At 36.5% G+C, this 72,089-nt stretch overlaps 1 protein-coding gene and 1 pseudogene across 2 annotated transcripts; both read left to right on the forward strand.

Annotated features, from left to right (window-relative positions):
• Positions 1–16,214: 16,214 nt before the first annotated feature.
• LOC132272430 (rust resistance kinase Lr10-like) lies at positions 16,215–17,337 on the forward strand (annotated as a pseudogene).
• Positions 17,338–20,648: 3,311 nt separating this feature from the next.
• Positions 20,649–23,326, forward strand: LOC132273616 (rust resistance kinase Lr10-like). Of its 2 annotated transcripts, XM_059774596.1 has the most exons (4): positions 20,651–21,600; positions 21,709–21,749; positions 21,863–21,883; positions 22,082–23,326. In XM_059774596.1, the coding sequence occupies exons 1-4, from the start codon at positions 20,912–20,914 to the stop codon at positions 23,224–23,226; spliced, it is 1,896 nt and encodes a 631-aa protein (XP_059630579.1). In that variant the 5' UTR covers positions 20,651–20,911; the 3' UTR covers positions 23,227–23,326. The 2 variants fall into 2 exon arrangements, with proteins under 2 accessions (XP_059630580.1, XP_059630579.1); XM_059774597.1 differs by lacking the exon at positions 21,863–21,883 and having other exon boundaries at positions 20,649–21,600.
• The last annotated feature ends 48,763 nt before the right edge of the window (positions 23,327–72,089 follow it).

Genomic DNA, 72,089 nt, shown 5'->3' on the forward strand with positions numbered 1-72,089 from the left:
TAAGTTCAAGATAAATGACAAAGAGAATGGACAGTTTAAGAAAATATGATTTCATACACCTTCTTTAAAAAAGAGAAATGAATTTAGATAAGTAATTCATTTGAAGTGATTTTGACATATTAGGGAAGAAAAATCATATGATAGACGCAACCTTTAAGGACATATCAGTTAGATAAAGTATATGTATTTTTCTTTGATTTAAAAAATGCGACTTAAGAGTCTTTAAGCAACATGATCGTGCGACAAATCAAAACATCAAGAAACGCAAAAAAGGTAGATAATAATAAGTAACCGCGACTAAGATGCGTGAAATCACTACTTTTTTTTTTTTTTTTCCTTTGAAGGAGGTTTGCCTTTGATTATTGGAGGCTTTTGAATAAACGTTCTGCTCCGGGCAGAGTCCTGATTTCTATTCCATACTTGAGGCACTGTTGGAGGCGCATGAGGAGAGAAAAGTTTTGCTTTGGAGTGGGTGTTTGGTGGCGTGTGTGATTATGGATGTCTCTATATATATATATATATATATATATATATATATATATATAGCGGATGAGTGGATATATAGCGGATGAGTGGACAGCGGGTGTCTATATATTTGTTGTTTGGGAAAAGAAAGAAAAGGGAATTATTTTAACAAATTGACTATTATACCATTTATATTTTAAAAGATATATATATAATCTCGTATACCTAGCCACAAGAAAAGAAAAAAAAAAAAATAAAAAAAAATAGGGCAAATCATTACAGCCTCCCCAATCTCGCCTCCTTCTCTATTATATATATATATAGTCTCCTTATGGAGAAAAAAATAATTTAGGGCAAATCATTTCAACCTCCCCAATCTCGCCTCCATCTCTCCCTCTCTCTCTCTCTCTGCATTACAAGAATCAAAAGTTCCAAACCCATATATTTCAGTTTATCTATCTGTCTGCAAAAATCAAAAGTTCAAAACCCGTATCCGTATATCATTTCAGATTGTTCAGAAAATCAAAACCCATATCATTCAGTTTCCATCGCCGTTGTTCCAGTTCGGGTTCGCCATTCGCAAACTTCAATCACCAGCCCACCGTCTCTCACTCTCTCTGCAACTGCTAACTTGTATGTATATTGTTTTACAAACTTGTGTAATCTTGAGGGCAAAATTGGCATCACAACTCCTCCATCAGCCATTACCTTCCATCTCTTTTCATTTCCTCTCATTTTTTGTGAAGATAAGAAAAACACTGTTGAAACTTTGACATAACCTTCCAAACCCTTCCCTTTTCTTCCTTTTCCTTCCAACAATTTTTGTCAAATACAAATTTTTAATTCCCTCCATCACCTTCCTTTTCCACTTTTTTCCATTGCATCAAACTGACCCTTAGAATTTCTCCCCGTCTGCCTCTTTCTGAGATTGTATTTATATATCCTATATGCCTCTTGCAGATGAAGTACTCGTACTAGATAAGAAATAAGATTCTACGTTACTTTTTCTTATGATGAATATTTTATTTTATTACCTTAGTTATTTGATTGCTGCCACTAACCTCATATCTAAATGAAAATATCACAGGCTTACACAATAATTTAATGGTATTGATTGGTTTACTTTTTTATCATTATTTTTATTTTATAATTTTTTCCTATTTCCTTCTTTATATTTCTATTATATTTATATTATTTATATATATATATATATATATATATATATATATATATATATTTGGTCTTATCTTTGTGGCCTTAAATGATCAACAATGATATGTTGCTTTCAATTAACAAAAGTTAATAGTTATTTATTTATTTACTTAGTTTTTATTTTTATATTTTATATTATTTTCTTCATTTAATATTTATTAACTTTTTTTCAATACTAAGGTTTTGACGCATTTTGGACACAATGGCAGGGTCCATTTTTTATTTAGAGATTAAATTAGACCACTTTCAAGTTTTAATTAAACTTGAACGGATAAAGAGGTGCAAAATTATCCCTACAAATGGGTAGGGGCAAAATGGGGTGTCTACATTTAGTTTTTTTTAATGACTATTTTTTTTCTACATAAGTTTTAGAAATACTTGCAATACTTCGATAGCCCAGTGGGTCAGTATCTTCGGTAAATTTTGGAGTGCCAGACTTCAACTCTCTGCATCTACTAATCGAACTCTTAACAGTTCTTGCCTTGTAAAAAAAAAAAAAAAAAAATTAAGTCTTAAGAGATAGTTGAATTTTAGGCTTATTGCTACTGGAATTCCTAATGTAATTGGGTTTTCTTTTATTATAAATATATGTATTACAAAGACATGGAAATTTAATTAATTAATAAAATTTTCAGAATTTTTTTTATTCATATTTTGTGAATTCTAAGTTGTTTTTTTGTTCAACCTTAAAAATTCATAACTTCTGCTTTGTGACTTTTATAACATATAGATATATTTAAATTAGAACATAAAAAAAAAAAAAGAAAAAAAAGAAAGGCTAACAGCAATTGGTAAATAACTTCGGTTCTCTGTTTCTTTCCAGCCCTTTATCTGTTGCTGTCGATGCCAATTAATGAATCCTTTCCGGTCCTTTCCCTTCTCCTTCCTCCTTTCCTTCCTCCTACTAGGCCCACTATTAATTCAGTTATCCCTTTGAGACGGCTTTAAATTACAGCCACCAACTAAAGTTGATATTCATATTAATCAAACTCACTATCAGGCTTAAATTCTCTCTCTGAGCCATACACAAATGCCCACAACCAAGAACTCACATATGATTTCAATAGCATTAAGAAGATATAGAAGTATAGTTGGGCTTACTGCTACTGTAGTTGCTCTGTTTCCTGAAGCTTATATGGCCACTCAAAACCCTTCTTATTGCGGAACCATTGGTAACATCACTACCCTTTTCACTTGAAAGGCCATGGTAGTAGCTGGGGTGACCATTACCACGAATTGGCTTGTGAGAACAATCGCACAACTATGTACTTGTCTGCAGGAGCACTTAAATACAATGTCCAAGGCATCTCTTATGAAAAGGGATTCTTAGGATTGGTAGATGCCCCTCTAGACAACGATCAGTGCTCGGTTTCCGCCAATTCCTTCCCGCTTCTTTCCACTTACCCTTTCAATTATTTCTATTATAATAAATTTTATGGAATGATTGATTTTATGTATTTTGTGAGTTGTACAAGCCCAGTGAATTCTTCAAGCTACATAGATTTCTCTTCTTGCGCCAACACCACCAAAACAAAGTCGTATGTTGTGTTTAATGTTTCGAGTGCATTGCAAATCCATGACTCCTGCACCATCAACGTTATGTATCCGTCGCCGTTCATTGAAGTCCCGAGCAACCTCACTATTTCCGATATTCATCAGGAGTTGCTTCGAGGGTTTCAGCTTTTGTTTCGGAATTATGACCTGCTTCCATTTAGGATGAGGTACCAAATGCATGCCAATTAATGGTTCTTATCAACACATACAAAAACAAATTATTTTCTTATTTCTTGGCGCTGATTTCACTTCAATCCGTCGGTTGAATGCAGGTTAATGTATTTCCTCGAAGACTTTATTTACCATCTGATAAGTAAGATTATCAGTCATTGTTGACCCTAAAATCGACTTTATAGAGCCGATCTCAAATTGATGTAAGTCAGGCGTGCCAGAACCACTTGTGTGGTTCGATTGTAAATAATTAACGTTAGTCCCTTTGAGAAAGTTGACTCTCAGACGATGCGAGGAAAAATGGAACAAATAAATTCCTCTTTTAGGTTCAAAAATGCCTTAGTTATAAGGACTTTCCGTGAACAATTTATAGTAACGTAACAAGAGAATAGAAAGGGGAAAAAATAGATATAGAAAGTGATAGGGAGAAGAGATAGGGAGAAAGAGATATGGGGAGAGAAATAGAACAAGACTGAAATAGAGAGAGAGAGATAAAGATAGCAAGGATGCTATTTGAGAAAAGTGCTTGAGAAAGCAAACAAAATAATAAATTGATTCTGATGGTGCTGGACCCCTTACAAAGCATGCCTATAGCATTATTTATAGAAAACTACGTAAAACAAATTCCTATATGCAACCATTTTACTTGCATTACAACTCTATCATATAACTAACTACTAAATCCAAATCAAATTCATCGATAGCTTAGTTATTAAACTAAAACAAACTAAGTTACTGATAAACTATACTTAGCTAACCTTAACCAAAAGATAAAACTACAAATTGCAATCCTTATCCATTTTCAAATTCATCCCAATCCTTACATGCTAGTTACTCTAGTTTCCTTCAAAACCCATGTTACAATCGGCCCATCTACCAAACCAACTCCTTGCTAAACAGCAATTTGAGTCCCACCTTGCAATTGGCCCATATACCAAACCAATTCCTTACCAAACCACAATTCGGACTCCACCTAACTCCATTGTTTAAACCAACAACGCATGTCTCCAGCCCAATATCTTTACAGCCCAAATACCTCTATGGCCCAAATACCAAAATGGGTGTCAACAATGCCCCCCAAATTTGGTAGCCGTTTTAACCCTTCGGCTTCCAAAATTCAAACAACACCCATTATGTTAAAATATGAATGCACCATATAATCTCCTAAGAATCATGATTGTTGGGACTTCCAAAAACTGCCACATGCACTAACCTATCCTTTCAGCCATTAATAATACGGCTGACCCTTTGATATCCCTCTACTTCACGTCTCTTTCTCATTCACGAAAACCAAGCGCTTCTCCTCAAATCAAACTCGCTTCTACCAAAGTACTCTGCTCCCAAAATTTCTCTGCAACTTTGTCTTTTCTTTCCTTCAATCATGGCTTCAAAACTACCAAAACAGAGTGATCTGAATTTGGAATCCTCTTTCCCATAGGCAACATCACATACCCAACTTACTAAATCAGCGATCAAAACCCTAGACCATAACGAACTGGATATTACCACGTTGATCGATGTCTTCGAAAATGCTAAGGGGCTTGGCCCAGCATTTCTAAACCAATTTCCTCCTTCTCTATCGCCGATTTATCCACAGGCCGAGCAATATCTCCCTTTCTCTAAACCTCTTTACTTGACAGCAGAAGGGGACAGACCTACCCTTTCTGTCATAAATTGGCATCCGCCAATGCTCCAATGGAACGAGTGGGTGGATCGTGTGTCTGCTGCGAAAGGAGATCAATGAAAAAGGATGGGTATCTTTGACCTCATCCATCTCAGTAAGATTCCTCTTCCCTTTGACCAAGCTTTATTCTTTGCCTCTCTACACTTTTGGTCCCCCACGACCAATTCACTACACTTGCACTATGGCATGATGTCCCCCACATTGAGGGATGTCTGCTTTTTAACTGGTTTAAAACCTGGAGGGGATGAGATCAACTATCTCTTTTATGATGAAGACACTTCCTTTTATTTCCCAAAGCAAAAAGGATCTAAACCCTTTATACAGTTGCATGGCCCATTTTTAAAAGAAATGTTGGGGGAAGAGGGAACTGAAGTAGACGAACAAGAGCACATAGGTTTCTTGTTATTGTGGCTGTGTAGGTATTTACTGTGTGCCCCTGCTATCCAAATCACTAAAGATCTTACCCAATTAGCCATTGCACTATCCAAAGGAAAGCCTATGGCCTTAGCTCTGTTTCTTTTAGCTTCTTTGTATAGAGGTCTGTCTAATCTTATTACCTCTAATTTTTCAAGATTTGGAGGCCCCCTTTGGTTTTATCAATTCTGGCTTTATGCATACTTCCCCGAATTAGCTCCCCGATTCGGCTTGGTACTAGTGATCCCTTACTTTCATTCGGGTATGCCAAAATAAAGCCCAAAGATCATTCCTTCAATGATTGTTTTCAATTTTTCTACCATCAATGTAAAATCAGGACTCCATCTCAATTTCTTCCTTTTTCGAAGTGTCGGTTAGCTCCATCCTGGCTGTTTCCTCCCACTACCAAGTCTTCAATAGAGCAGGTTGAACTTTACAACAACTCTTGGGGTCACTTCCTGACTGTTAGGGATATTCCTTGTAATACAGTTGCTCTTCATCTTCCAAAGAGCCGTACTAGAGTAGAATTTTATAATCCAGCTCAGCTAGCTCAGCAATTCGGATTGACCCAAATGATCCCGGTACCACCCTACTTTTCTTATAACAAAAACTATTATCGGCGGGTCAAGCTTTCGAACAGTGAACAATTTCAGGATATAACCAACCGATTTACTCAGCGCTCCAAGAATTTCATTACAAGCCCTTTATAGAAGAACCACATACTACTCCAGCCTTTGAGACTTGGTGGTCATCATACATCCACTTCACTAGGACTGTAGACTCCAACCAGCTTGTATACAGCCTTCTTGGTTCCTACAAATTTATTTCCCTCAACTTTCAAGGCGTAGACTCAATTAATCTTGTTGCACTTACTACCCCTCCTGAGCCAGAGAGCACAATAGACCCAACACTAAATCATCCTCCTCCCGCTGCTCTTGTAGGCAGAACCAAGTCTTATTCCCGACAGAGTAAGTTCTACACCTTTAACCTTTAAATATAAGATTATATTTTGTTTATTTGCTTACTCTTATGACTTCAGGCACCCACTCAAATGTACCCGAGCAATCAATACCTACCAAGTCTGAGGAAACCCAAATTGATTTTCATGTACCTCTTCAAAGCATACCCCCATCCCCAGCTACTGCTCAGTTAATACTCACAATTTATTCACCTCTATTCTCTTAATGCACACCATTTCCTTTGCTAACACTTTTTCTCAGAAAAAAGACAAGAAAGAAAATTGTTAGAAAGAAACCTGTTAAGAAATCCCGAGCCAAGAGATGCTTTGTCTTGATTGATGATGATGATGACTTAGATGAAGATGAAGTCATGTCTAAGAAAAGGAAAGCTGTCTCTGAAACCCCTCCAGAAATACTCCTTTGTGCCTAATTTTCACATCATGTCTTCATTTGATTGCAATGACTAAATTGACTTTATTTCCAGAGAACTCCACAGACAAGCCACAATATTGAAAAAATGGAAATACCAATGGGAAAGGAACATAAGTCCTGCCCAACACCACTTTCTCTAACTTCTGTTAAACAACCAACTGTAGCTGTCGTGAAGGAACAAATTGGGGATTCTGATGAAGTAAGTCTTGATCTACATAACTTACTTATCTAAACTTATAAGAATTGAGACTGACCATAATATTTCAGGTACACAAAGACCCGGCTTCTCCATCTATACCTGCCAGCATCCACCCAAGTTCCCCTTTTACAACCCTGGATTCTTTATTTAAATCAGTATTTGATTTATCAGATCTTGAACCCCCTGTAACTGAAGAAATCCCTGAAACTCCTTTGGAAATAACAAAAGCCATTCATTTATTGTCCCAGATGTTGCAGCAAGACTTGTCTTCGATTTCCTCCTTTAAAGCGGAACTTACCGAGACCCTCTCCTTCCTGAGTAGCTACCCAGGATTTTCTTCGAATGATCAATCCTTCTTTAAAAATTTTCAGCTTCAAGTTCCCTCCATGATCGCTTCCTATGCTGATTCCACTCAAACCATTAACCAATGTGTTGCCCAGAACCAAGAAAAAGAAAAACTTTCGCAGTCCTTAAAGTGTGGGAGAGAACTTCATCTGTCTTTGAAGAAGGAAGCTGCTGATTTGGAGGTTAGGGAGCAAAAACTACAAGCAGAATTTGCTCAGCTTCAACGAGATAAAGCCCAGCTTGATAACAAGGTGACCAATCTGAGGAAACAAACTGAATGTGATGCACCCAGATTCAAAGTGCTTCAGGTTCAAATAGCGAAGCTGGAACAATCGAAGAAACAAGCGGAAGTGAAGCTCACCAGAACCAAGACATCATGGGCCGATTTGAAGGCCAAATTTGAAGATCTTTGTGAAAGTTTTAAGTAGTCTTGAACATTTGTGTTTTATGAACAATTTAACTTTTTGGGCATGTAATATTGGTTTAGAACTTTCTATTATAACTACATTTTATTTTGATGCATCAAATTTATTGCTTCTAACAAACTTACAAACAAAACCGAACAAACATAATCCAAACTATTTTTACTTAGTGGAGGTTTTCTTTTCCTCCATGAGTTCAAAAATAGTTGGCTTATATTTTTTGAGATACCTTCCATTTATTGGTCTCTCATGGATTTCACCATTTAAATCTTTTAACCTGTACGCTCCTCCATGTAATACTTGATAAACCAAATATGGACCCTTCCAAGTAGGTGACCATTTGTCATAAACTCTATCCACCTTTCCAAGTGGAAGAAATGTCTGCCAAACCATATCACCCTCTGCAAATGACTTAAACTTCACCTGTTTGTTGTAAGCTTTCATTACTTTTGCTTTATGGACCATAAGGTGGTCTAAAGCAAGTTTTTGGACTTCAGCCAAATCTTCCAACTCAGCAAGCATACCTTCGTTGTAATCGGCAGATATAAGATTGTGTTGTAAGGCTACTCTTACCGATTTTACATTTAACTCCATCGGCAAGATAGCATCATGGCCAAATGTAAGCCAGTAAGGAGTTGTCCCTGTACTTGTTCGCTTTGAATTTCTGTAAGCCCATAAAGCTTCTGAAAGGGTTTCATGCCAATGCCTTGGCTTATCTTTTATCATTTTCTCAATAATCTCAATGACGACCTTATTTGAAGCCTCTGCTTGGCCATTCCCTTGAGCATAATAGGGTGTTGAAGTTACCATCTTTACTTGCATATCAATGCCGAGTTGTAATACCTCATTTGCTAGGAACACAAATCCATTATCGGCAACAATTGTTTCAGGCAAACCAAATCGGTGAAAGAAATGTCGCTCTAGAAACTGTATCACTGTGTTGTGAGTTACTGAGACATATTCCTCGGCTTCAACCAACTTAGTAAAATAATCAGTAGCTAAAATAATCCAATGATGACCCTTTGATGAAGGAGGATTAATCTTGCCGATTAAATCCATAGCCCAACCTTTGAAAGGCCACGGTTTAACTAGTAATTGCATCTCTATTACCGGAACCCACTGCATTGGACCATGTTTTTGACAATCTATACAGCCTTTTGCATAAGTCATGTAATCTTTTCTCATTCCAGGCCAATAATATCCATATCGTCGTATCAACCATCTCATCTTTATGCTGGCTTGGTAAGCTCCACATATCCCTTCATGTACCTCGGCTATAATCTTCAAACCCTCAAACTTGCTAATGCACTGAAATAACAAACCATCATTAGCCGATCTTCTATAAAGATCTCCATCCATAAGCACATAATCGACTACACTTCTTTTTATTCTTCAATCAGCTTCTGGAGTTGGATGTTGCAAGAACAAGATGTAAGGAATTCGCCAGTCATCATTATCCAACTCGGCAATATCAATAGCGAATACTTCTTCCATGATTTGATTTCTTGCTTCAGCGGATGGAAGAGATCGGCATGTAATCTTCATTATTCTTTCCTTCATACCATTCGGCACCCTGACTCCTGAAGCAGTCTGTGCTAAATCATTAGCTATTTTATTCATGGCCCTTGGTCTATATTCCAAAGTCACATTATGAAATTGGTTGACCAATTGGGTTGCCAATGAATGAAATGGTCTTAATTGCCAATTCAAGCACCTAAAGTCTTCTGAAATTTGATTAATTACTAAACTCGAATCTCCCACAATGTGGACGTCTTTGACTGTCATTTCTAGCAGAATTTCCAAGCCAATAATCATTGCTTCATACTCGGCTTGATTATTTGAGCACCTGAAATCCAAAAAGAAAGAAAACGAAATTTGATTCCCTGTTAGGGATATTAGCACAATGCCAGCTCCTGACCCTTCATTGGTACTCGACCCATCGAACATTAACGTCCAAGGGGTCATGAATATGGCTGCCGAGTCAAGCTCATCAAATACTTATGACTTAATTTTAGGCGAGGGATGATCGGCAAGAAAATCTTCCAATGCTCTTCCCTTAATTGCCTTTTGTGGAACATATGCAAAGTTGAACTCCATTAGTGCCAAAGCCTACTTGCCGATCCGGCCTGTGATTAATGGCCTTAATAACATATACTTTATAAGATCTGTTTGATAAATAATGTAAACCAAAACAGGCAACATATAGACTCTTAATTTCATTGCTGCAAAATACAAAGCCAAACATAATTTCTCAATCGGTGTATATCTACACTCGACTGGAGTTAAAACTCGGCTGAGATAATATATTGCTTGTTCACTTCCTGCTTCATTCTCTTGTGTTAACATAGCTCCAATGGACTCTTCAGCAACCGATAAGTATAATTTCATCGGCCATTTCTTCCTTGGTAGCATCATGACAGGAGGACTCAACAAGTATTGCTTAATCTGGTCAAATGCCCTTTGATGAATATCATCCCATTTGAATTCTTCCATCATCTTCAACTTGAGTAGTGGGGAAAACACATGTAACTTCCCAGTTGTATTAGCAATAAATCTCTTAAGATAATTCACTTGTCCAAGTAACCTCTGCAACTGTTTATTGCTTCTCGGTGCACTAGCATCAATAATCGCCTTAGCTTTATTCCTATTGATCTCTATACCCCTTTGATGAACCAAGAAACCCAAAAAGTTTCCTACCGATACTCCAAAGGCACACTTTATTGGATTCATTTTTAGCTTATGAGCCCTCATCCTCTCAAAAGATGCTTTGAGGTGGACTAGATGCTCTTTCCTCATTGCTGATTTCACCACCACATCATCAATGTACACCTCCATAAACTTGCCGAGCATATCATGAAAAATAGAATTCATGGCTCGTTGATATGTGGCCCCAGCATTCTTCAACCCAAAAGGCATCACCACCCACTCAAAAGTTCCAATTGATCCGGGGCACCTAAAAGTTATCTTTGGAATATCCTCCTCGGCTATATAAATCTGATTATAGCCTCAGTGTCCATCCATAAAAGACATAATTTGGTGCCTTACAGCCACATCAATCAGCTGATCGGTAATTGGCATTGGATACTCATCTTTTGGAGTTGCTAAGTTTATGTTTCGGAAATCAACGCATATACGTAATTTTCCATTCTTCTTGATAACAGGGACTACATTTGATAACCATTCACATACTTTGTAGTTCGAATGAAGCCAGCATCTAACAATCATTCAATTTCTACTTTGACTTTATCTACTACCTCTTGAGACATTCGACGAGGTGGCTGTTTATATGGCTTATAACCATCTTTAATAGGCAGCCAATGTTCCACCAGATCTCTAGATAAACCCGGCATTTCTTCATAATTCCAAGCAAAACAGTCACTATATTGCTTCAACATGCCGATAACCTCGGCTTGTAATTCTGGTTCTAACAATGCACTAATATAAGTTGGTCTAGGCTCTGCGTCAATGCCTAAATTCACCTCCTTTAATGGGTCCTGAGTTTCTGCTTTAAGATCATCGAGTTTAGCTAGCGCTAATTCCAAGTCTTCCAACTGAATTGCATCCAACTTTTCATTATTGAACCGATCGATCTCAGTTAGATTAACCGATGGTCCTGGCTCTATTATTGCTTCTTTTTCTAGCCGTTTTTCAGCTATGTATGCTTGAAGCCTAATGCAAGCGGCCCTAAAGGCCTACTGCCGAGTTACTTCTCTTTCAAGTTTCACTTCAATCAATAACTTCTTCAATTATAGCAAGCCGATGGAGTTATACCTTCGGCCTAGAATTCTCCTGCTGCAACTCACCGATTTCGCGATCGGCAAGACTCCTTCTCATGGTTGCCGATGTAGGTCTTCCATCTGCTCCTGTTCCCATGAATCGAATAGGAACACACTACATCATATAAAACCGCATCGGCCGAGTATACCTTTGCCACAAATGGCCTGTCATCGGCATTCACTATCTTTACCTTATCTCCATCCCAAAAAATCAACATCTGGTGTAACGATGATGGAATATACATATTTGGATAAATCCAATCACGGCCTAATAACAAATTATAAGAAGCCGTGGATTCAATAATAAAGAATGCCGCAAAAGATGTCCTACCTCCAACTTCTACTTCTAAAGGAAGGATTTCTTTAAAGCTAGTAGAGCCTCTGTTGAAACCACAAATTGCTACATTAGTAGGAATAACATCTTCCATACTCTTGCCGAGTTTCTTCAATGTGTTTGCTGGAATAACATTCAGAACCAAGCCATTGTCTACCAAGACTCGATTAATAGGTTAACCTTCTACCCATACCTTAACATATAAAGGCCTGAGCTGTTGAGTCATTGCTAACAAAGGTTTTTCAAAAACCACTTTTTCTGCCGATTCTGAGGAAAGAATTGATAAATTCTGAATTGGCTGAGTTTCCTTCTCATTCTTCTCAGTATTTGCGTTTGGTGTCGATGGAGCTTAAAACATTACAGGTTATACAAATGCCATGTTAAATGACATCTCATCTAGGAAACTGCCAAACTGAATTCTGAACTTATGTCGGCTGATGCTCCTTATCTTTATCTGGAATGCCGACTTCCTCGGCTTGTACTACCTTGCCTCCTTCCTCAGCTTTCCTTTTCTACTCAGTCCTTCTCCTTTGTTCCCTATGTTTCTGAGATCGAGTTAGGCCTCCATTCTGATATTGTTATGCTTTAGGGAATTTTGGATGATTAACTCGAGTCCATCTATCTTCAGTTGAGTCTGTCCTTGGTTTCACAGTTCGTACTTTATATGAATCAGCTCCTTTCTGTACCCAAATTTTTGACTGAACCGGCGACTGCCTTTTAAAACTTGGATGCTGATTTTTAGGATGAAATTAGCTAGATATATCTACTTGCTGAGTTAGCATTCCCATTTTCAAATGGCTGTTGCTGGTACCACCTTGCCAAGGCTCCTCCCCAGGCTTCAATGGGAAAATAAGCCTCTCAAGAATTCCTTTCTTCTTTGGTTGAACCTCCATTGGCACATCTTCCTTTGGTTTTTTCTTTCCTTTGCAATTTGGGCAACATCAATCAAGGCCAATTAAGCATCCCTTAATTATTTTTGCAACTCTGCCACTTTTTCAGGTGCCGCATTTGATGATAAGCACTCATCCGATATCTTTTCAGCCTCTTGCCGATTCTTTCGCTTGGCTAAGCTTATCACATTTGTAGATGTGATTGTAGGAAATGGATTAGTATCCACCTTCATAGTCTCTGAAGTTTTCTCTGGGAACTTCAAAGTACCTTCATCGATAACTTTCTGCAATACACCTCGTAGAACAGTACAATCATTAGTAGCATGGTTCCAAGAGTTGTGATACTTACAATACTCTTTTCCTTTCAAGTCACTAGCCGATGGAATCTTATGCCCTTTAGGCAAAGCTATCATCTTATCAGTCATCAAGTGATCAAAGATTTGATTTGTTTTTGACAAGTCGAACGAATAATTCTTCCCAGTATCGGCAGGACCTTTCCTTCCTGCCGATGTTGATGTTGATGAGTTCCCTCGCCCCCCCCCCCCCCCCCCGGTGGTCAGTTTAGGTTTAACCAACACCTCACAAACATATGGCTTTTTTATATTAACTTCTGGAACATCAACTTCTTATTCATCTCCAACTTCTGCAGAGAATACCTCATAATTAGGGTCCTTGTACCAAGTACCCTTAGAAGAATTCTTCCTTTCTTTCTCTTCTTTTAGTATTTCCTCATACCGAGAAGCCTTGTCTGCTAAATCGAAGAAATCTTGAAACTCGACCCCATCAAACCTCTTGCGATGTTCAATGTCTAGACCATTCAATGCCAATTTAATGTATTCTGGTTCTGGCAAACTTACTCGGCATTTGAGTTTAGCCTTTCTGAACCTAGCAATAAAAGTTTCTACCGATTTGCTTGGTAACTGAGTTAAATGGGATATATCTGCCAGCGCAGCTTCTGTCTCTGTTCGGTAGAATTGAGTATGAAAAGCCTCCTCCATTTCGTCCCATGTCCAAATAGAGTTGGTTGGTAAATTGCTGTACCAATAAAATGCTGCCCCAGTAAGAGAGCTAGAAAATAACGTCATCCTCAACCAAGGACTAGGGCCTGCTTCACCACATTGTGCTGTAAACCTCTCAATATGCTGCATCGTAGAAAAATGTTCCTCACCACTATACATAGAAAAATCAGGATACTGATAATTTCTAGGTAACTCCTGGGCATCGACATGATCGGGATAAGGCTTTCTGTATACTGGCCTAGCACTTCTGTGTCCCTATGCTACCTCAGCCTGTATTAAAGCCAGAATTTGAGCCCAATCGATCCCTGCATTTTGTCCTGAAGGATCATTTGGGTGTAACGGAACGAATGGATTAACCCATTCTCATTGTTGATTAGCATTGCCTTGCCCCCCAGCAGCCGCCAGAGGTACCAATAGATTAGCCCTGCCTTGGTTTTGGTTTTCAACCAACTCCTGCCGATCTCTTACCACCGGGATCGGCTACATTGGCGGACGTTGCTCATTCTGATTATGTTGATTAATCAACAGTGGTTAATACATCGGTACTACTGTTACTGCCAGTGGATCTGACAATATTGGCGAGTTACTAATCGGTACGCCAAGAGTAGGATTCAGCACATTGCCGATTGTAATACCCAATAGTTGAGTTGGAATCATGCTAATTGGCATTCCGAGAGTTGGATTTTGCAGCACTGCTTCTGTCATTGTTGTCCTTGGTTCTTCAGGTTTAATCACCTTTGGCGAAGAAATTTGCTGAACCAATGAGTTATGCATATTTGAGGCTTTGGCCTAATCAGATCAGCTTTGAACCACCGATAACTGATTTGATACTACATCCATTTTTTTATTCATCCCATCCATACGAGCATTAACCTTCTGACTCATCCCATCAATACGAGCTCCCAAACGGGCTTCCTGGTTTTCCATTCCCTGCCTAATGGATTCAATTATTTGTATAAATGGAGCATCCGATGGGAAGAAGGCTCCTGCTGTATGAGATCCGGCTTAACCAGTTGGCTGGACTTCCTCCTCTTCTTCATCATTTGAATTTGTATTCTTTGTGTTCCTCTTAGGAGGCATCGATGTAAATAAATTATTCACCCAATGGGTCCCACCGGGCATGCCAAAAATGTTGACCCTAAAATCGACTTTATAGAGCCGATCTCAAATTGATGTAAGCCGAGTTTGCCGGAACCACTTGTGTGGTTTGATTGTAAATAGTCAACGTTAGTCCCTTTGAGAAAGTTGACTCTCAAACGATGCAAGGAAAAAGGGAACAAATAAATTCCTCTTTTGGGTTCAAAAATGCCTTCGTTAAAAGGACTTTCCATGAACAATTCATAGTAATGTAACAAGAGAATAGAAAGGGGAAGAAATAGATGTAGAAAGTGATAGGGAGAAGAGATAGGGAGAAAGAGATATGGGGAGAGAAATAGAACAAGACTGAAATAGAGAGAGAGAGATAAAGATAGCAAGGGTGCTATTTGAGAAAAGTGCTTGAGAAAGTAAACAAAATAATAAATTGATTCTGAGGGTGCTGGACCCCTTATAAAGCATGCCTATAGCATTATTTATAGAAAACTACGTAAAATAAATTCCTATATGCAAGCATTTTACTTGCATTACAAGTCTATCACATAACTAACTACTAAATCCAAATCAAATTCATCGATAGCCTAATTATTAAACTAAAACAAACTAAGTTATTGATAAACTATACTTAGCTAACCTTAACCAAAAGATAAAATTACAAACTGCAAGCCTTATCCATTTTCAAATTCATCCCAATCCTTACACACCAGTTATGCTAGTTTCCTTCAAAACCCATGTTACAATCGGCCCATCTACCAAACCAACTCCTTGTCAAACAACAATTTGAGTCCCACCATGCAATTGGCCCATATACCAAACCAATTCCTTACCAAACCACAATTCGGTCTTCACATAACTCCATTGTTTAACCCAACAACGCATGTCTCCAGCCCAATATCTTTACAGCCCAAATACCTCTATGGCCCAAATACCAAAATGGGTGTCAACAGTCATTCCATCAATTTCTAATTTTTAATTGATTTTTATGATTTCTATGTACTTCATTTTGATGAATTTTTTTCCCTCTTTCTGGGTGATTCGTCTATCAGAGCACAAGGTCATCACCGTAGGTGAGTTAAAATAGATAACTTCATCTCTTGATTAAATAGCCAACAAAGAACAAAGAAAGTTTTTGATTAAATGCAAATATTGTTCTCTGCATATGACCAATTAATTAACGATGTACTAATATCTACTCTCCCTCTCTCTTTTAGGAGTCTACATCATACTAAGGATTTCAATTGGGATGTTATGCTTGATTATATTGCTGGCGTATAGATTCCAACGAAGACACTTGTCCATCGACGACACTTCTCCAGAGTCGAAACAACTTCATGTTAATTAGGTATTCCTATTCAGATATAAAGAAAATAACTACAAGTTTCCAGGATAAGATAGGTCAAGGGCAATACGGTTCAGTGTTCAAAGGCAAGCTCTGAAGTGGTGATCTTGTAGCAGTAAAAGTGTTGGGCATGTCAAAAGCCAATGGGCAAGATTTCATAAGTGAAGTCGCCACGATAGGAAGGATTCATCATGTTAATGTGGTGCAAATAATTAGATTTTGTGCACAGGGATCTAAAAGAGCTCTCGTATATGACTTCATGCCAAATGGATCTCTCGATAAGTTCATTTTCTCATGAAGAGAAAAGACTCTACCATTCATCAATTGGGAGAGAATGTATGAAATTGCAGTTAGGGTGACTTAAGGAATTGAATACTTACATCGAGGCTGTGACATGCAAATTTTGCATTTTGATATCAAGCCTCAGAATATTCATCTTGACCAAGTCTTTGTCCCAAAAGTTTTAGACTTTGGCCTTGCAAAATTGTACCCAACAGATGATAGTATTGCCTCTCTCACTACAGTAAGGGGAACACTTGGATATATTGCTCTCGAACTGTTTTATAAGAACATTGGAGGTGTGTCATATAAGGCTGATGTTTATAGCTTTGGTATGCTATTGATGGAAATGGTGGGGAAAAGGAAAATTTTGAATGCTCATGTAGAGCACACAAGTCAAATATACTTCCCATATTGGATTTATGACCATATCAAGCAAGGAGAGGACTTGCAGTTGGGACATGCCAATGAATGAGAAAGTAGTTGTGCGAGGAAGATGATCATAACTATATTGTGCCACATACAACTGAAGCCCGTGGATCGTCCCTCCATGAGTGAAGTACTATAAATGCTAGAAGAGGGGGGGGGGGGGGGGGGAGGGGCGGAGGAGCTACTACAAATGCCTCTCAAGCCTTTCCTATATTCCAATGATGTGTCTGTACATGATCAAATAGACAACAACCCAATAGAGGTACCAACTTCATCCCATGCTGATATGAGCATAACAATTGATGATATGCTAAGGTAGTATTGTGTAATTTTGAACTTAATTAAGCATGTCAAATTAATTAAAACATATATAAAGTCTACTTGTCCAAAGAATAATAAAATCACTTTCCTATTCTCCATAGTTTTTGCTCAATTTAAGCTGGAAAGGTGTAAATCAAATTAGGGGTACAACTTGTGCAACATAACTAGGCTAATCTATACCTAACCTTTTTTTTTTTTTTTTAATTTGGATAATCATATTTACCAATTAGAGCTAGGTTAGGGTTAAAAAAAATAAAACTCAAACTTTATTTGGGTAGTCATCATGGTGAGGTTTCTTAAATTCTTGCTTTAAGATTATATTAGAGAGTGTAACGACCCAAACCTGTTAGATTCAGATTGATATTGGGTGGTGCAACACAAGTCAGGTTCTTACCCGAACTCGAGGTTAACTTAAGGGAAAAATGGCCATTAACAATGATTACCAAGTTATTTAAGTAGTGAGATTAGAATGAAGTTCAGGGTCGAAGGTGCAAACACAAGTTCATCTAACCGATCAACTCCAAGTGATCAATCAGATCACCAAAACAGAGAGTATGTTGTTTCTCTAAACCATGTAACCAATCAAATGAGGGCATCTGATCGGTTAGATGAACCCATCTAATAACTGATCAGCTCCAAGTGATCGATCAAATGACCAAAATAGAGAGCAGGTTATTTCTTTAAACCATATAACCAATCAGAGGAGGGCATCTAATCGATCAGATTGCTCATCTAATCGATTAGATGGACAAGCTAGAATCTTCTGCACAAAATCGTATAACCGATCAGATGGGGGCTAAATCGCTAACTGGGTCCTTACCCGAACCCGAGGACACTCAAGGGTAAAATGGTCATTTTGCTTCATACTATGCTATAAAAGTCAAATTAGGGTCATAACGGACATTTTCAATAATTTTGTTTCATACACATAAGATAACCATAGCTTCGGATCTACTCTAGGACCCTAGGGTTCATAAGGATAAGATGGTCTTTTCATACCAAAACCAGAGAACGAGACCCACACCATGTGAAAGAGTCCTTTTCATGTTTCTGTTTTCATGTGCACCACTATTTTTTTCCCCTCGCTAGCAGAGATTTCATATTTAGTCCTTTATGAGAGTCGGGCATTCGCGTATGAGATGGGTGCATTCTAAGTATTCTAAAAAATCAAAATCATGCAAGTAAACAAATCAGGAAGACTTAAAAGTGAGTCATCATTGATTAGTAGGAATATGAACATGGAAGTTTTTTTCTATTCTATTGTGCAGATAATTCATCAATGGTTGTAATTTAAAGATGGACCACCAGATTATGTAGCATCGCCCGCTAATAACTTGGATTCACCGAATTTCGATCGTTACACTCTCAAAGGCTTTCTCAAAATTACAGTAAACTAAGTTCCAAAAAGTCATCTATAATTTAGGAGTAAAAGAAAGATTTTATAGATGTTAGGAAGACTTAATATTACTTGAAAACTAAGTCAAATTCATGCAAAAATAACTCCCCAAAATCTGAAAAAAAAAAAAAAAAATTATAATAAAATAAAAAAATAAGAAACCTAATTGGACTCAAATTGCAATTACCATATTAGTTTCAAAATGGAGCGCAACGCGACCTGTTTCACTAAGGCATTGAATTTTCTTTTAAAACAAAAATTCAGTAGCGCAACCAATTGCATTTTAGGGCGATCGGTTCCGCAAGGGCAGTGCACTTTAGTAAAATAGAACTATGAAAATTTTCTAAGTGCCGAACTCAAAAACTCACCAAAGATGAAAAATAAAGTATCCTCACCAACATACCTTTTGTAACATGATGTTCTTATATGAATCAAAGTTGAGCACATATTGATTGCACTTCTTGTTCTGCTTCCAATATCGAGACTCAAAATAAAACAAAAATTACAACTCTATCGGATAGGTTTTGACACTGAATTTTTCCAATTACAAAATTAATATCTAACAATAATGGTACATTATATATCAATAAATAAGATTATTATTGTCTTTTCATATTAGGAAAAAGGTAAAATATTTATCATTTTATAAAACTTGCTCAACAGATTTGCGGAAAGAAAATGATAGAGGCATCGTTGGGCAAACGCGCTAAAACCTAAAGAGAAGTTAAACTAATAAACCCTTAAATTAAAACTAAAAGTCGATCAAGAGTAGAATAGTGGAAAATTTGAAAAGATGATAGAAATTTCCTCCAGAAAAAGTGGACAAAAAGGAGACGAGGGATGGAAGTCGGGGAAGGGAGTTAGAAATTTTAAAAAGAGCCATTGTCATTTCTCTGTTTTCAGGTGTGCCTTTATTATTATTTTTTTCCTCATAGATTTCATATTTAGAAGTTTATGTGAATTGGGCATTTGCGTATGACATGGGTGTATTTAAAGTAATCTTCTGAAAAATCAAAGTCATGCAAGCAAACAAATCAGGAAGACTTAAAAGTTAGTCACTATTGATTAGTATGAATATGAAAATGAAAGTTTTTTTTTCTGTATTTTTAAGTCGTCTCAAAGTCGAAGCCATTTTTTTCGGACATAACACAGAAATTAATAATATGGGAAGGAGAAGGGAAATGACCGAACAGGATTCATCAATCGACACGATACAACCACACGAAAGTCAAGCCAAATTATAATAATGTAAAGCAACTAAAACAAAGAACACATAAAATTTTATATAATGGCAATTATGGCACTTTATATTATATAATAACATATTATAATAGTTGGTCATTCTGCATTCAAAGTCATGCAAGCAAACAAAAGAGGAAGACTTAAAAGTCCGTCAACTTTGATTAATATAAATATGAAGGTAAGAAGAAATTCTATCCTGGCTGGTTAATATGTTGATTTGAAGTGGCATAGACTCTGTTTCTCAAGATCAAAACTCACACTTTTCAAATTGTAAATTTTCAAATAAACCTATATTTGTATTTAATTTATTTATTTTTTATTTTTTTTCCACTCTCCTGTGTAACTTATGCTATTTTTTTATATAACCAATGTGAGTATTCTATGTCTGTATTCTGAATGAGTTGATTATTCTGAATAATTTATGAATAATCAAGGAAGTTTTTTTCAATTTTTTTATGTGGATAATTTATCAAATTACACCAAGCATCCCACACCACACAACAGGCAAATCAAATCACAGGACCGTATTTCAGAACAAAGTAAATTCACTACATTTTCGTCCAAGAGAAAATTGCATCAACTTTGACTCGGTCTATAAGAGCCCTTTTCATGCTTATAGTAGAAAACAAATCTAATTTCATTTTTGGTCCTTCTCATGAGTGCCACTGTGTTTCCGTGATGAAAAATATTTTTTTCAAAAAAGATTTTTTTTTTTTTTGGTTCTTTCCAGCCCTTCATCTGTTGCCATCGATGCCAATTAATGAATCCTTTCCAGTCCTTTCCCTTCTCCTTCCTCCTTTAGTTCCTCCTACTAGCCCCACTATTAATTATCCCTTTGAGACTACTTTAAATTACAGAGCCACCAACGAAAGTTCATATTCATATTAATCAAACTCACCATCAGGCTTAAATTCTCTCTCTGAGCCATACACAAATGCCCACGACCAAGAACTCACATATGATTTCAATAGCATTAAGAAGATATAGAAGTATAGTTGGGCTTACTGCTATTGTAGTTGTTCTGTTTCCTGAAACTTATATTGCCATTCAAAACCCTTCTTCTTGCGGAACCATTGGTAATATCAGCTACCCTTTTCACTTGAAAGGCCATGCTCGTAGCTGGGGTGACCATTACCACGAATTGTCTTGTGAGAACAATCGCACAACTATGTACTTGTCTGCAGGAGCACTTAAATACTATGTCCAAGGCATCTCTTACGAAAAGGGATTCTTAAGATTGGTAGATGCCCATCTAGACAACGATCAGTGCTCTGTTCCCGCCAATTCCTTCCCGCTTCTTTCCACTTACCCTTTCAATTATTATTATTATGATAAATTTTATGGAATGATTGATTTTATATATTTTGTGAGTTGTGCAAGCCCAGTGAATTCTTCAAACTACATAGATTTCTCTTCTTGCGTCAACACCAAAACAAAGTCGTATGTTGTGTTTAATGTTTCAAGTGCATTGGAAATCCATGACTCCTGCACCATCAACGTTATGTATCCGTCGCCGTTCATTGAAGTCCCGAGCAGCCTCACTATTTCCGATATTCACCAGGAGTTGCTTCGAGGGTTTCAGCTTTGGTTTCGGAATTATGACCAACTTCCATTCAGGATGAGGTACCAAATGCATGCCAATATTTAATGCTTCTTATAAACACATACAAAAACAAATTATTTTCTTATTTCTTGGTGCTAATTTCACTTCAATCGGTCGGTTGAATTCAGGTTAAAGTATTTCCTTGAAGACTTTATTTACCACCGCAAAAGTAAGGTTATCGTCATTCCATCAATTTCTTATTTTTAATTGATTTTTTATGTTTTCTATGTACTTCATTTTGATGAATATTTTTTCCCTCTTTCTGGGTGATTCGTCTATCAGAGCACAAGATCATCACCGTAGGTGAGTTAAAATGGATAACTTCATCTCTTCCTCTCTCACATGTTAGCTTGGTTAGTCACTAGGTCCGACGGTAAAACAAATTGACAAATAGCCAACAAAAAACAAAGAATAGTCCCAATATTAAATGCAAATATTGTTCTCTGCATATGACCAATTAATTAACCATGTACTAATATCTACTCTCCCTCTCTCTTTTAGGAGTCTACATCATACTAAGGATTTCAATTGGGCTGTTATGCTTGATTATATTGCTGGCATATAGATTCCAGCGAAGACACTTGTCCATCGATGACACCATTGAAAATTTTCTTCAGAGTCAAAACAACTTCGTGCCAATTAGGTATTCCTATTCAGATATAAAGAAAATAACTACAAGTTTCCGGGATAAGATAGGTCAAGGGGGATACGGGTCAGTGTTCAAAGGCAAGCTCCGAAGTGGTGATCTTGTAGCAATAAAAGTACTGGGCATGTCAAAAGCCAATGGGCAAGATTTCATTAGTGAAGTCGCCACGATAGGAAGGATTCATCGTGTTAATGTGGTGCGAATGGTTGGATTTTGTTCAGAGGGATCTAAAAGAGCTCTTGTGTATGATTTCATGCCTAATGGATCTCTTGATAAGTTCATTTTCTCACGTGGAGAAAAGACTCTACCATTCATTAATTGGGAAAGAATATATGAAATTGCAGTTGGAGTGGCTCGAGGGATTCAATACTTACATCGAGGCTGTGACATGCAAATTCTGCATTTTGATATCAAGCCTCACAATATTCTTCTTGACCAAGGCTTTGTCCCAAAAGTTTCTGACTTTGGCCTGGCAAAATTGTACCCAACAGATGATAGTATTGTCTCTCTCACTACAGCAAGGGGAACACTTGGATATATTGCTCCCGAACTGTTTTATAAGAACATTGGAGGTGTGTCATATAAGGCTGATGTTTATAGCTTTGGTATGCTATTGATGGAAATGGTGGGGAAAAGGAAAAATTGGAATGCTCATGCAGAGCACACAAGTCAAATATACTTCCCATATTGGATTTATGACCATATCAAGCAAGGAGAGGACTTGCAGTTGGGACATGCGAATGAACAAGAAAGAAGTTGTGTGAGGAAGATGATCATAACTGCATTGTGGTGCATACAACTGAAGCCCGTGGATCGTCCCACCATGAGTGAAGTACTGCAAATGCTAGAAGGGGGGGAGGAGCTACTGCAAATGCCTCCCAAGCCTTTCCTATATTACAATGATGCGTCAGTACATGATCAAACAGACAACAACGCATTAGGGGTACCAACTTCATCCCATGCTGATATGAGCATAACAATTGATGATATGCAAAGGTAGTATTGTGTAATTTTGAACTTAATTAAGCATGTCAAATTAATTAAAACGTATATAAAGTCTACTTGTCCAAAGAATAATAAAATCACTTTCATATTCTCCATAGTTTTTGCTCAATTTAAGCTGGAAAGGTGTATTCAAATTAGGGGTACAACTTGTGCAACATAACCAGGCTAATCTATACCTGACCTTTTTTTTTTTCTTTTTTTTTTTTAATGAATTTGGATAATCATATTTACCAATTAGAGCTAGGTTAGGGTTAAAAAATAAATCTTGAACTTTATTTGGGTAGTCATCATGGTGAGGTTTCTTAAATTCTTGCTTTAAGATCATATCAGAGACTATAACAACTTGAACCCGTTGGATTCGGATCGCTATCAGGTGGTGCAACACAAGTCGGGTACTTGCTCGAACTCGAAGGTAAATTAAGGGCAAAATGGTCATTTATAATGATTACCAAGTTATTTGAGTGGAACCCTGGGTCAATAGTGAGATTAGAATGAAGTTCAAGGTCGAAGGTGCAAACCGAAGTTCATCTAACCGATCAACTCCAAGTTATCGATCATTTGACCAAAACAGAGAGCATGTTGTTTCTCTAAACCATGTAACCAATCAGATGAGGGCATCTGATCGGTTAGATGAGCCCATCTAATAACCGATCAACTCCAAGTGATTGATCAGATGACCAAAACAGAGAGCAGGTTGTTTCTCTAAACCATGTAACCAATCAGATGAGGGCATCTGATCGATCAGATGGCTCATATAACCGATCAGATGGACAAGCCAGAATCTTCTGCACAAAATCATGTAACCAATCAGATTGGGGCCAAATCCCTAACCTGGTCCTTACTCGAATCCAAGGACACTCAAGGGCAAAATGGTCATTTTGCTTCTTACTATGCTATAAAAGTCATATTGGGGTCATAACGGACATTTTAAACAATTTCGTTTCATAAACATAAGATAACCATAGCTTCGGGTCTGCTCCGGGACCCTAGGGTTCATAAGGATAAGACAGTCTTTTCATACCAAAACCAGAGAACGAAACCCACACCATGTGAAAGAGTCCTTTTTCATCTTTGTGTTTTCATGTGCACCACTATTTTTTTTTCCCCTCACTAGCATAGATTTCATATTTAGTCCTTTATGAGAGTTTGGGCATTTGCGTATGAGAAGGGTGCATTCTAAGTATTCTGAAAAATCAAAGTCATGCAAGCAAATAAATTATGAAGACTTAAAAGTGAGTCACCATTGATTAGTATGAATATGAACATGGAAGATCTTTTCTATTCTATTGTGCGAATAATTCATCAATGGTTGTAATTTAAAGTCGGATCCACAGGATTGTGTAGCATTGCCCTGTAATAACTCGGATTCACCAAATTTCAATCGTCACACTCTCAAAAGGCTTTCTCAAAATTACAGTAAACTAAGTTCCAAAAAGTTATCTATAATTTAGGAGTAAAAGAGAGATTTTATAGATGTTCGGAAGACTTAAAAATACTTGAAAACCAAGTCAAATTCGTGCAAAAATAACTCCCCAAAATCTGATTAAAAAAAAAAGAAACCCAATTGGATTCAAATTGCAACGCGACCGGTTTCGCTAAGGCAGTGAATTTTCTTTAAAAACAAAAATTCAGTAGCGCAACCAATTGCATTTTAGGGCAATTGGTTCTGCAATGGTAGTGCACTTTAGTAAAATAGAACTATGAAAATTTTCTAACTGACGAACTCAAAAACTCACCAAAGATGAAAAATAAAGTATCCTCTCCAACATACCTTTTGTAACATGATGTTCTTATACAAATCAAAGTTGAGCACATATTGATTGCACTTGTTGTTCTGCTTCCGACATCGAGACTCAAAATAAAACAAAAATTACAACTCTATCGGACAAGTTACCAATTCCAAAATTAATATCTAACAATAATAGTACATTATATAGCAATAAATAAGATTATTATTGTCTTTTCATATTAAGAAAAAGGTAAAATATTTATCATTTTATAAAACTTGCTCAACAGATTTGCGGAAAGAAAATGATAGAGGCATCGTTGAGCACACATGCTAAAACCTAAAGAGAAGTGAAACTAATAAACCCTTAAATTAAAACTAAAAGTCGATCAAGAGTAGAAAAATGGAAAATTTGAAAAGATGATAGAAATTTCCTCCAGAAAAAGAAAAAGAGGACAAAAAGGAGATGAGGGATGGAGGTCGGGGAAGGGAGTTGGAAATTTTAAAAAGAGTCATTTTCATGTGTGCCATTATTATTATTTTTTCCCTCATAGATTTCATACTTAGTTATGTGAGTTGGGCATTTGTGTATGAGATAGGATGCATTTAAAGTAGTCTTCTGAAAAATCAAAGTCATGCAAGGAAACAAATCAGGAAGACTTAAAAGTGAGTCATCATTGATTAGTATAAATATGAACATGAAAGTTTTTTTTTCTGTAATTTAAAATCATCTCAAAGTCGATGCCATTTCTTTCGGACATAACACATAAATTAATAATATGAGAAGGAGAAGGGAAATGATCCAAAAGGATTCATCAATTGACACAATGCAACCACACCACAATTAAGCCAATTATAATAACATAAAGCAACTAAAACAAAGAACACATAAAATTTTATATAAGGGCAATTATGGCAATTTATATTATATAATTACATATTATAATAGTTGGCCATTCGGGATTTAAAGTCTTGCAAGCAAACAAATTACACCAAGCATCCCACACCACACAACAATCCAAGGCAAATCAAATTACACCAAGCATCCGGCATCACACAACAGTCCAAGGCAAATCAAATCACATGATCATATTTCAAAGCAGAATAAATCCACTACATTTTCATCAAAGAGAAAATTGTATCAACTTTGACTCGGTCAATAAGAGTCATTTTCCTACTTATCATAGAAAACAAATCTAATTTTATTTTTAGTCCTTTTCATGAGTGCCACTGTGGTTCCGTGACAAATTTTTTTTTTTTTGTTTAGATCAAATATATTTTTTTATTTTTATTTTTCAATATTTAATAAAGGTGTAGATCAAAGCCATAGATAAGGGGTGTAAAGATAACTTTGTGAAAATTAATGAATAAATTATTTTTGTTAAGTTTTAATATTATTTTTCTTCTTAAATATTTTACGAAAACCAAAAATTAAAAATTAAAAAAAATATTTTACATCCAAAAATCCAAATAAACTGAGCACATGCATATAGTAAAATGAAGAACAGTAATTTCATTTTCTAATTAAGACAAGTGGAGCGCAGGTGAAGAAATGTTTTAAGACAATCGTCAACTCATAGCCACATAATCCAAAGCGACAACTTGTTCACTAATATGATATCTTAAACGAATAACTTTTGGGAAGTGTGCGACTCTGTGATACAACTCTCTGCCTTATTGAAGTGCACACCAGTTGTAGAGTCCAGCACAAAATTCACTTTGTGTCGAAGTTCTCTATATTGTATTTGTGTAATGGACCAAGACAACATTCACCTGATTTGTAGACCTTTATATGAAATTAGGCAAACACAACCCAACCCAACTAGACATATTAGTCCATTTGCCACAACCCAACCCAACTAGACATATTAGTCCATTAGCCCAAGCTGGTAATCAATTATTAATTTATTATTAACTTCACTTCTGTTTGCATAAAACGATAAAATAATAATAATAATAAATATAAATATAAATATAAATATAAATAAATAAGTGGTCCATTTACAATAACTTTAGACATCTTGTTTAAAGTTATTGGCATCCCATTCATGTTCTTCCTTATTTTCCTCAAGATCTCCTACAATGTTTATAGGAATAAGTGGTCCATTACTCCATTTACAATAACCCTCCACACTTCAAAATCTAATACTTTGGTGCATTTGCATATGAGATAGGTGCATTTAAAGTAGTATTCTAAAAATTCAAAGTCATGCAAGCAAGCAAACAAATCAGGAAAATTTAAAAGTGAGTCACCATTGATTCGTATAAAGTCCTCTCAAAGTCGAAGCCATTTCTTTCAGACAGAACACATAAATTAATACTGGGAAGGAGAAGGGAAAGGACCAAAAAAGATTCATCAATCGACACGAAGCAACAACACAATAGTCAAGCCAATTATAATCACATAAAGCAACTAAAACAAAGAACACATGATGTTTATGTTGAAACCTTGTGAGGGTAAATCAAATCACAGGACCATTAAAGAGAAAGTTACATCAACTTTGACTCGGTCATTAAGAACTTCAATTATTGATTCAGGTAGCATTCAAATGGAGCCATTCATTAAAAAAATTAGAACTTCAATTATTGATGCACGTATAGTTCAACTACTGGACAATTGTGATGGTGTGTGTTCAACTATAGGCCTTATTGAGCTAAACCAGTTGTAGAGTCCACCAGAAATTTCAATTTGAGTATAATTTAAAAAGGGATAATTTCTTAAAAATGGAATTATGCATGCCTTATGTCAAAATTAAGGACCCAAAGTCAACTTTTTTAATATGATGGAATTTTATAAATGTATGTCTTAACAACCAAAATGTCCTTTCTCTCTCTTCACCTACCATTTCTCTCTCTTCATCTCTCATTTTTGGAAAAACAAATTACACAATTAACATAACTTAAGGTTAGTACAATCCCTCAAAATTCCTCTTAATTCATCTTATAAAAAGTTCAAGGAAGTCTTTTTCGATTTGGAAAGGTATCATTTGTCAAAATACCACTGGTGTGACGACGCTGGTTTTTAGGCTAGCGTGTCCTGTGATAAACCGTAAGGATGATCCGATAACGGATCCGAATGCGGAAATGAAAACAGAAAACAAGACTCTTAGAAGTCAAAGTGACCTCCCATGAGGTCGTGGAACTCAATAAGAACTAATGCGGGAACGAATGATCAGAAAAAGACCGAACAGGCCCCCAAGGGCAAAATGGTCATTTCTAAAAATATAAAATCAAGTGCTAATGAGCACACCACTAGAAAGACAACAAAAATTTAATCAAATTAGACCCAAGAATCACTTGATTCAGAGTCCGGATGAAGAAGATATGAAACTCCAAAGTTTCATAAAAATCACATTTTTGGGTTTGAAATTAATGCAGCAAGGGTACTTCGCAAGGGGTAAAAAGCACTTTTTAGAAAAAATTAGATGCAATTGAGCATACCGTTAGATAGACCAGGAAAAATTAATGAATCTAGACTCAAAAATCACTTGATTCGGAGTCCGGATGAAGAAGATATGAAACGTCAAAGTTTCAAAAAAACCAACCTTTGAGTTTAAAATCAGTGCGGCAAGGGTACTTTACAAAGGGTAAAATAGTCTTTTCAGATAAAATTGGATGCAACCGTGAATACCGTTCGATAGACAAGCAAAAACTAATAAACTTAGACTCAAAAATCACTTGATTTAGAGTCGGGACGAAGAAGATATGAAGCCTCAAAGTCTCAAAAAAATTAGACTTGTTTTCTTAGTAAGAAATCGGGGCAGGAATAGTGTTTTAACAGCAAGCAGTAATTAAATTTTTTTCCAAAACCGAGGCTAAAAATAGACCCTTAAACGATTTTTCTGGAAAAACACGAAGAAGAAACCCCCCCTTAAAATCACGTTTTCTTCCCGACTATGCAGAAGAAACCAAACAAAATACGATGTAAAGTCTCTAAAATGCCCCTTGAACAACCAGGGTCAAGATGGACCCAAAAAGCTACTACAAGCATTTTTTTTTTTCCAGAAACAGCCAGAACAGAGAGTAAAAACGGGCTAGTAGATAAATTTTTCTGGAAAAACACAAAGAAGAAATCCCCCTCAAAATTGAGTTTTCTACGTGACTCCCGAGAGAATTAAAAAAAAACGCAATGTACAATGCCCGAAATGCCCCTCCATGAAATCTGGCCATGAAGGTCCAAAAAGCTGCTAAAAAAAAACAGAAAGTTGAACCTTGCGATCGATTTCCGGCACCAAGACGACATTTTCTGGAAAAATACAAAAAAGAAACCTCCCCTAAAATCACGTTTTCTATTTAACCATATTGAAAGAAGGAAATAAAACTGAATTAAAAAGTCTAGAATGCCCCTAGATCAGAATATGCAAAAAAAAGTGCGAAATGAATTCACAAGAGGCTCAAAACACAAACGATAAGGTTTTGCCTGGAAACGACCATGCACGCAAACGTAACTTACCTATTTGGACGTGCTACAATGGTCCACAACTTAAAAATACCACCGATACAAAATCCGACCCCCCAACGGGCAAAAAGGCAAAAATGGAACTTGGAATGAAAATTCGGAATCCAAAAATACAAAATGGGATCAAATGACCGTTTGGCCCTTGCCACACTTCAAACATGATTTATAAGACCCTATGAAAGAATGAAAACAGAATTCCCACACCCGATGCAACCATGGTGAAGCAATGACTTGCGATTTTTCAAGATTTTCACAATATTTCATGAAGTTAAAAAGTACATAGAATACAATATAATGATCATTGGCCTCCGGCCTCATCTCATACATATCAAATACATTGAAAGGAGTGTACTTAAGTACACATTACATACATGGAATCAAATATACATATTTTGACATATAAGTCTACAAAATGACATTTCATGCTAACATTTGCATAAAATGGAAACTTGAAAGCTACACGACATCCAAAGAATGCTAGGCGTCACGAACCAAGTCTTCGTACCTAAAATATGCCCCAGTATCGTAAGGGTGAGTAACATAAAGCTACTCGTAGGAGATAAGCATGCATCGACCTAGCATTTTACAAATTTATTACCTTAAGGTGAAACATGTTAAAGGGGTTCATGCCACCTAACGTCTATGTCCAAATGAGACTCGGGGAGCATCCTAAGCTACCTTAGAGTCTAAGCAACAAAAATCATGATATACATACGTGTATGAAACGAATCATGGTTGGGATAATCTAAGAACACGACAAGAAGAATGTTTGAGCATAGATTAACATGAATTGCATTTTTAATACAATTGAACCAGGTCTAGAGTAATCCATAAAATATGACAAAAGCATATTTGAATACAAGTTAACAAGAATCACATTATCCATGCAATTCAACAACAAAAGAGCATGTTATACAATGCAATAACGTATAAGTTCTCAAAGCCATCAACTTAGAATCTAAATCACAAAATAACAGTGGTGGTTCATGCCACCTAACGTCTAAGTTCTAAATGAATCAATATGATCAATCCTAAGCTATGTTAGAACGTCAAAACACAATTTTCAATATCGATGTAATTTAACCAACATTGGGACTTCCAATACAACGCATAAAGCACAATTTCGCAAAGTTAACATCATGTAACTTAAAATGGAATGACAAATAAGGAATAACAAGTTACAACATCATCTAATTATCAACTTGAAATTGAAATGCAAAGTCAAACAAAGTGGATACTCGGACGTCACGCCGGATCAGACCGACAACATAGTTACTTTAGGGTTACTAGCCCATGGGTAACCTTCCTATGTGCACACTAGACTATATAGAGGGACTATCCCCAGTACTAGAACCACGTCCTAGCCATAGCCAAACAACGACATCCCCAAGTTTCCAAAATCAACAAGTTGTGCAACAACGCATATATCAACAGGAATATGCAAGATAATCAACTATCTACCAAGCACAACCAAATTTGGAAGCCTATACAATACATGCTCTAAGTCCACAACTAATATGATGTGATGAATGCCGAATCTTCAGTGTGCGATTCGTTACACGCTATGCATGAATGATGTTAAATACGAAATGTGCAAATCATTACACAAGGCAACAATATATTCAATAAGGAAAACATATTCTCATGAGTATAAATATAGCAACTATGTTATCCAATGCTCAAAACATAACCAAATGAATATACAACAAGTCCATGTCCAGGATTTTAATATAGAAACGACTTTCAAACACAATTAAATCCATGGCTCAATTCGATAGAATTTAATTAAATAAAAATAGTTAAATTCCCTAAATTCTAATTCAATTCCAAATAACCTCAAATTAATACATATTAAAGAACATAGCATGGTCATCACCTATATCCATTCTAAAAGTCAATTAGGTTATTGGAACAACAAAGTAGAACTCTAATTAAATCATCCTAATTTAATTACCAATGTTCTAAAGCAACTTCAAATGGTCCACAATTAATATATACTAGTAGACAAGTCATGGCCAATACAAATATCAAGTTAAAATCTTAATTAAGCTAATGGGACCACAAAATAGATTTTAATTAATTCTTTTAATTAAAATCTCTAGATTTTCAAACTTAACCAAATGCTCTCAATTTAACATATCTTAGAGAACATGCCAAGGACTAATGTAATATCACATTACAAGCTTATTTCATGCAAGTTACACCTATGTAAATTAAACTTTCACTAAAGTTAAATATAAAATAAAGGTTGCAATTCTCATACAATTAATCCCAATTTAATATATGTGAACAACCACACCAAAGCTTAATTTTCTAGCATGTCACAATTCAAATCAAAGTTGTATATCACCATGAGGATTAAATCTTAAACAACGAAATTAATTAAATGAAAGGTTTCAAAACCTCACCGAATATTCTAAATCAAATATATGTGAAGCTATATGACATGTAGATCAAGAATATCAAGTCAGAATTCAAATAGAGTGAATAGTGCAATCGGGGCAAATTAATTAATAATTACTAATTTTCAAAACACCTCCAATTACTTTCAAATTCAACTATGTTGAATAGCATGCTAAGGCCTAATATAATATGCTAACACATATTAATTTCAAGCAACTTAAGGCAATGTGAATTAATCTTTCACCTAAGATAAATATTAAATAAACTATTTAATACTTATTCAAATGTTCCAATTTTAATACACGACAATGAGCATATCAAGGGGCAATATAAAATCATGCCACATGTTTAAACCAAGTCATGAGCAATCGGAAAAATTAGATCCCGTACAAGAAAAATAAATAATAAAATCTCTAGATTTTATATTTAATCATGCAAACAAGTAGTATAAGCATCACAAGCATGTTATATAACAAGAATTTAAACCTAGAACATCTCCTACCTCAATTTGAGATAAAAATCCCAAAGGCCCACCAAAATAAAAGTGCTCCGAATTCGACGATACCGAGAGGTTTTGTCGGGGACAACACCGTGAACAAGAATCCGCAAGAAGCCCCATGAAAATCTCAACTTGACTCCAAACCTGAACTCAAAAAATCGTCGAAAATGGATTCTAATAAGGGCAAAAGGTAGAGCACGTCGAAGGAAACAATTAATGTTAAGGTCGAAGGATTTCTACCAAGGAAAAGTTGACCAAAGGAGGAGAGAGAAAGTGGCAGCCATGGCTGCTAGGAAATCCGGCCAAGAGAGGTGGGGAAGATGACCAAAATCTGATTTTTCACTTTAGGGCATCCTATTTATAGTAAGTCTCAAAAACTGCCCCCAAAGGGCCCCGCCGGGTCCGGAAAAGTGGATTTTGAGCAGACATGCTCAAACGGCAAAACTCCATGAACAAAAAAGATTCAAAATGAGAAAATATGAATAACGGAAGAAACAGCGTCAAAAAATCAGTCCCGAACAGTTATGCCCTAAACAAGTTCGACGGCAATTGGGTCCAAAAACTCTGAAAGTGGAAAAAAATGACCAGAAGGAAATTCTAAGAGTCCATGACTCAACGAAATATGAAAAGGAATCCCGTACAAGGATCCAGGCCCCAGACGAGACATTTTATAATAACTTTCGTTAATTGCACAATGGCCCCTACAAAAAGGGTTAACTACGAAACTACCCCAGAATGAAAATATCTTCCGAAAGATATTTTCTTAGATGCCCCTAAAATAAAATATCTACAAAAGATATTTACGAAAAAAACCCCAAGAAATGAAAATGATTCTAAAGAATTGTGCATCCATGCCCCTGTGGGCACCGGGAGCAACCAGAGTACTTTCTTGCAAAAGTAAAGATACGTATTTCTAGAAAACCACTCAAGATGAAGGCATGTGAAGTCAAAAACCAACTCCGAGCACGAAAAGTGAGGTTGTGCCAAAAACTGACAAACGGAGATAAGACGAAATAGGGAAAATGACAGAATAGGGAAAAGACGAAATAGCGCATAGTGTCCAAAAACGAAAAATGCGAAAATAACTCGGTCCTCAAAGGAAGTTGTCAATTCACATGAAAGAGTCTCAGAAACCAATTTCGAGCACTCGAGATGACACTAAGCGACACGAAACAGAGCTCAGAAAGGAAAATTAAACGAAAAAAATTCATTCATAAAATTTCAAGAAAAAGGAAAGGAAGGCAAATGACCGGGTCATTATAACCTACCCTCCTTAAAGGAATTTTGTCCCCGAAATTAAGAACACACCAGAGATAACAGAATAATGACCGAACAAAAGGTCAAATCAAAGGACAGCTCACAACGCACTGAAGGACAAATCCTGAAGTCTAAAGATCAACTGAAGGAACGCGAAACCAAGAACTGAGGCAACACCTCATACGAATAGGCACGTTAACTCAACGTCAACTACCGAGAGAATCCCAAGACAACGAAACATTGAAACATGATAGAAGAAGAGAGTGACAAGGCAGTACGAACAGTGACCAGAACCCGCCCACACTTACTCGTCAACAAGGTAGCACGACAGTATAAGGCACTTGTTTGTAACATGCCCCATAAGGGAACTTTTTGATACCAATGACATCAATGTCGAAAATTATCATTACCAAAGGCACTACGGAAACCAGGCATCTGCGAGAGTTGGGGTAGCTAATCCCAAAACTCTGACAATAATGACACTGGCACCATTACGCTTAAGGCCTTAGATCTAGAAGCCACGAAGGAAAAGGAAATGAAACGGTGCCTCCCTGGCCCACGTCTCAATCCACCAGACAAGAACTGCGATTCTACACTCACATGAGCCTTACTCGCATCAACAAGACAGAATAAACAAGAAGGTTCCCTACATGGGTCCTCACAAAATGAATTTCTCCTATCCAAGGAAGAAACTCGTGAAACAAGAACGCATCCAAGGGATACAACAGATCCTAAGAGATAATGCAAAAACCTGACATAAAGTAAACTAGTAGCATGCAACATAGCAAAACTATCTACTCACACAAGTAGTAAACAAGTTGCCACATAAGCAAATAGGCATGTTATCAAATCAAACATGTTATCAAGAAGCACGCAAACATGTTATCACACCAGAACATGATAGTGACACAGAACATGTTATCAGGAAGCATATATATACAAAAACATGCTCAACAAATGATAGATGTCTCAAAACACCTGAACATATGAACATGTTATCATACAAGACATGTTATCAAGATACAAATGACAAATCAAAGCAAAACAACATGAGCATGATATGCACCCAAAACCCATCGTCCAAGGTATTCGAACCCGGATGCTCTGATACCACCTGTGACGACCCTGGTTTTTAGGCCAGCGTGTCCTGTGATGAACCGTAAGGATGATCCGATAACGGATCCGAATGCGGAAGCGAAAACAGAAAACAAGACTCTAAGAAGTCAAAGTGACCTCCCATGAGGTCGTGGAACTCAATAAGAATTAATGCGGGAACGAATAATCAGAAAAAGATCGAACAGGCCCCCAAGGGCAAAATGGTCATTTCTGAAAATATAAAATCAGGTGCTACTGAGCGCACCACTAGAAAGACAACAAAAATTTAATCAAATTAGACCCAAGAATCACTTGATTCAGAGTCCGAATGAAGAAGATATGAAACTCCAAAGTTTCATAAAAATCACATTTTTGGGTTTGAAATCAATGCAGCAAGGGTACTTCGCAAGGGGTAAAAAGATCTTTTTAGATAAAATTGGATATAACTGAGCATACCGTTAGATAGACCGGGAAAAATTAATGAATCTAGACTCAAAAATCACTTGATTCGGAGTCCGGATGAAGAAAATATGAAACGTCAAAGTTTCAAAAAAACCAACCTTTGAGTTTAAAATCAGTGCGGCAAAGGTACTTTACAAAGGGTAAAATAGTCTTTTTCAGATAGAATTGGATGCAACCGTGAATACCATTCGATAGACAAGCAAAAACTAATAAACTTAGACTCAAAAATCACTTGATTTGGAGAAGGGACGAAGAAGATATGAAGCCTCAAAGTTTCAAAAAAATTAGACTTATTTTCCGGGTAAGAAATCTGGGCAGGAATAGTGTTTTAACAGCAAGCACCAATTAAATTTTTTTCCAGAACCGAGGCTAAAAACGGACCCTTAAACGAGTTTTTCTGGAAAAGCACGAAGAAGAAACCCCCCTTAAAATCACGTTTTCTACTCGACTATGTAGAAGAAACCAAAAAAAATACGATATAAAGTCCCTAAAATTCCCCTTGAACAGCCTACGTCAAGATGGACTCAAAAAGCTGCTACAAGCATTTTTTTCCAGAAACAACCAGAACAGAGAGTAAAAACGGGCTAGTAGATGAATTTTTCTGGAAAAACACAAAGAAGAAACCCTCAAAATTGAGTTTTCTACGTGACTCGCGAGATAATTAAAAAAAAAACGCAATGTACAATGCCTGAATGCCCCTCCATGAAATCTGGTCATGGAGGTCCAAAAAGCCGCTAAAAAAAAACAGAAAGCTGAACCTTGCGATCGATTTCCGGCATCAAGACGACATTTTCTGGAAAAATACGAGAAAGAAACCCCCCAAAAATCACGTTTTCTATTCAACCATGTTGAAAGAAGGAAATAAAACTGAATTAAAAAGTCTAGAATACCCCTAGATCAGAATATGCAAAAAAAAGTGCGAAATGAATTCACAAGAGGCTCAAAACACAAACGATAAGGTTTTGCCCGGAAACGACCATGCACGCAAACGTAACTCACCTATTTGGACGTGCTACAATGATCCACAACTTAAAAATACTACCGATACAAAATCCGACCCCCCAATGGGCAAAAAGGCAAAAATGGAACTTGAAATGAAAACTCGGAATCCAAAAATACAAAACGGGATCAAATGACCGTTTGACCCTTGGCCACACTTCAAACATGATTTATAAGACCCTACGAAAGAATGAAAACGGAATTCCCACACCCGATGCAACCATGGTGAAGCAATGACTTGTGATTTTTCAAGATTTTCACAATATTTCATGAAGTTAAAAAGTAAATAGAATACAATATAATGGTCATTGGCCTCCGTTCTCATCTCATACATATCAAATACATTGAAAGGAGTGTACTTAAGTACACATTACATACATGAAATCAAATATACATATTTTGACATATAAGTCTACAAAATGACATTTCATGCTAACATTTGCATGAAATGAAAACTTGAAAGCTACACGACATCCAAGGAATGCTAGGCATCACAAACCAAGTCTTCGTACCTAAAAATGCCCCAGTATCGTAGGGGTGAGTAACATAAAGCTACTCGTAGGAAATGAGCATGCAACGACCTAGCATTTTACAAATTTATCACCTTAAGGTGAAATATGTTAAAGGGGCTCATGCCACTTAACGTCTATATCCAAATGTGACTTGGGGATTATCCTAAGCTACCTTAGAGTCTAAGGAACAAGAATTATGAAATACATATGTGTATGAAACGAATCATGGTTGGGATAATCTAAGAACACGACAAGAAGAATGCTTGAGCATAGATTAATATGAATTGCATTTTCAATACAATTGAACTAGGTCTAGAGTAATCCATACAACATGGCAAAAGCATATTAGAATACAAGTTAACAAGAATCACATTATCCATGCAATTCAACAACAAAAGAGCATGTTATACAATGGAATAAGGTATAAGTTCTCAAAGCCATTAACTTAGAATCTAAAGCACAAAATAACAGTGGTGGTTCATGCCACCTAACGTCTAAGTTCTAAATGAATCAATATGATCAATCCTAAGCTATGTTAGAACGTCAAAACACAATTTTCAATATCGATGTAATTTAACCAACATTGGGACTTCCAATACAACGCATAAAGCACAATTTCGCAAAGTTAACATCATGTAACCTAAAGTGGAACGACAAATAAGGAACTACAAGTTACAACATCATCTAGTTATCAACTTGAAAATGAAATGCGGAGTCAAACAAAGTGGATACTCGGACGTCACGCCGGATCAGACTAACAACATAGTTACTTTAGGGTTATTAGCCCATGGGTAACCTCCCTATGTGGGCGCTAGACTATATAGAGGGACTATCCCCAGTACTTGAACCACGTCCTAGCCAAAGCCAAATAACGACATCCCCATGTTTTCAAAATCAACAAGTTGTGCAACAACACATATATCAACAGGAATATGCAAGATAATCAACTATCTACCAAGCACAACCAAATTTAGAAACCTATACAATACATGCTCTAAGTCCACAACTAATATGATGTGATGAATGTCGAATTTTCAGTGTGCGATTCATTACACGCTATGCATGAATGATGTTAAATACGAAATGTGCAAATCATTACACAAGGCAACAATATGTTCAATAAGGTAAACATATTCTCATGAGTATAAACATAGCAACTATGTTATCCAATGCTCAAAACATAACCAAATGAATATACAACAAGTCCATGTCCAGGATTTTGATATAGAAACGACTTTCAAACACAATTAAATCCATGGCTCAATTCGATAGAATTTAATTAAATAAAAATAATTAAGTTCCCTAGATTCTAATTCAATTCCAAATAACCTTAAATTAATACATATTAAAGAACATGGCATGGTCATCACCTATATCCATTCTAAAACTCAATTAGGTTATTGGAACAATAAAGTAGAACTCGAATTAAATCATGATAATTAATTACCAAGGTTCTAAAGCAACTTCAAATGGTTCACATTTAATATATACTAGTAAACAAGTCATGGCCAATACAAATATCAAGTTAAAATCTTAATTAAGCTAATGGGACCACAAAATAGATTTTAATTAATTTTTTAAATTAAAATCTCTTGATTTTCAAACTTAACCAAATCCTCTCAATTTAACATATCTTAGAGAACATGCCGAGGACTAATGTAATATCACATTACAAGCTTATTTCATGCAAGTTACACCTATGTAAATTAAATTTTCACTAAAGTTAAATATAAAATAAAGATTGCAATTCCAATTTAATATATGTGAACAACCACACCAAAGCTTAATTTTCTAGCATGCCACAATTCAATTCCAAGTAGTATCACCATGAGGATTAAATCTTAAATAAGGAAATTAATTAAATGAAAGGTTTCAAAACCTCACCGAATATTCTAAATCAAATATATGTGAAGCTACATGGCATGTGGATCAAGAATATCAAGTCAGAATTCAAATGGAGTGAATAGTGCACTCGGGGCAAATTAATTAATAATTACTAATTTTCAAAACACCTCCAATTACTTTCAAATTCAACTATGTTGAAGAGCATGCTAAGGCCTAATATAATATGCTAACACATATTAATTTCAAGCTAGTTAAGGCCATGTAAATTAATCTTTCACTTAAAATAAATATTAAATAAAATCTTTAATACTTATTCAAATGTTCCAATTTTAATACACGACAATGAGCATATCAAGGGGCAATATAAAATCATGTTACATGTTTAAGCCAAGTCATGAGCAACCGGAAAAATTAGATCCCGTACAAGAAAAATAAATAATAAAATCTCTAGATTTTATATTTAATCATGCAAACAAGTAATATAAGCATCACAAGCATGTTATATAACAAGAATTTAAACCTAGAACATCTCCTACCTTAATTTGAGATGAAATCCCAAAGGCCCACCAAAATAAAAGTGCTCCGAATTCGACGATACCGAGAGGTTTTGTCGGGGACAACACCGTTAACAAGAATCCGCAAGAAGCCCCATGAAAATCTCAACTTGACTCCAAACCCGAACTCAAAAAATCGTCAGAAATGGATTCTAATAAGGGCAAAAGGTAGAGCACGTCGAGGGAAGCAATAAATGCTAAGGCCGAAGGATTTCAACCAAGGAAAAGTGAGCCAAAGGAGGAGAGAGAAAGTGGCAGCCATGGCTGCTAGGAAATCCGGCCAAGAGAGGTGGGGAAGATGACCAAAATCTGATTTTTGCACTTTAGGGCATCCTATTTATAGTAAGTCTCAAAAACTGCCCCGAAAAGGCCCCGCCGAGTCCGACAAAGTGGATTTTGAGAAGACATGCTCAAACGGCAAAACTCCATGTACAAAAAAGATTTAAAATGAGAAAATATGAATAACGGAAGAAACGGCGTCAAAAACTGAGTCCCGAGCAGAAAGTTATGCCCCGAACAAGTTCGGCGGCAATCGGGTCCAGAAATTCTGAAACTGGAGAAAAATGACCAGAAGGAAATTCTAAGAGTCCACGACTCGACGAAATGTGAAAATGAATCCCGTACGAGGATCCAGGCCCCAGATGAGTTATTTTGCAATAACTTTCGTTAATTACACAATGGCCCCTACAAAAAGGGTTAACTGCGAAACTACCCTAGAATGAAAATATCTTCCAACAGATATTTTCTTAGATGCCCCTGAAATAAAATATCTTCAAAAGATATTTACGAAAAACACCCCAAGAAATGAAAAAGATTCTAAAGAATTGTGCATCTATGTCCCTGTGGGCACCGGGAGTAACCAAAGTACTTTCTTGCAAAAATAAAGATACGTATTTTAAGAAAACCACTCAAGATGAAGGCACGTGAAGTCAAAAACCGAATCGGAGCACGAAAAGTGAGGTTGTGCCAAAAACTGACAAACGAAGATAAGACGAAATAGGGAAAATGACAGAATAAGGAAAAGACGAAATAGCGCATAGTGTCCAAAAACGAAAAATGCAAAAATGACTCGGTTCTCAAAGGAAGTTGTCAATTCACATGAAAGAATCTCAGAAACCAATTCCGAGCACTCGAGATGACACTAAGCAACACGAAACAGAGCTAAGAAAGGAAAATTAAACGAAAAAAATTCATTCGTAAAATTTTAGGAAAAATGAAAGGAAGGCAAATGACCGAATCGTTACAACCAGGGTTTGATTAGGAGGGGATACCACTTGTCAAAATACCCTTAAGATATTGTAGAATTTTTGATAACTTAGGATACTTCCTTACCTTCCAAATAGAATGTTAAAAGTTCATGTTTCTAAAAGGACAAAAGTTGGTGTATGATTGTATATTTTATCATGGTAAAAAGAAAACGGAGGGGAGAGGGGACGAGTCTAAGTCACATAAAGCAAAAGCGGGAGAAAGAATTTCTTTCACAAATAATATTTTTATTTTTAGAGAAGTAAATAGACAATAATAATAATAATAATAATAATAATAATAATAATAATAATAATAATATTGTTTGGATGATAATTTTATAAAATAAAAAAATAAAAAATAAAAAATTGATTTACAAAAATTAGATTTTAGTTCTTTTTTATTACTTAAATTAAATCGAAAATGCAACACACCACATCGAAAATGCAATACCCATAAAACATATATAGACACATGTACCATATATTTACTTTGAGAATCCATAACTAATGGAATATTTCGTATCGAGTTGCGACATTGTAACATTTTTTTTTCACTGCATTCTTCATTTAATGGTCTTGTGTATCTAATATAGTCTTGTTCTTTGATTTTTGAGTAACTTCTGGATCAATGATAAGGACTACCCAACTTTTATTCACCTGAACTTTTAAATTGCAGTCATTTTATAATTTATAGAGATCTCTATACAAAATGATAATTTTGAATTAACCCCACAAATCTGACGGCTCATAGGATAGCAGAATTCTCCTCCAGTTCTCCAATTGCACAAATTATAAAATTACCCACAAATTAGTTGACATATTGAAAGAGTTATTGGTTAGGGACTAAAAGAAAATTTATATCTGTGTATATATATATATAGAGAATACAAAATGCGGCTTTTTAAACTTTGGGCCGTCGTAGAGCTTGAGAAAGGATGGCGGGCCTTATTATTACTTTTTCATTGGGCTTTACTTCTTACACCCGGTCAGCTAAAGGCCCAATAATTCTTTTTCTTTTTCTTTTTCTTTTTTTTTTTTTTTCTTTTTTTTTTTTTTTTTTGTTGAAATGAGCCATATATGAAAAATATTTTTTGTGAAAAATAAAAATAAATAATGGAATGTATTGAGCTTCACTTTAATCTAATGAGAATGTGTATACATACTTGTATACTGTATTTCTTTTTCACTATTCATGTTTGTATTTATATATTTATGTAAATGAGCTATTCATTATAAATTCACTTCTATGATTTGTTGAGTCACATTAAACCTTTGCCGAGTAAAATAATAAATAAACATAAATAAATTTAGTTGGCATATTGTTATGGTGTTCTCGGTAGAAGTAATAATTTTTTAGTTGGCATATTTATTAGCTCTAAAAATTAAAAAATTGTTCATGAAATTCAACATATGCTTTGCTAGGATCGCCGGGGCCATGGAGAAAAAATGAAAATTCAAAGAACCCAATTGATCAATGATTCTAAATTAAGTTCATAAAACTAATAATATTAAATTATACAATCAAATTTTACCCACCCACACAGAGAGAGATTCTAAGGTCCTGTTTATGAAAATCATAAAATTTTACCTAACCAAAAACAAAATAAAATAATCAGAAAATTGGTGCAAAACCTTTTTGGTTGAAATTTTTTGAAAATTGTTTTCTAAAAGCTCGGTTAATTTTTTTTTTTTCTATTTTTAGAGATTTTTAATCATAATTTTTTATTTCTGAATTCCTGAAAATTATTTTTAGAAAATTGAACCAAATGGAATTTGAGGGTCTCTTTGATTCATTATCTTCCCAAGAGAGAAATGATTTTTGATTATTTTCTAAAATTGACTATTTTCTTAATTATACTCAATAAATTTCATAAAATTGTCAACCAAATAAGTTTTGGATTATATTATGTTTTTAAGTTTTCTTAAAAAAAAAAAAAAAAAAAGAGACACATTAGGAGAATACTTAACTAAGTTCATGCCTGGCCTATCACTACTATGTCACCCATCATTGCAGCCACTAATTGTCCCCCGAAACATCTAACTCAAAGATATAGATATATATATATATATATATATATATATATATATATATATATATATGTAAAAAGAGTATCATAGACGTAGAATCCGCTGTAGCATACTTGGAAATTTCAGTTCGGATATTCCGGGTTCGGACCCCGGCAGCGGAACGAATACTTTTACCAATTTTCTTTTTCATTAGAAAGGTTGCATGGCCCCACCAAATGGAAGATTGTTTAATGGAGAATGTATTAAAATTTTACCATTTTTTCTTTTTCATTAGAAAGGTTGCATGGCCCCACCAAATGGAAGATTGTTTTATGAAGAATGTATTAAAATTCATTTTAATATAAATGGGAACGTATGTATCATGTTCTTATTTTTCAAAAGAAGGTCAGAAATTCGACCTCGGTGGAGGCATATATGTGTGAGTATTAAAAAAAAAAATTGTTTTAAAAAATTTTAAAATATATAATTAAATTCTAATTATTTTGATTAATTTCTCTTGAGTAAGAGAAATTAAGTTTCTAATGTATCCATATATTAATGCATGTTTTTGGATGTTCATATACCAACAGAGGGGGAGATGTTCTTACACATGATATTTGGTTCTCAATAAATGTATTTGATTCACATAATTTTAAGATCAACCTATTCTAAGTTCATTAATTCATAATATTTATGAGATATATTTTAATTAGTGTGATATACGAAAGAAATTTATTATCATGGAACACGAATCTTCTTAATTCATGTATCTTCAGTGTTGCACACATTTACGAGACTTTAAGGACCACACTTTCCTAATTCAAGCATGGATTAAAGATGGATTGGTTCAATTCCATCTCATGCTCAAGTTTTCTTAACTCAAGTTTAAAAGTTTTCTCTTCTAATTTTTATATTTGGACATTATGAAAAGAGAACAAAAGTTGCATGGTGGTTGTTGTCACGTTGCACCAAAAGTTTGCAAAGAGATGAACTAAGAGTGTGAGTGTGCAATGTGGCCAAGTTTTAAATTTATAAAAGCCACTACTACCTTTAACTAAAAATATAGCTAGGGTGAGTAGGAATCGTCCCAAAGGATGGAAACAAGATTAGGGTTAGTAGGTCGAGTGATCAAAATGTGGTTGGTTTGTTTGATTAAACTACAATTAAGACTAAACAAGCTCAATATAAAACAAGTAATTAAAGGATAAAGAAAACAAGAGAGAGAGGTCTTGGGACTTAGAGGTCACCACTAAGTATCACCTTACTCAATTCATAATTAATGAGGGGGAAAACATATGTTGCAACAAGTGTGTATGGTTGTTTCAACAAGCATGGATAACCAATTAAGTATATATTGTCTAAATAACACAATGAATAGCACAATATATCAAACTAAGCCATTAATCCTTCCTTTAAGCTCACAATCCAAACACATCATATGATTAGAGAAATATACTACTTGCATTCATAAGTATGGAACATCAAACAACAAGCATGGATTGTCCTCTCATTTAACAACTAAGGTAACTACACTACATCTAAGCTAATGACATGAAAATTAAATTAATTAAACTAAGGGAGAGGCACAATCCATCAAGCAATGAGTATGAACCATCAAATAAACCACAAGAGCATTCTATTAAGCACTATCTCTTGACAATCTCTAGATCTATAACATCAACACACATAGACATGCATCAACAACATAAGTGCTAGAGATAAACACATGAACATCTATTCTAGCATACATAGACATATGGATATAATGAAATGATCAATTGGAAGAATTAAACCACACAAATCATTGAATAAACAAGATCTATGTATATAAAAATGTCAAAACATGTATTACAACACAAATCCCCTCAAAAATACATAAATCAAGGTAAAGAAGGCATGCTTAAGGCTAACTCTAGCCCCAAGAGGATGTCTAGCCACCCATGGATGGTGTCCTCCAACCCTCAAGGACTATCTCCATGGTAGAAATGATCTTCTTCTTGAGGTAGATGGAAGACTTTCCAAGAATGTGTCTCTAGCCTCCTCTTCTCTTTTCTTCCTCTCTAAGAATAATATCAAATGTTGTATCTAAAAAAAACATATCTGTAAAAGTGGCTCATAATCCTTATATAGGTAGCTCAAATGTCACACCCAATGGTCTAGGCTCGTACACAAGGGCTTCTCCAATGATTGCATCATGAGACAACTTTTAATGAGCTGGAAATTGATTTAATTCGCACATGAGAGGGTTCGATCGATCGAAACTATGCTGAGATCAATCGAACTTGGCTGAGATCCATCAAACTTTGGCTGGATCGATCCTCCCATGGCAGCACCTTTTTGGATAAAGACAAATCTGAGATATTTTTGAGATATTTTGGGAAAGAGACAAAAGTGGTAGGTATGGTGGTACAACAGGATAAGATGAAATCTTTTTGATCGATCTTATAAATGTTGGATCGATCGAACATTGTGGGATCTTTGGATAAGGACAAAAGAGCTTGGATCCATCTTGGAGTGTAGAGATCGATATATGTCAAATCGATCGAAGAAATTCTGTGATCGATCGAACTTTGCTGAACTTCCACCACTTACTTCATTTTGCTTCCACTTTGCTCATTTCTTTAATTCATCTCAAGATTGCTTCAATTATGCTCATATTTGGCTGAATTAGCTTATTTTGGGAATAAGTGCCTGAAAACAGAAATAACATAAAATCAATCTAAAGCGGGAAAATAAGATAGATAAAGGTCCTAGAATACCTAAGCTTAACGGGTTTAAATGCGCACTTTTCAGTGCTCATCACACCCCTAAACTTAAATATTGCTAGTCCCTAGGAATGAACTAGAAAGTAAAGGAATGGAATGAAAAACTATACAACTATGAACTAGAAAGCAATAAATGGATAACGCCACTTTCGTAGGGAACACGATTGCATTTAGCATATGTAACAAGCCTTTTAAACCCCTAGGTTACCCCTAGTGGACGAGTGAAGTCTCATGAGGGTTTCCAGAAATGATACCCACAAACATTAACCTAATTCTTTCAAAAGAGGCACCAATATTGCGAACAAGCATTAGGAGAAAACTAGCTCAAGTATGTAATTTTTCAACCATTTCCAAGCAATCTCTCAAAATTTCAACATCAAGCAAGCAAATATGGTCCTCCACACATCAAGAAAATGATCATGCAATCAAAACAACGACCGGCATCAAATATGTTGTTATCTTAGCCAACTAAATAAATGATCACATCCTTACCCTCAAACTGGCACACAAATCTAGTACCGATCATTAAGACAAAGAGTGGACATTTTATTAAAGCTTTATTGATCTAGGTGCGCTTATTTATTTATTTATTTTTATTTTTTTATTTTTCTAATCCTAAGGATCAAAGATGGAAGCATAGTGTAATGTGTTGATCTATTAAGCTTTCTAGTGATCCATGAGGTCGAGTGTTAGGTCAATGACTCCCAAACTGGACGGCTTTAGGGCATTAGGTGTTCAAACACCCCTAAGGACTTAGCAGCTCAAATCAACTATGCTAAAAATAAAAAAAAAACCCATCTAATCATTTCCCACTTCTCGCCTTTTGGGAGAAGTCCTCACTTTTTATTTTTATTTTTATTTTATTATTATTATTATTTTTTTGTATTCAATTATTAACCTAGAGTTTGGGCCCTCCACCTTTTGGCTCGAGAAATTCAGTGCTTGATGAGGCTAGAATCCCTGCTACTTAGTGAAAAGGAGTTGTTATCCACTTTTATCAAGAATGAAAGCTTTCAATGCACTACTAGCCCAATTAGGATATAACCAATTCAATAATCAAAAAGTATGTACCCCACAAATGAATGCTAGTGTACGACTGTGCTAGTGTAGAATCCTAGAGTGAATCTCAAAACAATCTCAAAATCAGGATGATGTGGACCACCAATGCAAGCAAGATATCAATCTTTCGAAAAATTTACTCCTAAATGGCATCCACAAGGCATACAAGGAGTATTGGACTCTCAAGTCAAGCAATTTTTAAATTCTAAGCAATATAGTCCTCAAAAGATCAAAATCATAGCTAGTCATGGACCAATCATAGTAAATCTCTCAAATACATATGTCATGCTTAAAATTTTGAATTTAAAAACAAAACATTACAAAGCACACATTACCCCCAAACTTAAATGGCACAGTGTCCTCAATGTGCAAAGAGAACAAAAGGAAAAAGTATACCAGTGCAACTAAGGCAAAGAAAGGCCGGGACAGAAGTATCCAAAGTAGGTGGTGTAACTCCCTCAAACTTGGGATTAACTATGGTCCTGAAAATATAGCACTGGGATAAAACTCATCAGGTAACAAAAAGGGATAATAATAGTGCACAGTGGGCATGCAAATGTAAATGGGATAGTCAAATGAAATAATGAGAGAGGAATAAGGGTGGTCTTGAAAATTTGTGTAGTACTCACTCTCACTGAAGTCACTAGGATACACCTGATGGAGTCAATCACAGATAGATATATCAATACAAAGATATGACATCCAAAATATAACCATGCATAAAAAAAATAAGGAAAGTAAATAGTATATCCAATGTCTAGGCCAACAGGCTGGCCGCAAAAATAATATAACTGTATCAAAATAGCAGATATCATAGATATATAGAGTAGGTAAAAGAGAGATGTGAAGATTATGCTGAGGAGGTAGGACAGGCAGGGCGCGATTCGTATATGTCTTTGGAAATGTCTTGCAGTGCAGCCATGACATCCGTACGTAAGGAAGAAATGTCATCTCGGATAGAGACAATGTCTGCGCGGATGGAGACTACGGCATCCTCCAAAGCCTGGATACGCTCTCCAAAGCCGGGTGTCGGTGTTAAAGCCTCAGGTACCACTGGATCAGGAGAATGATATGCATCTTGAGCCTGCTCCTGGAAATGTAATGGTGACCCCGCTAGAGAGTGATGCTGTAGATCCTCTACAGGATATTGCTGCAAGTCTATATCTAAATGTATGGCAGCCGGATCGACTACTGGATCGTCCGTTGCTGCTGGTACGTCTGCCTCTACTGCCGCTGCGGCTGCGGCTGCTGCTGCTGCTGCCTCCTCTGCAGCTATGAGAGCATCCTCCTGTAGGCTCTTAATCAGGGCATTGTAAGTCTTGTTCCAATCCTTCCGGCGGAAACGGTAGTCTCCGAACTCAGTATACTCCCGGGGATAGAATGGGTAATGCTGATCCCGGAGTATCTGAGTGATAAGATGGCCGAAGGGAAAGAACTTAGTTCGTTTAGGCTTGGCCTTGTTGATATATTCTGTGTTGAGCTTCATCATGACGCTCCAATATAGGGCCAGAATAGAAAGCCAGTACCCTGTGTAGAAGGCATAAAGGGCTGCCAGATAGTTACCACACCTCTGAATATTGTGGCCATCCATAAAAACATTTCGGTACATGACTAAATCAAAGAACCACAGATCATTGGGCAAATAGTTCCGAGTAGCAAATGTCTCGCCCTCACTGTAGTGGCCTGTAAGTGCCACAGCTATGTCTACGTCAGACGGCCTCCACATCTGGGGATAGTCAAGCTGAAGATCGGGAGGGCAGACATGGAATCTGGAAGATCGGGCTAGCGTCTCCACTGTAATAATAATAAGATGGCCGTCTACGGTAGTGCGCAGCTCCGCCAGATTACTCGGGGCAGGGCGAAGATTCTGGACGAACATCCGCACAAGACTCGGGTAAACCGAGTATGTAACTGGGGCTGGAATAGCAGAAATACCCTTGTGGTCTATATCATCATATGCAGACCGGGTCAGGACAGACCAAGAAAAGAATTCAATGTCAAACACCGACTCATGAGCCACTGAAAGGTCTGAATATCTCCGAGTAGGTCTGTCCCTGACCCGGCCTGGCTCTACAGGTGGCGGTGAAGAAGATGGGACATGTTCAGCCTTATCATGAGATGGTGACGATGATGCAGAAGCAGAAGAGTGTAGTCTGCTGTCTGATGAGAACTAGGCTGGAGCTGGTGATGCAGGCTGCTCCTGAATATGAGAAGGCTCTCCTGGCTCCTCTATCCTCTGCCTCACTCGGCATGTATAATGCTTACGGGCAACGGTCTTTACCATAGCCATAGCCTGCAAAACAGAAAGAAAAACACTTGCAGAAAAAGTCAGTACACGTATAACGAATTAAAACACAGTATATAGAAACATGTTTGTTGGCCTAAGGATTTTATCTAAAGGTCAATCTTATGTTTTGATGATTACAAACCATTAATGATGTTTATGTACTAATATTTTCATTGAGTGATGTATAGTTGATCAATCATTCAATCCTCAATGATGAGCTAGAAGTTCCATTTCAAGCATTCCAAACACTTAAGCAATGGATTCAAGAAAGCACCAAAAGTGCAAGAAATTAAAGAGGAACTCGGACTTCAAAGATCATTCAAGCTTTTCAGCAAGTCTTCATCAAGCCTAAATGATAATGGTCAAGAAATGAAGAAAAGGGTACATAGGATGGTGAGAGCTTAAGATTTTATGTCAAAGTTTATTTGAATACATTTTGAAGCTCAAAATTATAGGACCATGCATATCATACACCATTCATATGTTCCTATGTTCATTAGCAATAGACTTTGCACTTCATTCATATATATTGTCATATGAAGTCGTTGCTAAGAAATGGTTTGTTCAAAATTGCATAAGCTTTGAAAGAGCTCACAACTTATGCTAGAAATCCTAGGACATAATGCACTTGATATTTATGATCTTTATATGTCCCTAGACCCTTACAAATAGAACTTGAACTAAATTGAATCATTCATCAAAGTCCTAGGTGCTAGAAAGATGGATATCTCAAAAGAAGTAATTTTCAGCCTAGAAAATATCCAGACCAGCTTGCACTAAAACTGCTATAACTTTTTATGTAGTTGGAATTTTTATATAAGGCCAGTGGCATTGGAAATCTGACTTCGAGTTCTAGAGTTTAGACTCAAATTTCACCTAAATTGGATTTAAAATGACTGAGATATGAGCTTCACAAAAAACCTGATTCTGCTCTGCGAAAATTCTGACCAGGTTGCACTAAAATAGCCATAACCATTACTGTGGTTGGAATTTTTGAGCAAAGCCAGTGGCTTTAGAAAGCTGACTTCAAGGCAATAAATTTAGACTCAAATTTCACCTCATTTGGAGTTTCATGGACTGAGTTATGTCCATTTGAAGTCATACACTTTTTCTGTCCAATCCAATTTAGCAGCAGCCTTCATGAAGCATGAACAGCCTCTATAAGAACTAGAGCCAGCTCTCTCAAGACCAATGGAGCAGGCTCTATGAAAGATAGAGTAGGCTCTCAAAGAATGGAGAAAGCTCCATGAAATTGGAGAAGGCTCCATGAAATTAGAGATGGCTCCATGAAAATGGAGAAGGCTCCATGCAAATGGAGAAGGCTCCAAGCAAATGGAGAAGGTTCCATGCAAATGGAGCAGGCTCTTAAAGAATAGAGCCGGCTCTGTAAAAGACAGAGCATGCTCTCTCAACATTCCAGTAGGCTATTTTTTTGACGAAAAATGAATCTTCCAACCAAAGAGCAGGCTCCTAAATTTGGGAGCAGGCTCTCAGAGGCTGGGAGCCATCTCCATGCAATGGAGAACCGGCTCTCAAGGCTAGGGAGCCGCCTCCTCTTGTTTACAAGAATCGGCCCCTTCTAGGGTTTTGAACTGTAACGGAAACATTTTCATTCATTGCTCCCCAACTACTTTTAACAGCTATATCGAGCTTCAAAATTCTATAAATACAGAAGGGTTGTCTGCTGAATAAGTTGACCATTTTTTAGAGACATTATATTGCATCAAAGAGAGCTTTTGTTCTCATATCTTCTCTTCATCTCTCTCATTCACTCATATACTATTTGAGAGAGCATCCAAGAACATCATTCAAGTTCATCCAAGAGAGCTTTTGGCTCTACCATTATATAGAGCTTTTATTCTGGTTTTACTCACTCATAGAGCCTATGTTCAGACATCAATCTTCATCTCATATACAAGCTTCCATAGCTGAATTAGAGTGACCTTTAAAGAGCATTTAGTGAGCCTTTGCTGAACTTTTGTTCTAGTATTTCATCAGAGCTTTTGTTCTGCATTTTTCTCATCATCTCTCATACATTTCATACTTAGAGTTTGAGCTTTATTTGATTTCATATATACTCTATTATGAGGTTTGATTTTATCAGTTCTTGAGAGGATTTCTTGTACTACAAATTCTATTTACAAATCTGTTGTAAGCCTAAGAGGAAAAGTTTCTCTTAGCAAAGAAATTGTAAGGGCTGGTGTAGCCTATGTAAAACTAAGAGGGTGGTCTCTTAGCAAGGATATTGTAAGGGTTGGTGTGACCCAAAGGAAGACTAAGAGAGGTTTTCTCTTAGCAAGAAGTTACTTCTAATCAAGGTTTGCTCTCCACCCATAAGGAGAAGCTATATTGGATTGGGAAGTCTCAAGAGGGATCTTGAGCCGAGGAGTAGGAGTTTTCGAACCTCACAAAAATCACCGTGTTATAGTTTGTAATTTCTCTTCCCTCATCTCTTTTACAATTGTGTTATAAATTGTTGACTTTCATATCGTGATTTCATATCTTGATTATTGCACAATAGGTTATATTATTGATTAGAAATTGTATTTCTATAATTTACAAAAATTGGCCATTGACTCTATTCACCCCCCCTCTAGAGTCAATTCTTGGGCAACAATTGGTATCTGAGCCTAAACTCTATTAAAGGACTTAATCATCTTAAAGTACGATCATGGCCAATAATAGTAGTATCACACTCTTAGAAGGTTATCCCATTGATAAACCTCCTTGTTTTGATGGAAATGATTATATTTATTGGAAAATTAGAATAAGGGCCTTCTTAAAAAGTATTGATATTGATGTATGGAAAGTTATAGAAAATGGTGGTCATATCCCAACCAAAGTTATTGAAGGGAATGAAATTCCTAAATTAAAAGGTGAATGGGATGAAAATGATCATAGATTAATACAATGCAATACTTTAGCCGTATGCCATCTTTATTGTGCATTAAGCAAAAATGAGTTCAATAAGATTATCTTTTGTAAAACGGCTAAAGAAATTTGGAACTCACTTGAATTAGCATATAGAGGATCAATTAATGGTGAGGAATCATATATGCCTATGCTTATTGAAAAAGATGTTGCTTCCATCATAAATGAAAATGAATTAGTTAGTGAGATGTATTCTAGTTCTACTAACATTACTAATCATTTGAATTTTCTTAGTAGAACTTACTCTTCTTCCTATAGTGAAGAAAATAAAGCAACTCAAAAGAAGAGTATAGCTCTCCAAGCTTCTAGCAAAGAAGCAAGTGACATTAAAGAGTTGGATAAACTTTGTCTCATGGCCGATGAAGATGAGGTAAATTCTAATCATGAATTTTTTTGATATAGAAGCCTCTTATAATGAACTAGTTGATGCACATAATGAATTACTTGATGCGTTTAAAGAGTTACATGGTATGCTAGAAAAAATGATTGTGCAATGTTCTTCTCTTAAAAAGGAAAATCACAATCTCTCTCAAAGACATGAAAAAGTCCAAATGGAAAATGATTCTTTGAAAATGAAAAACCATTATCTTGTGCAAGAATTAAAAAAGATCCAACTTGAAAATGAATCCTTAAAAAAGGAAAAGGATAATGTAGTATCTGTAGAGCCACCATCAATTGATTGTGTTTCTGAGTATAAATTTTCAAAGGAAGTCATTGATGATCAAAATGGCACTCTAGCAAAGACAACCAAAGGAAAAGAGAACTTAAGTCTTATGCTTGGAAATCAAAGAGTTGTTTATTTCAAAAATGAGATAAGATATGATCCTCATACTAAAGATGCATGCTTGTTAAGAAGAAGAAATCCTTTGTATGATCATTTTGTCAAGAGTGGTACCCAATCTTCTAAATGCAATTATTGTAAAAGATTAGGACATAAGATTCATAATTGTCTATTTAGAAAGAAGTTGAGGTCCAAGAAAATTTGGGTTCCGAAAGGAACTTATGCTCCATTATCTAACTCATATGGAACCAAGAAAATTTGGGTACCAAAAGGAGAATTTGTAACCTTTCCTTGTAGGGTTACTTGATGACATCTTCTTCAATCAAGGATCAGGAAGGAAGCATCACACTTGGGAACAAACCCAAGGGCTAGGTAATTGGTAATACTCCACACAATCTTTCCATACTATGAATTGCTTAATTCATGGTTTGTTGAAATCATTCATATATTGTGGAAATTTTCTTTTATTATAATTCAAGTATTCATCAATTATGCAAACTATTTTTAGTGCATGATTTTTTTCTGGATTGAAAAATTATTTTTCATGCATTACATTCACTTGAATTACTTGTAAATTATGTTTGGAATGATACATCTTAAACAAGAAGATAGATTTTGCTTGCTTAGAAGGGAAATTGGAATGTCCTCAGAAGAGGAATTATTTAAGTGAAGCAAGCAGCAGCAGAGCAAGCTCCATTCAGAAAAAGAGCCGTCTCTATGAAGAAAAAGAGCCATCTCTACACAAAGCAGAGCTAGCTCCACAGATGGTTTCAATGTCTATGCTCTCGGCATCTCATTGGAAAGTTCATAAAATAAGAGAGAGCAGGCTCCAATTGATGTTGAGCCACCTCTAGGAATAGGAAGAGCTTCCTCTAGAAACATGTAGAGCCGGCTCCATTAGTGCTTTCAAAAACTGTTGCTCTCGGGATCTCTCTGCATAGAATATCTTGCTCTCGGGATCTTCTAAAGACCCAGCAAGAGCCGGCTCCATTCATGCATGAGCCAGCTCAATAAAAAGAGAGGAGCAAAAGAGATTATCAAAGAGAGCTTTTGGGTATGTGCTTCATTGAGAATTTGAGATATCATGTGATGTTCATCTATTGAAGACCAAAACAGTGAACTCCATTGAAGACCCAAGAGTGAGCTTGATTGCAGACTAAATTGGAGCAACAATGAAGACCCATTTTGGCCGAAGCTCTGTGAAGATCAATAGGTGACACTTCATTAAAGAACCAATCTCTGGAGAACTACAATGAACAGATCCAACAGGTCCAGTGCTCTAGTTCAGACCCTATACTTCTGGCGTACTCATGTCCAGGTTCAAAGACCAAACCAAAAGCTACAGTAGCTCTGTCCACAACTTACATCGTCCACAGCCTCCGGCGAGCTTTCCTCTATTTATGAACTGAGTATTTCAGTTCGGTGAAGATGCTACAGCGATCAAATTTTCCAGCGACAGCTCAGCTCAACGAGACCCAAAACTGAAAGCTCTGAGCTTGTGTTCAAGCTAGTTCCGGTGAGCAAATTACAAGTTCCAACTGTAGTTTCAGTCGGCAGACGAGACACAGCTATCTCCATCAGTACCGACGAGCAGCACCAACCAAACCAGACTTAGCAACCTCCATTGTTTCCGGCCCAGCTTCATTCACATCATTAATGTCCGGCAAAGCTCCGAGCTAGTATGAACAAGTAAAAGAAGCCCATAGTAGCAGCAGCATGCTCCAGCTGAGGCGAACATCAGTTCTAATTTATTCCAGTCCGGCGAACTCAATTACTGTGTATATCAGTTTAGTCTAAATAAACAGCAGTTCCAGCAAGCTTCAGTCAAATCCAGCAAGTTGCAGAGTCTAATCTCTTCCGGCAAGATACTCAGTGGTGTCTCAGTCTAGCGAACCCAAACAAGCAGCAATTTCAGTCCGGTGAAGTTTCCATTGATCTCGGAACGAAGAAATCATTGATTCCAGCAAGCTTCACAGTTCGTCCAAGTGAATCTCAGTCCAAGCAAGTTTCAATTTTGATCGAGCTTTAATATACAGTCATATCTTTGAGCAGAAAAGAATATTGAAAGAGATGTTGTGGGTTGGTTCAATGATGCCTGTATGGAAAGTTTCTTGTCACTTAACATAATAATTGAAAACACGAAGTGATAAGTGGCAGTGCAATTGGAGCTTGAGTATATGCATCGTTATTGGGGTTTTAAATTCTGAGGGCACATATGCTTGCTTACAAAGCCTCCTTTCGGGATCTCTTCAATGATGGAAAAGAGCCTGCTCTATCTAATGTTGAGCCGCCTCTAATGGAACAATAGAGCCGGCTCCATATAAAATTGAGCCAGCTCCAATCCTGAATGTCCCTCGTTTATACTCTTGGCATTCGCATTATTGGACATATCAGTTGCGAATTCCAGAGACCAATTCGGCTATGGCGTCCCTTTATCTTCTTTGGGCATCTTCATATGATCTTAAAAATGATGAGAGAGAGCCGGCTCCTTATAAAACAAGAGCAGACTCCAATGAATTTATAGAGCCAGCTCTATACAACATAAGAGCCGGCTCCCATGATGGTTATAAGAATCAGTCTCTCGGCATCTCAAGAAGAACACAAGAGCAGGCTCTAATAATTTTATGAGTCGGCTCCATCTTTGATGTTAAAATGAGTCTCAACACTTTCTGTCTTGAGCTCTTGAACTTGAATCACTCCAAAAAGTTTTCCAAAAGCAACAGTGGGTAAGCATCTCGGCTAGAACTCTTGATTGGGCATCTTCACAAGTAAGCTCTCTTCATCACAATTCTCTTTAAAGTTCATGTAACTCTTACTTTTTAAATGATTTTTAGTAATTAATTTCTAGTAATTAATTTCTAAACTCATCACCTTTAATTCATCATTCCATGAAACCCTTGATTGCAATGTAGCCTTTCTCTTTCACATGTAAAAGACTTATTCTAGCAAGAATTGCTTAGTCTATGGTCTGCAAATTCAAAATTTATGCACAAACTATCATTTGTCCTTTAATTAATCTATTGATCCATTATATATAGATCAAATCTTAGAGATATATTGCACAAATTTGGTTATCAAACCCCATTTGTTTTGAAGTTATCTTTGAATAAATTTTAAACATGTGTTGTCTATGGTTCAATTGGACAGTATATTTCAAGATTCTACTGGATTTCCACTTTTAGGCTGAATTTATCAATTTCAATCTTTAAATCTTGTTATATAAAATTTTGTTTTGGGCTTTTCAAGTATAAATTTGTCCTAGCACTCAAATTGACTGAATGTGAAACTTAAACTAGATTGGTTCATTATTTCAAAATCCTTTTAAGTACCTCTGTTAATCTTCAGTCAAAACTAATTTGAGTCTTGAAATTTTCATTGTATGATAATTGGATATTTTTTTCAGAGAATTCTTTCTGTAATTTCAGTCTAAACTCTAGAAATATACATGGCTTCATCCTCACGTAGAAAGAATCCTTCTCGTGGACAAAAACGAAATACTCAACGTACTCATGATGATGAATCAGGCCCTAGTGAACTAAATCCTCCTCCAATTCAAATCTCTATCATATGGAAGTTGTATTCATAGTCTCCTTATGTATTGAATTCTGCTATCAATAAAATGAAATATTTGCTCTTCATTTGCCCTTTAATTCATTTTTTCTCTATTATTTCAAGCGATGGCAAGTAACTTTTTTATTCCCCCCATCTTTTTGAGATGACAAAGGGGGAGAAAGATGTGTTCTTATGCTTATGTGTCTATTCTATTGCTTTTTAATTATATATTTTGAGAGATGCATATTGATAGGGGGAGACTTCTAAAAATAATTGTTGTAAGATTAAGCATGATGTGATATTCAAAATATGCTTATTGATAGGGGGAGCATTCTTTCAAAATGCAACTCCACCTTGACAATAAACACATTAATATTTTGTCATCATCAAAAAGGGGGAGATTGTTAGCCTAAGGATTTTATCTAAAGGTCAATCTTATGTTTTGATGATTACAAACCATTAATGATGTTTATGTACTAATATTTTCATTGAGTGATGTATAGTTGATCAATCATTCAATCCTCAATGATGAGCTAGAAGTTCCATTTCAAGCATTCCAAACACTCAAGCAATGGATTCAAGGAAGCACCAAAGTGCAAGAAATTAAAGAGGAACTCGGACTTCAAAGATCATTCAAGCTTTTCTGCAAGTCTTCATCAAGCCTAAATGATCATGGTCAAGAAATGAAGAAAAGGGTACATAGGATGGTGAGAGCTTAAGATTTTATGTCAAAGTTTATTTGAATACATTTTGAAGCTCAAAATTATAGGACCATGCATATCATACACCATTCATATGTTCCTATGTTCATTAGCAATAGACTTTGCACTTCATTCATATATATTGTCATATGAAGTCTTTGCTAAGAAATGGTTTGTTCAAACTTGCATAAGCTTTGAAAGAGCTCGCAACTTATGCTAGAAATCCTAGGACATAATGCACTTCATATTTATGATCTTTATATGTCCCTAGACCCTTACAAATAGAACTTGAACTAAATTGAATCATTCATCAAAGTCCTAGGTGCTAGAAAGATGGATATCTCAAAAGAAGTAATTTTCAGCCTAGAAAATATCCAGACTTGCTTGCACTAAAACTGCTATAACTTTTTGTGTAGTTGGAATTTTTATGCAAGGCTAGTGGCATTGGAAATTTGACTTCGAGCTCTTGAGTTTAGACTCAAATTTTACCTAAATTGGATTTAAAATGACTGAGATATGAGCTTCACAAAAAACCAGATTCTGCTCTGCGAAAATTCTGACCAGGTTGCACTAAAACGGCTATAACCATTACTGGGGTTGGAATTTTTGAGCAAGGCCGGTGGCTTTAGAAAGCTGACTTCAAGGGAATAAATTTAGACTCAAATTTCACCTCATTTGGAGTTTCATTGACTGAGTTATGTCCATTTGAAGTCATGTACTTTTTCTGTCCAATCCAATTTAGCAGCAGCCATCATGAAGCAAGAGTATCCTCTATAAGAACTAGAGCCAGCTCTCTCAAGACCAATGGAGCAGGCTCTATGAAAGATAGAGCAGGCTCTCAAAGAATGGAGAAGGCTCCATGAAATTAGAGACAGCTCCATGAAAATGGAGAAGGCTCCATGAAATTAGAGACGGCTCCATGCAAATGCAGAAGGCCCCATGAAATTAGAGACGGCTCCATGCAAATAGAGAAGGCTCCATGCAAATAGAGCAGGCTCTTAAAGAATAGAGCTGGCTCTGTAAAAGACAGAGCATGCTCTCTCAACATTCCAGTAAGCTATTTTTTCAACGAAAAATGAATCTTCTAACCAAAGAGCAGGCTCCCAAATTTGGGAGCAGGCTCTCAGAGGTTGGGAGCCATCTCCATGCAATGGAGAACCGGCTCTCAAGGCTAGGGAGTCGCCTCCTCTTGTTTACAAGAGCCGTTTCCTTCTAGGGTTTTGAACTGTAATGGAAACATTTTCATTCATTGCTCCCCAACTACTTCTAACAGCTATATCAAGCTTCGAAATTCTATAAATACAGAGGGGTTGTCTGCTGAATAAGTTGACCATTTTTTAGAGACATTATATTGCATCAAAGAAAGCTTTTGTTCTCATATCTTCTCTTTATCTCTCTCATTCACTCATATACTATTTGAGAGAGCATCCAAGATCATCATTCAAGTGCATCCAAGAGAGCTTTTGGCTCTACCATTATACAGAGATTTTGCTTTGGTTTTACTCACTCATAGAGCCTCTGTTCAGACATCAATCTTCATCTCATATACAAGCTTCCATAGCTGAACTAGAGTGAACTTTAGAGAGCATTTCGTGAGCCTTTGCTGAACTTTTGTTCTAGTATTTCATCAGAGCTTTTGTTCTGCATTTTTCTCATCATCTCTCATACATTTCATACTTAGAGGTTGAGCTTCGTTTGATTTCATATATATTTTATTATGAGGTTTGATTTGTATTAGTTCTTGAGAGGATTTCTTGTACTACAAATTCTATTTAAAATCTGTTGTAAGCCTAAGAGGAAGAGTTTCTCTTAGCAAAGAAATTGTAAGGGCTGGTGTGGCCTATGTAAAACTAAGAGGGTGGTCTCTTAGCAAGAATATTGTAAGGGTTGGTGTGACCCAAAGGAAGACTAAGAGAGGTTTTCTCTTAGCAAGAAGTTACTTCTAATCAAGGTTTGCTCTCCACCCATAAGGAGAAGCTATATTGGATTGGGAAGTCTCAAGAGGGATCTTGAGCCGAGGAGTAGGAGTTTCCGAACCTCGCAAAAATCGCAGTGTTATAGTTTGCAATTTCTCTTCCGTTATCTTTTTTACAATTGTGCTATAAATTGTTTACTTTCATATCTTGATTTCTTATGTTGATTATTGTACAATAGGTTATATTATTAATTAGAAATTGTATTTCTATAATTTGAAAAAATTAGCCATTGACTCTATTCACCCACTCTCTAGAGTCAATTCTTGGGTAATAATGTTTGTCAAATAAGATAGACAACACAATATAAAGGACATGAATCTATACAAGTCATAAGGAATCAGTGACATTAAGTGAAGCATTCTAAACAATATAAGTATGGAATGCATCCAATATGGAAAACACAGGCATTGGGCATGTATAAGATAGCATGGAATCACAAAAGAGGGTGTGTGAAGTGTGGGATGTAAATCTATGAAGTTCGATTGATCACAAAAATGTGAGATCGATCTCTCTCAGATCGATCTGAGAAAAGTTCGATCGATCGAACTGTGATGTGAAATTCAAAAAGTCACAAATCTGTGATGTGGATGGCACGAGGGCCTCCCGAGCAAGCTCGTGGGCCCTTCTACACAACAACACAACAAGATTGATAACTTTCTTTGGCCCGTAACCCCCAAATACATGATTTGAATCAAAATATATACAAATCTATATACATAAACATGGAATCTTCAAATATGGCAAGGATTAAGCATGGCAACTCTAGATCTAACATGTAAAGCTCAGATTCATGAAAATTAAAACTCGAAATCAAAAGAAAAACTCGGGACTTACCAAATCCGAGAGAGAGAAAGGTGGAAATTGAAAGAGATGATGAAATCGTAGATGAGAGATGATGTGGAAGCTTGGGATAGTCGCCGGAGGGTTCGCCGGAGTTGAGAGAGGTGGATTGCAGCGAAGGGAGAAGAGATGGGTCTTGGATCGACCTTTGAAATCAATCTAATGACCTTAGGGTTTTGTTTTAAAAACTATCTCTGGAATGTTCGATCGATCTGAAAGGAACTCAGATCGATCGAACTCAAATTGATCTGAAAAATCTTGAGATTGATCTCCCCTCACTAAACGACAAGTATTTTTGAAAATTAAGAATTTAAAATTAAAAATCAAAGTTAAACAAAATATTTTTGGATTTTCGGAAATAAGATAAAAGGAAATGAAATAAAATAAAATAAAGTAAAGGAAAAATATTTTTGGGATTTTTTTTTTTTTTATAAATTTTATAAATTTTGAAAATTTGAAGTCAAAACTCAGTCAAAATCAATAGTGAACAAAGAACATAGATCGATCAATCCAAAATCGATCTCAAAGAGTCTCAGATCGATCGAACATGCAAAAACCTACATACATGTTCGAACGATGGAACAGAGAGCTTGTTTTCATGGGGTTCAAAATTTTTCTAAGTGTTGGAATTGAGGATCAATCTAAGAGGATGTTGGATCGATCTTGGAACTTAAGATCGATCAGAATTGAAGTTCGCACGATAGAACAGAGAGCTGAAATATGCAGGTTTCCTTCGCACGATTAAACAAAGAGGTGATTGGATGCAGGTACGGAAGTTAGATCGATCGAATCTCTTTCGAGATCGATCGAATAGGCATAAAATGCTCATTTTCAACCTGAAAGTGCATGCAATCCTCAATCAAAGTTCCTAGTCATATATATGAACCCAAAACAAATATCTAGACGTCGCAAGAAATGAAAGTTAAAACAGAAATGAGGGAGAAATAGGGTTGTCAACCCTACGAAACGCACTAGTCTTTAACGTCTCTAGCAAGACGTTGGGCTCTTTTAGCCCAGATCAAACATCCCCTCCTTGACGGGGTGATAAGTACTTTGAACTGTACCCAACAAATGGTTCCCTAAAGATCTCGTTGGATTAGGTTCAAAGGAGATTGTTGGTCCTTTGTCAATGTAATCTTTGGGCTTCTATGCCCTCTTAAAGCAAGTTTTTAAAATATCATTCTTTAGTTTCAAGGTCGAAGATGAACTTTTTAAAGTTTTTGTTTCAAGCAAAGACTCTATTTTTTCACATTCATTATCATGACATTTTTCTACAACACTTACTTCTTCATGCTTGTCAAATGAATTTGGGGTCGGATTGAAGATATTCAACTTCACTTTCATATGGCCAAATGAGATCTTCATTATCCCCGTCTTACAATTGATGTTGGCATTTGCGGTTGCTAAGAAAGGACGGCCAAAGATAATAGAAATTTGGCTCTTGGGATTTGGAACTGGTTCCATGTCAATGACAACGAAATCGACCGGGAAGAAGAATTTATCAATTTTAATTAAGACATCCTCAATGATACCCCTAGGCTTTTTGATGGATCGGTCGGAAAGTTGAAAAACCACCAACGTCAGTTTCAAGTCTCCTAAGCCTAATTTAACATATACCAAGTATGGAAGAAGATTGACACTTGCTCTCAAATCAAGAAGAGCCCGATTAATGACATGGTCACCAATAATGCAAGAAATAGTAGGTGAGCCGGGGTCCTTAAATTTTGGAAGAGTGTTATGCTGCAAGATTGTAATACCCCTAATTTTAAAATGATAGTCTCGGCATTTTATTTATTATTTGTATTTTTATTTTGGGTGATTAATTGCGTCTTGGCTTAATTATTTAACTGTTTTATTATTTGGTTTGATTTAATGGTAATTGTATTTAATAATTATTTAATTATTTATATTTAATTCGTGCTTTAACTATTTAATTGCATTACGTGATTTATTGGTTTAAATTGAATTTAACTATTTTGATTATTTATCGTGGCTGTATTAATTGTTAGCACACATAGTTGCAAATTAGGTTTTCTTTATGAGCCGAGTAAGTCAGTTTAGGGTTTGATATATTTCATGGTTAGCCGACTTAGTTTCCCGTCTAGTATTAGGACTAGAATTAGGGTAAACCTATGTGCCTATAAATACTTATATTAAGGTTCTGCCTAGGGTTTTAGAACCCTATTCATGGCAAAGTGAAGGCAGAGAGACGTTTAGAGAAGTCTGGGAGAAAACAGAGAGGGAAAACATAACGTTCGCCGGAGAATTGAGGAAGATGTATGTGTAAGGTTTCGGATTGAGACCTAAAGGCAAGTTCTAATCCTAACTCTATCTCTTTGGCTCATGCTCTTTGCAAATCTAACTCAATTCCGGGAACAGAGAAATATTAAAATTAATTTATTACGCAGGTTTGCATTATTTGTATTAATATATGTTCATGAACTGTTAACTTCTTGTTTTACATTCTTTGTACATAATTCATGACTTAAATTGATGACAGTTGATTAATAATAAATTTTACTAGTTCTGAAACACAAGGGGAAACATTAGAATTAATCTGGTTTGCCTGGTTGAATGCCTCAAAACAGTACGTGTTCTTGATTAGTTAACAGGCGGGGGTTAAGTTCTGTGTGCATAATTCATGTTAAACAGATGTTGGTAATTGAACAAGGAATTTAATGGGTCTAGGAACCTTCTGGGACTTAGTTTAAACACCTAGGTACCTTAGGGATGGAGGACAGTCCGTCGAAGAACCGCCGGAGTTGAGAAAGACGAAGAGCAAAAGGAGAGCCGACTCCCGTTAAAGGGAAGCAGGCTCCCCAAATGAAAGAGCAGGCTCCCTCAAAGAGGGAGCCGGCTCTGGAGGCCATGGAGGCGGCTCCCCATGGTGGGGAGCCGCCTCCAAGTGTTAGAGAGCAGGCTCCCTCTTTGAGGGAGCAGGCTCTCTCCAATTTTCTCATTTTTTTTTGGTTTTTCGGCGACAATTTGGGCTACGAGGCTTGAATTTTGGGATTTTCAGATTCTGTTAAAAGGTATATTAGGGGTTTTCAGCATGTTCTAAGGCCATATTAAAACTTCCAAGGGTTGGTTGATGTGTATTAAAACACTAGGGTTACGGTGAAACATACATAAATTGTTACATGCAAATCTGGATACTGTTATTGGAGATGAAGAGTTTTAAGTACTTATAATTAATTTAGCAATTTACTATGGATGGTTACACCCTACTAAATATGGAACAGTGGTAGGAATAAGCATGCATAAATTTAACTACTACTGGCTACGGATTTAAATGACGGTTATCAATTATTAACTTATTTTATTTAGTGTTGGTTTGGTATAAAAAGTAAGCATGTGAATTTATATGTTCTGTTATGCTAACTTGGAATTAATTGATGTTCATATGCATGATATGTATAGTCAATTATTGGATCTTGGAAAGTAATATGTATAAGTCTGTTAATTTATAAAATTTTGTCATGCTTATGGAATAATTGATGCCTATATTTAATATATTATTATCAATTTTGGACTTTATGGAATAGTTGGTATTTACATATATGGTTGTATTATCAACTGCTGGATGATGGATTGCATGCGCTGGTATGGGATGTTGGCATGTCTAAGTTTGGATTAGCTCAAATTGCTAAATCCTACCTAAATCATAATAAGAGAACGGATTATATAAATAAAATCCTACTTATAATTTAGTCAAAGAAGCTGCACAAGTTGAATAACTAATTGGATTACTTGCTATTTATGTTAAGTTAAAGAAGCTGCATAAGCTAAATGACTAACCGGACTTACTTTGGATGGATAGGATGGACTTTAAATATATTTTTATGGTACCGCGATATGAGCTTGAGTCTCAGAGTCGTCAGTTAGGGAACGTATATGCAGTAGGATGCGTAGCTAGATATGCTAGGTTGAGGTATACCTTGTTAGGCCTAGGTACTCTTGCCCACTCAGGTGCGCTTTGCATGTTGCCTTCTACTCAGTTTAAGACCCCCTGCATAGTCCAGTGAGAGTCCTGTAGTGTGGATATATAAATATATACGAACTATATAGATATTGTTAAGTTGGTTAGAATGTACATGCATATCGAGTCTCTACTTGGATTGTAATAGGTTAAAACTTGTTCGTGGGCCTGACCACTTTTATTTTTCAGGTACTCGTCAGTTCCAGACTTAGACCTGATCGTGCCGAGCAGAGATTTCAATTCACTCTTACGACGACGTAGGACTTCTCTCCATGGATTCATTTTGGATGTTTTTATAACTTATACTTCAGTTTGGATTTTTGTATTAGGGGTCCAATGGATGGATTCTCGAGTTATTATCTAAATGGAGGTTTTGGTGGATTTTAACAATTATATTTTTGAGGATTTTTCAATTAAAATCCTTTTTTGCTTTATTATTTATTTTTTAGTATTCTCTTTATATCATGTGTTTGTTAAATATTAATTGTTTGATATTCCCTCGGGTTTGGGCTTGGGCCTGATCAACCCGTGTCTAGTATTTGAGGGGTATCACAGTTGGTATCAGAGCCCTCCAGGTTCAAGTGTCTTTAGGATTTTTCGTATTAAGACTTTCGCGTAGCATTTTCTCTTGATTAGAGCTTAAGTTTAGGTTTCATTGTATTCCTTTACGGTTCGGTTTAAATCATCCTGATGTCTGTTCTTTCCGTGTTAATAGATGGTTAATGCTAGGAGAGGATGAAGCCTACAAGGGAACAAGCAACATAGGAGAGTGGCACGTAGGCAGCAGGAACGCCTGCGGCGTCAGCAATTGGAGGAAGAGCAGCATTTGCTAGAGTTTCAGGATAATGATGGTTAGTTCTATGGAGAGTAGGATGATGTTCAGTAGGCTCAGGATCAGGGTAGAAATCCAGAGTATCCTCCTCATATCAACGACCTCATTGCTCGGGCTATAGAAGCAGGGGTAACAGCTGCACTTTGGAATCAGCCTCAGGTACAGCTAGCTCCGATACCAGCACCTGTTGTTCAGACTGATACTTGGGAGAATGATAGGAGTTCTTTCACAAAGAGGAGCCCACCTGAATTCACAAGCCCTACCGATACGAAAGCAATTCATCAGTGGAACAAGGATATCGAGCGACATCTTCGATTGGTTCAGTGCACGGAGGTTCAGAATTAGATGCTTGCTACCTTCAAGCTAGTCGAGGATGCAATACAGTGGTGGAAGTCAGTTACCACCACAGAGGAGAGGATGACATTGACTTATGATCAGTTCAGTACACACTTTAATGAGAAGTACTTCCCTTATGCAGTCAGGGCAGCTATAAAGATAGAGTTTCTTAATCTGCAACAGGGGAACATGATAGTGGCAGAGTATGAATAACAGTTCACGCGCTTATCTCTTTTTGCTCCAGATGAGGTGGATACAAAGGAGAAGAAGCGCAACAGTTTTATTAAAGGACTGATGTGGTCCATCAGGAGAGCTATTACAGGTAGTCCAGCCTATACTACCTATGCTCAGGTAGTAGACGCCGCTCTACAGCAGTATCAATTGACCGTGGACTTCAAATAGGCCATGGGTGAGAAGCGGGGTGACAGAGACTCAGCAAATCAGTCAGCTGAGAAAGGGAATGGCAATGGTCACCGACAGAATGACAAGGGCAAATTTCAGGGACAACAGTCTTGGAAGAAGCACAAGGGTAGTTCGGATGCTCATAGGGATGGGGCACCTATTAACCGACAGCAGAATGGGGGACCACAGGCAGGACAGGGGCAGCCACAGGCTAACCGACAGAGGAGACCATTTGGTACTTTCTAGGGTAGTTGCTACACTTGTGGAGGGTATAGTCATACTTCTAGGCATTATCCTAAAGCAGGACAGGGATGGGGACAGCATGTGCAGTAGGGGTAGAGGGCGCCAGTGCCTTTATCAGCTCCACAGGTTCCATGGATTCAGGAACAGACATTTTCGGCTTTACCGGCACCGCCGTAGCCTCAGGGACAAGCACCGCAGCAGCTACATTATGGTAGGGTGTAAAACCCCATGCCACAAGATATGCAGGCACCTTAGGCTGTTGAGGGTAAGTTTCCTATTCATGGTTTATATGGACGTGTTTTATTTGATACGGGGTGCTACACACTCATTTGTAGCTAGATCTTTTGTTGTTTTATCTAGGATGATGACATAGGTATGCAGTAGACATTAGGGTATTTCTACACCGTTGGGCGATACAGCCATTTTACATGAGAGTGATGGGCCTATGACACTAGATATTGGCAGACTCAGATTTCTAACCAATCTTTTGGTCCTAGACATGCACACTTATAATATGATACTTGGGATAGATTGGTTGTCTCACTACCATGCCCAAGTTAATTTTTTTGATAGGTCTATTGTATTCACCATACCTGGTCAGGATATGTATGTCGTCGCTATGCCACATTCTAACGGGGTTAATAACACTTATTTGTTTCATGTGGATGAGGAAATGGAAGAGGAGGTTACTGTGTCATTGGATTGCATACCAATTGTACAGGACTTTACGGTTGTTTTTTAGGATATTCCAGGGTTGCCACCTAGTCGAGAGATCGACCTTGTGATTGATTTAGCTCTAGGCACTTCGCCTATTGCTAAGGTACCATACAGGATGGCACCAATGGAGATGCGAGAGTTGAGGGATCAGATTCAGCAATTACTCAGCCAGGGATTTATTCGTAGAAGTACTTCACCCTGGGGAGCATCGGTTATGTTTATGAAGAAGAAGAACGGTTCACTTCGGCTGTGTATAGATTACAGGGAATTGAACAAGGTTACTATTCGTAACAAGTACCCTTTACCCAGGATTGATGATCTTTTTGATTAGTTAAAGGGAGTTACCTATTTCTCTAAGATTAATCTGCGGTCTGGATATCTTTTTGATCAGTTTCCAGAAGACTATTGGGATGGCATCATTTGAGGCATTGTACGGCCGACCGTGTCGATCACCTGTTTGTTGGTTGGAGGTTGGCGAAAGCAGATTCTTAGGTCCTGAGTTCATTAAGGATACTTCTGAGAAGATCGCTCTTATTCGGAATCGCATACGCACTGCCCAGAGTAGGCAGAAGAGTTATATGAATCGTCGCACACGTGCTTTGGAGTTTCAGGTTGGGGATCAAGTTCTACTCAAAGTTTCTCTTATGAAAGGTGTAATGCTTTTTAGGAAGAAAGGGAAGTTGTTTCCGCGATTTGTCGGTCCATTCATGATTAAGGATCGAGTTGGTGCTGTCGCTTATCGGTTGTCACTTCCAAATAATTTGGAACGTGTGCATAATATATTCCATGTTGCGAAAATTTCTACAAGATGAGGATCGGTATCAGCATATCGATGTTGGGGAGATTGAGTTGCAGCCGGATACAACTTATTTGGAGCCACCATGTCGTATTGTCGACCGTAGGGAACAAATCCTTCGTAACAAGGTTATCCCTTTAGTTCGTGTCCAGTGGAGTCATCACAATGAGGCTGAGTCTACTTGGGAACAGGAGGATGTCATTTGCTCATAGTTTCATGAAATATTGGAATAAGGTAAGAGCGAATTTCGAGGACGGAATTCCTTTTGTTAGGGGGGAAGAATGTAATACCCATAATTTTAAAAGGATAGTCTCGACATTTTATTTTTTATTTTATTTTTATTTTGGATGATTAATTACGTCTTGGCTTAATTATTTAATTGTTTTATTATTTGGTTTGATTTAATGGTAATTGTATTTAATAATTATTTAATTGTTTATATTTAATTGGTGATTTAACTATTTAATTGCATTACGTGATTTATTGGTTTAAATTGAATTTAACTGTTTTGATTTTTTATCATGGTTGTATTAATTTTTAGCACACATAGTTGCAAATTAGGTTTTGTTTATGGGCCGAGTAAGTCAGTTTAGGGTTTGATATATTTCACGGTTAACCGACTTAGTTTCCCGTCTAGTATTAGGACTATAATTCGGGTAAACCTATGTGCCTATAAATACGTATATTAAGGTTTTGCCTAGGGTTTTAGAACCCTATTCACGGCATAGTGAAGGTAGAGAGACGTTTAAAGAAGTTTGGGAGAAAACAGATAGGGAAAACAGAACGTTCGCTGGAGAATTGAGGAAAACGTCGGTGTAAGGTTTCGGATTGAGACCTAAAGGCAAGTTCTAATCCTAACTTTATCTCTTTGGCTCGTGTTCTTTGCATATCTAACTCAATTCCAGGAACAGAGAAAGATTAAAATCAATTTCTTACGCAGGTTTGCATTGTCTGTATCAATATATGTTCATGAATTGTTAACTTCTTGTTTTACATTCTTTGTACATAATTCATGACTTAAATTGATGACAGTTGATGAATAATGAATTTTACTAGTTCTGAAACATAAGGGGAAACATTAGAATTAATCTGGTTCGCTTGGTTGAACGTCTTAAAACAGTACGTGTTCTAGATTAGTTAACGGGCCGGGTTAAGTTCTGTGTGCATAATTCATGTTAAACGGGTGTTGGTAATTGAACAAGGAATTTAATGGGTCCAGGAACCTACTGGGACATAGTGTAAACACCTAGGTACCTTAGGGATGGAGGACAGTCTATCGGAGAACCACCGGAGTTGAAAGAGGCGAAGAGCAGAAGGAGAGCCGGCTACCGTTGAAGGGGAGCAGGCTCCCTAAATGAAAGAGCAGGCTCCCTCAAAGAGGGAGCTGGATCTGGAGGCCATGGAGGTAGCTCCCCATGGTGGGGAGCCGGTTCCAAGTGTTAGAGAGCAGGCTCCCTCTTTAAGGGAGCAGGCTCTCTCCAATTTTCTCATTTTTTTTGGTTTTTCAAAGACAGTTTGGGCTACGAGGCTTGGATTTTGGGATTTTTAGATTCTATTAAGAGGTATATTAGGGGTTTTTAGTATGTTCTAAGGCCATATTAAATGTTCCAAGGTTTGGTTGATGTGTATTAAAACACTAGGGTTACAGTGAAACATTACATAAACTATTACATGTAAATCTGGATACTGTTATTAGAGATGAAGAGTTTTAAGTACTTATGATCAATTTAGCAGTTTACTGTGGATGGTTACACCCTGCTAAATATGGAACAGTGGTAGGAATAAGCCTGTGAAAATTTCACTACTGTTGGCTACAGATTTAAATGACGGTTATCAATTATCGACTTATTTTATTTAGTGTTGGTTTGGTATGAAAAGTAAGCATGTGAATTTATATGTTATGTTATGCTAATTTGGAATTAATTGATGCTCATATGCATGATATGTATAGTAAATTATTGGATCTTGGAAAGTAATATGTATAAGCCTGTTAATTTATAAAATTTTGTCATGCTTAATATAGAACAATTGATGCCTATATTTAATATATTATTATCAATTGTGGAATTTATGGAATAGTTGGTATTTACATATATGGTTGTATTGTCAATTGCTGGATGATGGATTGCGTGCACCGGTATGGGACGGTGGCATATCTAGGTTTGGATTAGCTCAAATTGCTAAATCCTACCTAAATCGGGATAAGGGAACGGTTTATATAAATAAAATCCTACTTATAATTTAGTCAAAGAAGCTGTACAAACTGAATGACTAATTGGATTACTTGTTATTTATGTTAAGTCAAAGAAGCTGCACAAGCTGAATGACTAACCGGACTTACTTTGGATGGATAGGATGGACTTTAAATATATTTTTATGGTACCACGATATGAACTTGAGTCTCAGAGTTGTTAGTTAAGGAGTGTATATGCAGTAGGAAGCATAGTTGGATATACTAGGTTGAGGTATACCCTGTTAGGCCTAGGTACTCATACCCACTCAGGTGTGCTTTGGATGTTGCCTTCTACTCAAGTTGAGACCCCTGTATATTCCAGTGAGAGTCCTGTAGTGTGCATATATAAATATATACGGACTATATAGATATTGTTGAGTTGGTTAGAATGTATATGCATATCGAGTCTCTGCTTGGATTATAGTAGGATATAACTTGTTCATGGGCCTGACCCACTTCTATTTTTCAGGTACTCATCAGTTCCAGACTTAGACCTGATCGTGCTAAGCAGAGATTTCTATTCACTCTTACGACGAACTAGGACTTCTCTCCATGGTTTCATTTTGGATGTTTTTATTACTTATACTTCAGTTTGGATATTCGTATTAGGGATCCAATGGATGAATTCCCGAGTTGTTATCTAAATGGAGGTTTTAGATTATTGGATTTTAACAATTATATTTTTGAGGATTTTTCAATTAGAATTCTTTTCCGCTTTATTATTTATTTCTTAGTATTCTCTTTATATCATGTGTTTGTTAAATATTAATTGTTTGATATTCCCTTGGGTTTGGGCCTGGGCCTCATCAACCCTTGTCTCGGATCTGAGGGGTATCAGAAAGATTGAGCTCACTTGCTCGGTCAAGACCACTTTCCTAGGTGCTTGGCTCTTGTTCTTCCTCTTTTGGGTGTAAAGATCTTTTAAGAACTTGGCATAAGCCAGAATTTGCTTAATTGCATCAAAAAGTGGAAGATTAACCTTCACTTACCTAAACATATCTATGATTTCATTTTTTTTGGCCTTTTGTTTGTCAATGGAAATGGATCCTTTTAAGGCATCCGGAAATGGAGCTTTTGGCTCAAAATCTTTTTCAAAAGTTTTCTTTGAAGTTTCTTTAACACAAGAATTTTTGAATTTATTTTTCAAATTAATTTTGAACTCACTTTCAAATCACTTTCTAACACTTTCTCATTTGAATGATCATGTATATGCAATGAAGGAGGAATAGGATGTGAAACGAGACCGGTGTCAACTCTTGGTTGCACCGGTTCACTCTCTTCATTGGACATACCCACTTGGTTGTCCACAATCTTCCTACTTCTCAAGGTTGTCACTGCATTGACATGCTCAATTGTGTGACCTTTCGATGAGGAATGAGTCTCCACAATGCATTGTTGCTTTGGTGGGGCATTCAAAGGCATTTTCCCTTTCTCTCTAGCATTTAAAGTACTAGCTATTTGCCCTACTTGGGTTTTTAGCTTAGCAATGGATTGAGAATGAGAGTGAAGTAATTGAGTGTTCGCCTCTAGAGTGCCCAAAGCAGTTAGAACTTTTTCCTCAAAAACGGACTTCTAGAATTTCCTTGAGAATCTGATTGATTTGAAAAATGAGAATTAGATAATTGGTTTCCATGTGATTGATATGACGATCTAAATCCTTGGGATCCTTGACTTTGCATTGGAGGTGGAATATACTTCCTTTGAAAACCACCTTGGGGAGGGTTTGAGCCTTCCCCCTGGCTTTTCCAAGAGAAATTTGGGTGATTCCTCCAACTAGAATTGTAATGGTTGCCATAAGGATTGTTCCCCTGATTAACAAATGTTTTATTGACTTGTTCATGATGCTCATTTTGGACATGTCTATGGGGACAATTGGAAGTAAAATGTAAGACACTAGAACACGTCATGCATGATTCATTAGATGGATGCTAAACATAATTAAGGGAGGAAGACACTTGGTTTGCCGAGTTTTGGTTAATCAAAAATTGATCAAACCTTTATGTTAACCACTAATTGACTCTAGAGGGGGGGTAAATAGAGTCAATGGCCAATTTTCACAATTTATGAAATTTGTTTTACAACAACTATTATGCAATGATTAATTGGAAAAATTAAGCAATATATAACACAAGTAAAGAAGAGATAGAGATAGGAAGATGCAAACAATGAACTCGGTGATTTAGCGAGGTTCGGAAACTCCTACTCCTTGGCTAAAGATCCCCCTTGAGACTTTCCAAATTCACTAGAGCTTCTCCTTAATGGTGGAGAGCAAACCTTCAAATTTGAAGCAAGACCTTGCTTCTTTTCCTTGCTAGGAGAACACCCTTCTCCTAAGCTTCTTTTGGGTCACACCAACCCTTACAAGATTGTAGCAAAGTTTGTAAATGAAATACAAGAATCTCTCTCAATAGATATACAAGTGTAAGCTCACAACTAGAGAATATCATAATATTAATGAAGCTCAAGTTCTAGGATGAGAGAATGTAGTGATGGTTGAAAGTGAAAGCTCAGAGAAAAAATTAAATAGCTTATTGAATGCTCTTGAATGCTCTCTTGAATGTATTATTCAGTGGTGTATCTACTTCAGTAAATGAGCCTTCCTTATATAGACAACCGTAGCTTAATATGTCTGTTAGAAGTAGTTGGAAGACTTAAATGCAGAAAAGTGCTGTTGTAGATTCAAATAACTTAGAAGAGCCGGCTCTACAAAAAATTGGAGGAGGCTCCAATAAATGGGAGGCGGCTCCAATAACTGGGAGGCGGCTCCAATTCACAAAATGCATTTTACGACACACAATTTGGCTACTGGAGTGCAAAGAGCAGGCTCCTACATTTGGGAGGCGGCTCCAATAACTGTGTAAGACTAAGAATGAAACACATCTTGTTCTGTGCACTTCCTATTATGAGAGCATGCATAAGTAAAGTTCATGGAAAGATTTTAGGCCTTCTAAAAACTGATTTTTAGAGAAAATATGCATGAACCTAAAAACTTGAGCTTCAAAAGATATTCAAATATGCTTTAACATTTAAATCTAAAGCTCTCACCATCCTATCTACCCTTTTCTCCATTCCCTGACCATGATCTTTTGAGCTTGATGAAGACTTGCTTTCTTCCTTGAAATTGTTTGATTGATCTTTGAAGTTTGAGTCTTTCTTTGATTTCTTGCAATCTTTGAGGCTTCATTGAGTCCATAGCTTGAGTACTTGAATGCTTGAAATGGCTCATCTAGCTCATCATATAAGATATGAACTATATATAACTCAATGAAAATATTAGTACATAAACATCATTAATGGTTTGTAATCATCAAAAATAAGCTTGACCTTTAGATAAAAATCCTTAGGCCAACAATCTCCCCCTTT

This window comes from Cornus florida, unplaced genomic scaffold (assembly GCF_030987335.1).
Source record: "Cornus florida cultivar Cherokee Brave unplaced genomic scaffold, ASM3098733v1 CherokeeBrave_3.0.0_Hap2_Chr09, whole genome shotgun sequence".
NCBI lineage: Eukaryota > Viridiplantae > Streptophyta > Magnoliopsida > Cornales > Cornaceae > Cornus > Cornus florida.

What these genes read in the sequence shown, in the direction of transcription:
- LOC132273616 (XM_059774596.1), top strand. Translation starts at nt 20,912, where the DNA reads ATGCCCACGACCAAGAACTCACATATGATTTCAATAGCATTAAGAAGA. An exon ending in CAACTTCCATTCAGGATGAG is followed by an intron (nt 21,601 to 21,708) that starts GTACCAAATGCA and finishes GGTTGAATTCAG; the next exon opens with GTTAAAGTATTTCCTTGAAG. An exon ending in GCACAAGATCATCACCGTAG is followed by an intron (nt 21,884 to 22,081) that starts GTGAGTTAAAAT and finishes TCTCTCTTTTAG; the next exon opens with GAGTCTACATCATACTAAGG.